The sequence below is a fragment of the Lissotriton vulgaris genome, chromosome 4_1, assembly GCF_964263255.1.
Source record: "Lissotriton vulgaris chromosome 4_1, aLisVul1.2, whole genome shotgun sequence".
Taxonomy (NCBI): domain Eukaryota; kingdom Metazoa; phylum Chordata; class Amphibia; order Caudata; family Salamandridae; genus Lissotriton; species Lissotriton vulgaris.
In genome coordinates, this window is record NC_141691.1 from 1,539,242,331 (window position 1) to 1,539,314,419 (window position 72,089).

The following is a 72,089-nucleotide window of genomic DNA, read 5'->3' on the forward strand; positions in this document are numbered from 1 at the left end:
TAAGATGCTGAAATGAATAGAAATTAACAACACCTATTTCTCACCCTCCCTAATTAGCATACTATATTATATCTATGAAGGTCTCTTTTGGGTTTTAGCAGGGCGGGCCCATACCTCAAAATCTCAGTGGCAGATGATCACATCATCTTCCACCAGCTCTCTGCATGCGAAGCACCATCAAGTGTGTTACGTGTGTTTTCAGCAAAGCAATGTAAAACCCGCTTAGAGCCAGATTTTGGCAGCAGCTGCATTTGTGTTATGTCTAGGAAGGTGCGAAGAACAGACCTCACAACAACACTGTGTCGAGTTATCCTTGGAGGCTTCAGCACTCACTGTGCAGACAGTGTACCAAGCAAAGCTGATATCAGAGTAATAACATATTATTTCTCAAGTAAATCACAACGCTCTTCTAGGTTGAAAGCTAAAATAACAATTATGTGTTGTGTGCAAAATGAAGCAAAAGGAAAAATGGCGTTTAAACATTTAATAAGCTCATGCTAACTTAACACAGTATATAGAAAAAACGTAGCTATATGACACCCCCCCAATGATCCGAGCACGGTCAAAAATAAGGTAAGGCAAGACCAGAATAGGGGCATAACATGAAAGCAGAGTTCAATAATAATGAGCTAAGGCAATTTTCAAAAGCAGATGCGAAGGCCTTTCAGAGGCCGAAGGAAAAAGTTCTAAACTTTTCAAAGAAAGGCCCACTTTCATTCAAGTGAATAGGCCTGGGGTGCAGAAAAATTGTTTGTACGCAAAGAGCACCCCCTAAAAAAATGCAATCAGGAACGTGCCAATAGCAAAAGTTCCGAAGGCTTCTCAGGATATGACTGAATATGCAAAGTATGCAGCTACAGCCTCCAGCATGAAATCACTGTCATAAACCGAAAACAGTTCAGCCATCCAATTAAGTAGTGGGAAAGAACATACGTGCTTCTCCAGCACTGGATCCTCTAGCAACATCAGAGGACAACTCGGTGGGTTCTCAAGAAAGCTCTGTGCCAAGAACTCATGCGCTGCTGCGAGTATGTCCCAATGACCCATTAGTCCATGCATCGCTGCCAGGCCATAATCCTTTCGCCAGAACAAATCAACTCGTGAGCAACTACGGGACTCATCAGATGATTAAATTCGACGTCAGGAGACACCGTCTTGCAGAGACACAAATCAATGGCCCAGTCGAAATCGCAGCTCAGGAAATGAAACACAGGCTGGACACATGTGAAATAGGAAAACCGAAGCGATAATCCAAATGCCGTGCTTAAAGTCGCAAGCGGCAGTGTGCCATAGTAATCAAGCATCCGGTTGCGAAACAGTGGCAGGAGGGGCTGTGCGGCTTCTAACGCAGGACCGGCATCCATGTTTGATAAAACAAAATATCACCAAAACGCCTGCAGCCAACGCTAGCAAAACAGGGAAGCCACCAAACAGGCTTGAAAATATAGAATGAAAGAAGGCAGGGATGACTCCAAATATTTTCTCGAAGGAAGTCACGAGACCACTGCTAACTATTTTAAAAAAGTGAGCGAGGCCAGAAGTGGAAGAGGCATTAAAGACCGAACTCAGGGCCACCTCTTTTTGAGACAAAAGGGCTCTTACTCTACTCATACCATTGAACTCTGCCTTCAAGGTTGGGATGCGCGGCCAGATGGAAACATCTGAATTCCCATGTGTAGGAGGATACAGAACGTTTTTGCAACACACCACACGTTCTGATACTGTTACCACATAAGCGATACCTTTAATTAACCCACAACATTCCTCGTTATTCAACAGTAAATAACTACTGTTTGCCAGTAATGTAAAAGTTGGAACGATTGCGGGAACCGGAATACCTTTCAAAACACAGGCTAAATTCGGCCGGTCCTGATTACAAGAACCGTGCAACTGGATGTGTCTGCATTGTAGTGTAGTTCCTATATTCCCAATAGGCTCTGCGCATTGGAATAATATATTCAGCAGTGTAGACGTAGGACTGAGGTCGACTAGGTCTCTACTGACTATATTAGACTTGCCAGCTAGCTCAGAGGTCACTAGAAACTTTCTCGAATAAACGAGGAGGAGTTTAACCTCCCTGAATAGACAAGAAGGGATTAGCTTCCGACAACCACATAACATGACAACTTTGCTCCCTCAGAATAAGAGTAAATCTCTAGAGTCGTGTGAAAACAATAGACAGCTATTTCACTCAGTCAATTGTGCGTTCTTAGTTTACCAGAGTGCAGAGAAGAGAGAGACAGGCGTTTTCAATAAAAGGTATTATTTATTGAGCAGTCTTCCTTCTCATGCAAGAGAAATGAATTGCCACAATTGCAATACTTAATGTAAAGTAAAGTACGTACAGTAAAAGGAGTATTATGAAATAATACTGTAAAAGCATTGATATGGTTTCTAAGCCATAAGATACTTTAAAATGGATAAAATATATACATACATATATACATTGACTAACATGCTCAACTGGTGCTTCTAAAATACGCCTACCCCGGTGTACCTGACCTAAGCCTAATACGTGGGAAGGAGTAAGTAAGTAGCAGTTTAAGTTAAGTTGGTTTTGCCAAGAATCTGATTCAAGAATTCTCTTTAAGGGTTTAGTCAGCACTGTACCTTGAGAATAGAATGTAGGAGGTCTGGTATCTCTTTCCTCAGGACTTGATATCCCAGCAACCCGCAAGGGTAGGCTGGAAACGCCGGAGCTGGATTTTCTCGGCAGGAGAAAAGACAGCATCTTTCTCAGCTCGTCAAAGAGGAGGGGCAGCGTCCGTGGGCTCTCGCATCAGCTGGGCTCTCGGTCAAGTAGATAGCTGCTCTGCTCCAAAATCACCACCGTTTGTTTGCTTAAGGCAAAGTTGGTATATTTATACCTGAAAGGTGCAGAGTTTGACGTAAGGTTTGGACATAAGACGTCAATAAAGATGTCACTAAGAACTGGACGTTCTTACAGTGCTCGCAGGAGTTCTATTACAAATCAAAACAAAGCAAATGGGGATTTCCCAGGTTGCTGGAGGTTTGGTGTGTCGAAAGAACTTGTTGTCCTTTCTAGGAATTCAAGGAAGTAGCTTTTGCCGTGCCTTGGACTGCAAGGGCTATTTACTTAAATATGGATCTGATTCTTATGCCATTATAGGGATATTATTGATTATAGTCGTACAAGGGCATAAAATAGCAATATTGATTCAAGTTCCTAGATAAAAACACAATACCCACTCCATGATCTAATGTCCATCATTACTAAAACTAAGCAATAGTAAATATTTAAAGGTTCCAACCCACCCAGAATACATTTTTGCATTTGAAATGGTGTATGCGAAATACACGAAAGATTATTGGTACTGTACGTTTATCAAGCAGTGTAATCATTCAGTAAAAAAGGATGCATATATATTTAGCTGAACGATTTGCGAAAATTACACATGAAATGTCTCTTAATACAGAAAAGAAGGTCGAGACTATTTCATCACATATAAATACAATTGCTTGTAAGTGTGCTAGAGGCTGAGGTATTATTTTGTCTCTAGAATTTACTAAAAATAGAAGCTCTGTTCTTTAAGAATAGTTCTACTTTAAGCAGAGTACATGTGCCAGAAAAAAGGGTAAATATTTTGGAATTTAAAAAAAAAAAAAATTCGTTTTCAGGGGAGAAAATAGTTCCGAATGTTTTCAGTAGCTTTTGTTTATCAAAGCTGAAGGCCGAATTCAGAGTTCAGGGGAACGCTGTGTGCCGGTTTGCTTAAAAAGTTATTCTTTCTGTTCAGGTGAGAACATCATTTCAGACAGATGTGCAAAAAAGCAGTCTACAGCTTCAGGTGAAAGTTTGACCAAGTTTGAAAATGCTGCAACGGTCAGTCGTGAGAATGATTGCTATCATCGATGTCAGGATCAGCAATGCTCACAGAGGGTCGTACCTGGGTGATGTTGCTCTCATCTCGTACTTCACTGCCACCTAATCGTAGTGGTGAAGTTTCAACGAATGCCGTCATCAGGATTGATAACCGCTGGGGACAACACGATGCATGAGCCGTTACAGGACTTAGCAAAGTATCGATATCCATTGGTACTGCTGATTGTAGTGTAAGACAGGTGTCCAACACACATTCTTCTCCGCATAGCATACATCGAAGCACAGGTAAGATGCAGTTTTGCCATATAGGTCTGAATGAAAGAAACCAGGTCATATTTAGATCTCTTAATCCAAGGACTTTAGTTATGCGGTCCCGATAGCGTATAGCTAGGATCGTTTCTTCCATCTTTGCTGGAGTCTTGTCTGCGATTTGGCTTGCCATATCGGAGCAGAATTGTCAAAAATAGAATTCCTGCTACGAGTCCCAAAAGTAGTGGTAGGCCACCAAAGACAGAATGGACAAAATTGGGAAAGATGCCCAGAACTGCTTCGAAGGGTGTTAACAGTCCTGAAAAAATTGTCTTAAATACATGTGCGATGCCACTGGTATTTGACATATTTAGAATTTGGCTTAGCATTTCTACGAAATGCACAGGGCAATTAGTTGATAAAAGTGTATGTATCTCTGCTGTTGTCCTTGCAACTTGAAGATCATACGTTTCTTTTGATGACGTTAAAGGCACGGTTGTCTGTAAAAGAACAGACTTAATTCTGCTTAAAGTATCAATTCGTATGGAAGAGATATTCAAAGAAGGCCAAATCGTCGCCTCTGTATCAGGAGGCCCGTTTGGATACAATACTTGCATACAGCAAGTGACCATGGAACTAACGCTTACGAGATATGCTTTCCCTGGCACCATGCCACAACAGCTGTGGTCCGTTATTAGAACGTAACTCCCGTTAGAAATTTGTCTAAAGAATGGCTCTATCTGTGTTGCAGGTGTGCTGTGCTGGTGGCATGAAAGGTTATTTGAAGTCCCCTCACAGGCCCCATGTAAATTAATACCTTGGCACAGAAGTATACCGCTTAGTGATCGTTTACAATTATACCACTAAGAAATACATTCTGGTTCTTGTCACTATAACATGTGTGTGTGTAAGGTAATTTCCATGATGACTTAATGTACCCTTTACCCAACCTTTCATACTGGCCTGCAGGTATATACTCTTGGCAATTTTTAAATTGGAAAGTTGTTATCGGAATTGTGATTATTCCGTGTATTATCCATTCAATGACAGGTCTTTCTGACATAGTCAATGGTAATCTCTCAAGTTTTTCAATGCTCAGAATCGTATAGTCTGCTCCTTTGTGTGCCAAACTGATTTGTTTATCAGTAAGGTTAAAGATAGAGAATAATGATGTTGTGTTGATTAAACACCATGGCACGTAGCCTGAACGCAGATTTTGCAACGTCCATCCTAGCTGTACAATAGAACGTAATTGGGACTGACCGTGTTGTAACATTAGTAAGTCCTGATCTATTATATCGATAGCAGATGATACAATACTGTCCAGTGAATATATACTGGAGGACAGAGTCATTAACCCATTGTCCACAACAGAAAGTGATTTTTCCAAATTAATACGATCAATTTCTCGTATTTTCTCTGCTGTCTCAATTTGAGTTACTTTCCAAGCTTCGTTGTACGCAGCGTATATACTGGCCGCTATGAAACGTTTTTGACGCTGTTTGCATGGTCCCATTATGAAATTGCGCAAGTCAGCACCGTCTTTAAGTAAAGTCAAGTGTTGCTTAATTTCTGCCAGTGTGGATGTCTGTAGCCATTCAAGGCATAGTTTCCCTACACTGTATGTTGTTACTATCCCTGGATGTTGTCTCTGGAAGTATCTAGGGTCTGGTCTGGTCATTTTGAACCCCTGTATTTTTTTCAGGAATCTGTCTTGGCAGTTATTTGTGTCTGTTGGCCAGATTAACCACTTTTTCCAATCAGGGTGTATTCTGTTTTGGTGTAAAATTTGGGATACGTCTATCTCAATATCTGTGGTCGTATTATCAGGTATTGGCCTTGGAATAGACGGTTTGTTTAGGTCTTTAATCTTAGCTAGGCCAAGACAAGTAGTCTGTTGAATGGTGTCCTTCAAGAACATTATTTGTTCTGGGATCATGCAGGCTCGAAATAATGCTTCTAAACCTTGGACCTGCCATTCCTTTGTGCCCCAGATGGTTTTTGTTTCAAAGTTGTTTTTCCAAAAATCAAAACCAAATGTAATCATTTTTTCATAAAAAGTTTCCGAATAAATCAATTTAGTATTTGTCAACATAGTTTTTATCCTTGTTTTATCTAACAATTTATAATAAAATGTTTCTGCATCACTTGTGTTAAACCCTGAGAAGTATGGGAATTTTTCATAAAATGTTTTCGAACTGCTTTTAGGTGGAGTTGCACAATGTTCCCATTGATTATACTTAAAAACATTTCTAGGTTGAGCAGATTTATGCAAATAGTGATGTGCAAAGTGGTTATAGCAGTACATTTGTTCATAGTTCGATGAACCCTGTAAATAATCATGTTCTGTAAATTTTGCTGACATTACTAAATCTGACATCATATTATTTATGCTTTCAAAGTCCCAATCATCAGAGAATGTACTTGGTTTTACAAAGTCACTTAATGAAACCTAGAATTGATGTGGATATTTCAAGAGTTCAACCGGGCCATAGATTTCGTAATCCGTTTTGTCCCAAACTACCCCACCGGGTATTGGAATGGCTGTGACATTCACTGATGATAGTTCTCTTTTCTGGATGTGAGATGACTTGTGTGACATTAGGACCAAGTTGATGTTCTGACTTGCTGTGTCCATTGTACTGTATTTTCCCTCAATGAATTTTCCCAAACAAAGTACCATGATGAGCCAAAGCAGGAGGAAAAGTACACCTAACACAATCCAAAATTCAATTCATGGAGAAATCAGATAGGTTTCTTTGAGTTGACGACAGAGTTCTGTTGCTTTGTCTTTAAAAGTTTTTGTTGCTGGCGTTTCTTCAGGTTCGCTTGGATCTTCAGAAAAGTTATCAAAATTGATGAAGTAGCCAGATGCAGTTCTGTCAATTGTTGGATTTGGTTTTTCAATTTTTCTTTCATTAGCATAGTCTGAGGCTACATCGTTGTAGACTGGTGTTTCTTGACGAACTGTTTCAATTTGGGTTTCAAGAGGCACAAGTTCCATGGCATTGTGCATTGTCCTTTTTTATTCACTGCAGGTTTATCAAATGTGATTAGTCTCTCAGTTTGAACCTTGATTGTAGCAAGTTTTGGAATTCTGCTAATTCTTGGGAGTCCACTGGGCCTACTACTTATTATTGGCCACATGATTGTGGTTTTACCAGGTCGATGGATACAACTCGGTTCTCCTTTTTACCAGCATGGGGCGGTAGTACAACTGATCTTGTTCCGCTGACAGCTAAGACAGGTACTGCTTTTCTGTAAGAAGGCATAAATTCCTTCTTCACCGCGATCTTCTCTCTGACCAGATCCCCAATCTTTGGAATCCAGACAGGCCTTGCTGGGACAGGTGGTTTATCTTCAGTGGCTGTTGGCTGCTGTTTTAACTTTATGTTGCTCAGGGCTTTTCTTGTTTCATTTAAGTCCTGTAAAACAGCCAAACGATCTTTGATGTCAAAGCATTTTTTCTTATCTTCTACCACTGAAGTCTGACTATCTAAATCATGAATATACATTCTAGTTCCGAACAATAGTTCGTACGGGCTGAAACCTTTTAGAGAATTTCTTGGCAGATTGTTAAGACTACGTTGGACACTTGTTAAATGTTGGACCCACCCATCACCCAAACCTAATACCTTTGCCGTTATAGATTGCTTTATGTCTCGGTTTTTTCTTTCCACAATCCCATTTCCCTCAGGATGGAAGGGACAAGAGTACCGCAATGCAATGCCCATGCTGGTCATGGCCTCCTTATAAGCTCGAGAGCTAAAAGCAGGACCCTGGTCAGAATGTAGCATGCCAATTGCGTATGTGCCGATAAAGACTTGCAAATCTTTTATAACAGTTCTGGCGTCAGCCGAGCGCTGGGGCCTGTATTTTTAAGTGAATCTAGTCTTAAAAAGAAATTAAATGGGACGCTGGATTTTACTTATATATAGCCATATGCTAACTACAAAAATGGCCATGGCAATACTCCGGTCGGTTCACTACTGCGATCTCTGTTGCAGTTTGGACAGCTTTTTGCAAATTTGTAATGTTGCAGGCTCATCCCCGGCCACCAGTATTCTGATTGTAATTCTTTCAGGGATTCCTTGATCTCTCGGTGCCTTAGACCCAATCCCATGTGTGCGTCTGCTATTAAGAAGACTCTCCTGTTCGTGTTTGGAATTACTCTATCCCCCACTCCAGGGATTCGAGCAAAAGGAACGGAGTTTGCATCAATTATGTATGTATAATTGAGTGGATAGTTCACGGGTAGTGCCGCACAGTCACCTTTTGAAGACGTTTTTACCGCCAGCATGGTTTCCCCGTCTATGTATTTTTCTGAACGCTGTTTTGTGGCTACGGAAGCCGGTTGAGTTGCTTCCGCTGTGGCTGTATTAGCCAATGAATTCCCTGCAACGTGAACGCCATCACGTTGATGACTCAGTGTGTGTATCACGTGAGTCTTCTGTAGTTCTTTTTGTGAAAGAACTACCTGTTCCCAAAGGTTCTTATGCTTTATTATGGCACCTGTGTCATCTTTGTAATCATTTTGAACCCAGTTCTGCAAGTCATTATTGTAAGATTTGACGCAGAAATACGAATCGCACACTATTAGTGTCGGGAATTCACGATCGGCATTTTCAAGCGCCATCTTTAAAGATCTAATTTCAGCTAGCTGAGCCGAACAGTTTCTCAGTGATTCAGTTTTTGTTATTTTTGGTCTGAATTTACTACAGCGGCAGCGACCTTTACCAGTCGCGCATGCTGTATTGTAGGATTTATTATCCACATCGTAATGTTGTGCAAATCTGTCCATATAGATTACACAAGAGTACTGTTGGAGAGGCAGAATTTCGATTGGCAGAGGATATTCTTCTTCATATTTCAAATCATTCCGTTTTTTCATCTTCGGGTCAAAATAGTATGTCACGTCTTCTGCAGCAAGAGAATTTTCCCACTGTATCCATTTTGGATCTAGTGTCTCCATTTTTAGATTAACTGGGCTGAATAATGCCTCAAAGGCTGATTCTGCTGTAAAAACAGTTATTCCTTTGCCTTGGGCTTGGGCTCTTTCTTTTGCTACAGCAGTCTGAACCGCATTTACAGTATTTTCTGTAAGACTGAATGTTTTTTCAGCTTGTGTGTACAAATGTGATTTGTAAGCTATTGGTACCGTTTCGCCCTCATTAGAGGTCAGGTACGTGAATCCGCATCTTCCTGGGATGACTTGGATTACAAGGTTGCGTGTATTGTAGCGAGTTTCTAATTTTATTTTAGCTAACATGTCTGTTTGCAATGATCTCAACATTTCTGTGTGTTTCTGAGTCCAATTGATTGGTTTAAAATCAGGTTTTATTAATTCATAGAGAGGTTTAACCCTCTCTGCATAATTTAGAATGTAAGTTCTTCCGAAATTCAGGAAACCTAGTATTGATTGTAAGTTCTTCAGCGTTTTTGGTGCTTGGAGTACAGCGCACTTCTCTAAGAAGTTGTCTGCTAGGCTTTTACCTTCACTTGATAATTCATATCCTAAAAACAGGACAGTTAGATGGGCAATTCGTGACTTTTTAAAGTTGAATTTGTAACCCTCTACTGCAAACCCAAGTATTATGGTGTTCACTCTTTTCAAGTGAGTATCCAGGTCGTCATCTGTGAGATAGATGTCATCGACATAAGATAATGCCTCATCATCATATATTTGTAGTAACTCTGTTACTCTTGCTGAGAATAATCCTGGGCTATTCTTGAATCCCTGTGGGAGTCGACAGAAATTTTTCTGTGACCCCATTATTGAGAAAGCGGTTAAATACCTGCTTTCCGGTGCAATATTTTGACAAAAGAATCCATTAGAAATGTCTAATGTTGTTTTGTATTTTTTGCGAACGATGTTATTCATTAGTGCTGCACTGTGCGAATTTTGTACCGCAAATGTCTTGCAACATGAGTTAAGGTGTCTGTAGTCCAAGACTAGACGATATGAATCGTCTGGTTTGGAGACAGGAAACGAAGGATTGTTCATTTGAGAGGTGCATGTTTCAATCACCCCTTGGTATTCAAGTTGATCTAAGATCTCCCTGACTTGTTTTTTAGCTTCTTGCTTAATTGGGTACTGTCGTTGTGCAGTTGGTTGACATTTGAACTGGATTTTGTGAGGAGGGGCGTCCTCATCCCATCCTACATGATTTTTATATAATGCAGGTGCTTGAGCTGCTGCCCATTTTCTCGCATATATGTATTTTCTATGTATTGGAATATGATTTGAGAAGGCAGGCATAATCATTTCTTTGCCATGAGGGCACTCCCTGACAAACTCTGGTGGCCAGTCTTTCTCAGCTAATAGGATGTCATAGCCTTTTGAGAGGTTATCCCAAAACAGACCCCATACCTTCCTAGTCTTATCTCCCTCTATATGCAATGTTATTTCGTATATTTTATGAGGTTCGCTAACTCTGGTATCTGCAGTTTCCACCTGAATGTATTCATTCGAGTCCACTGTCTCCAGAGGATTCATCAGGATCTTGCGAGCTATGGTCACTTCTGCTGCTCTGTCTAGCATTGTCGGTGCCCACTCTCCGTTTTTCAGCTGTGTCCTCAGTATCCTCGGCATGTTTGATTATTTTAATACTTGCTACCTTCTTTCTTGGAAATTGTAATTTTTTTACTTTGAGCAGGTTCCTTGTCTTTGGACTTGACATGCTCTTCCCTGTGTTCTGACCGTCCTCTTCTTTCCGATTTCTGCGAGGAAGTCTGAAAAGATCGAGAGGGACGTATATCAATATCTTGATATCTATCAGGCTTTTTCAAATCATCCCTATTTCTAAGGTTGTATCTTTTTTCAGAGGGCTCCCTTTGGGGAGACTTGTGTTCTCAGTTCGGAGATCTTTCCCTCCGCCGAGGAGACCTTCCTCTGGACTGGAATCTTTTTTCTTTGGGAGTGGATTGTTTATTTCCATCCCAGCTCTTTTTTGGAGTGTTTAGATTATTTTTAATAAATATCTTTTCAGGATTTTCAAGTAGTTGGGGTTTTACCGGTTTCCCACCCAAACTATCTCTACCTAGTTCTTCATAGGATTTTTCTATGATTCTGGCAAGTTCAATAGGTTGGTCTGTTATATCTGTTTCTTTCAATTTTTGGCGGATCGCCACAGATGCTGCTTCTCCTTTTATGTTGGCTAATAATATAGCCGAGACCTGCTTGAAGTCTTTCAGTAATTTCATACCCAGAGTTAAAGCAGGTTCTGGACCGTATTCATTTTGAATCTGTCTTAGTACATCTGGTATTACCGCCAGAGACGGAACACCATGTGTTTTTGTGTAAATGGAAGCAAAGACTGTGCCCCAAGTGTCACAATCCTCCACATGTGGTGCGACCCCCATTGGAAGGCAGATAGTCAGAATTCTATGTTTTTCACTAAGGGTAGTATTCAGGAACACTGCCTCTATATGAGTTATCTTTTGTGCTAGCCAGAATGGAATTTGTTCCCGTTTTGCCGGTGTTTTACCAAGACATGATTGTATGTTCTGTGGTGTAATTTTGTTTGTGTTTCCCTAATGAGGGGTCAGCTGTGGAATGTTAATAGCTGGTTGGACCGTTGCAGTCCGCATTACATATTGGACTAACTGTCTATGAATTTTAATTAGTACTTTTAGCTGGGCTAAAAGTTCCCGGTCTGACATTTTTTCGATGTCTGGATGTGGTGTGTAGCTGGCTAGAACCGGCCACGTTGCTCCTGGTCTACCTAGTGGACCGAGCCTGGTGATGTGATCATTATGTTTTAGGGCGCCTTTAAACCAGAGCAGATGCTCTTGGTAATTTAGTGGGATTTCAATATCCTCGAAAGGAGTGTATTCATCCGGAGGTTCCTCTATTTTGTAATAGTGGCATTCGTGTGTTACAGCGTTTGCTGCTGGAAAGTTTATCCATGAATAGAATACCTCTGTCTGCCGATATTCGTGTGCCTCTATCACGAATATGACTATACCACCTCGCGGTGTCAGGCCATTTTCTATAAGTTTTAGAGTTATAGTTCTTCTTAGATTGACCGGAATGAGTATTGCATTCGGTTCTGCCTTTAGGAGACTCATGTCCTCCTCTAGGAGTTGAGCTGTTAGTTTTACTCGCTCCCTTTCATCATCACTTTCTGTCATTTTACTGACGGAAAGTTTTTCTGTTGCAGAATTACTTTCAAGGAGACAAAGATTAGGTGCACAATATTTTGGAACACTGTATCCTTCAACGTTGACTAAACCAAAACTCTACATAGGAATCTCTTCCTACTAAGTTCCGGCAGATTTTAACCTTTCACCCAAGTCAGACGTCTATTGGAGTATTTACGGGAAAAAGGGTCTGTGTGAAAAAGCACGACTGAGTTACTCTAACGTCTTGCGTTAGTTTTATCGCCTTACCAAACATTGGGCGCCATGTAGTGTAGTTCCTATATTCCCAATAGGCTCTGCGCATTGGAATAATATATTCAGCAGTGTAGACGTAGGACTGAGGTCGACTAGGTCTCTACTGACTATATTAGACTTAAGGTTTGCCAGCTAGCTCAGAGGTCACTAGAAACTTTCTCGAATAAACGAGGAGGATTTTAACCTCCCTGGATAGACAAGAAGGGATTAGCTTCCGACAACCATATAACATGACAACTTTGCTCCCTCGGAATAAGAGTAAATCTCTAGAGTTGTGTGAAAACAATAGACAGCTATTTCACTCAGTCAATTGTGCGTTCTTAGTTTCACCAGATTGCAGAGAAGAGAGAGACGGGCATTTTCAATAAAAGGTATTATTTATTGAGCAGTCTTCCTTCTCATGCAAGAGAAATGAATTGCCACAATTGCAATACTTAATGTAAAGTAAAGTACGTACAGTAAAAGGAGTATTATGAAATAATACTGTAAAAGCATTGATATGGTTTCTTAGCCATAAGATACTTTAAAATGGATAAAATATATATATACATATATACATTGACTAACATGCTCAACTGGTGCTTCTAAAATACGCCTACCCCGGTGTACCTGACCTAAGCCTAATACGTGGGAAGGAGTAAGTAAGTAGCAGTTTAAGTTAATTTGGTTTTGCCAAGAATCTGATTCAAGAATTCTCTTTAAGGGTTTAGTCAGCACTGTACCTTGGGAATAGAATGTAGGAGGTCTGGTATCTCTTTCCTCAGGACTTGATATCCCAGCAACCCGCAAGGGTAGGCTGGAAACGCCAGAGCTGGATTTTCTCGGCAGGAGAAAAGACAGCGTCTTTCCCAGCGCGTCAAAGAGGAGGGGCAGCGACCGTGGGCTCTCGCATCAGCTGGGCTCTCGGGCAAGTAGATAGCTGCTCTGCTCCAAAACCACCACTGTGTGTTTGCTTAAGGCAACGTTGGTATATTTATACCTGAAAGGTGCCGAGTTTGACGTAAGGTTTGGACATAAGACGTCAATAAAGATGTCACTAAGAACTGGCCGTTCTTACAGTGCTCGCAGGAGTTCTATTACAAATCAAAACAAAGCAAATGGGGATTTCCCAAGTTGCTGGAGGTTTAGTGTGTCGAAAGAACTCGTTGTGCTTTCTAGGAATCCAAGGAAGTAGCTTTTGCCGTGCCTTGGACTGCAAGGGCTATTTACTTAAATATGGATCTGATTCTTATGCCATTATAGGGATATTATTGATTATAGCCGTACAAGGGCATAAAATAGCAATATTGATTCAGGTTCCTAGATAAAAACACAATAGCATATTAATGAATGATCAGGTGTCTCTGTGCATTCCTCCCCATTAAGATATACTTCTTTCTCGTCTTTCAGGCACCTATAAGTGAATGGAAGCGACCATGCCTCATGGAGAAACGAGCGACCTAATGGTTCATATCTCCCTATCGCAATATATTGCATACAATTAGTAAATTTGTACAAGGCAAATGGTAATGTGATTAATCCGTGGATAAGCCACGTTGCAGCAGTGGCCTCAGCTACAGAGAACGGTAAAGATTCCAACCTCTCAATGTGTAACATGGAAAAGGATGCATCACACAGTGAAAGCATGCGTTGCTTGTCTGTCAAATTAAAAGGGGCAAAGAGGGAGGACACGTTCATGTAATTCCAAGGCACCCTACCAGCCTTAAGCGTCTGGGGAGTCCACGCAAATTGCATAATGGAACGCAATTGATTTTGACCATGGTATAACACAGACACTTCATCATGTACAATATCAACAACAGAAGATACAATATTATTCAACGTGTAAATGCGTGAAGAAAGCATGGTAATACTATTATCCACAACTGCAAGCACCTTTTCCAAATTAGCTTGATCAATAGCTCTAAGGCGCTTAGCAGCCTCAACCTGTGAAGGTTTTCAGATTTCATTGTAAATCGCATAAATCCATCTTTTAGATCTACCACTAGCCGGGCCTTTTATGAAATCATTTAAATCCACATCATCAGTCAGTTAGGATAGATGTGATTTAACTGCAGCCAATATAGAATGTTGAAGCCAATTCTGACACAATTTGCCTACTGAGTAAGTGGTGACAGAATGGTCAGTATCAAAACGTGGATCAGGCCTGACTTGTGTAAAACCTTCAGCTAAACCCAGAAAGCGACGTTGGCAAGAATCAGAACTTCTGTGCCAAATCAGCCAACCCTTCGGATCCAAACTGGATATATTAAAGGATGAATTGTGCAACAGTGTTTGCAATTCTCGAATGGAAAACTGTGTGAAATTATTCCAACCGGAATAATCTTCCAAATCAGGGATAGTAGGGGTATTTAATTTTTTTGAAGTAGTCAATCCAAAGCATGTTGTCTGGAAAATGGTAGAATTTAAAAACAACATATGATTTGGGATGAGACATGCACGGTGCAAAGCCTCAACGCCTTGTACCTGCCAAATTTTAGAACCCCAAACCGATTTAAGGTCAATGGTTTCCTTCCATAGCTCGTAGCCCCCTACAGCCAATTTGTCTAGAAAGGACTTCGAATACAACAATTTAGTATCGGTAAGTCTAACTTTGGACATGGACTTTTGTGTCATTTTAAAATAAAAGGACCCAGGACTTGATTGAATAAAGTCGGTAAAATAAGTGTACTTTTTCAAAAATGTACTGGAGCTGCCTTGTAATGGTGCTGGGCAATGTTCCCACTGTGTGTAATTTACAGTACCCCTTCTGGAACTCGTTTTATGCAGAAAATAGTTACCAAAATGTTGAAAGCAAAATAATTCACCATAATTAGCAGACTTAAATATAAATCTTCAGCATCAAAGGCAGCATAATATTTCAAATCAGAGAATAATGATTCTACGGCCTGAATATCCCAATCATCAGAACGTATGTTTTGTTTCACCACATCCCCCATGTTCACTCTGAGCACATTAGGGACATTAACCACTTCAGTAGGGCCATGGATTTGAAACTTAACCGCATCCCACACAATCCCATCAAGAACAGGCCAAGCAGTGATGTTAACAAAATTCAAGTCTCTCTTCAGTCTGTGTGCTGAATGTGACGAGGAAAGGGGGGCAAAGCTCCATTAAGATGCCGAATGCATGTTCTCTCCTCGACATAGTGTTCATCGATGAGACGGAAAAAATAAAACACAAAACCAATTGACATAAAAAGGTAAACTGGAAAAAGTACTAGCCAAATATGTCCAAGGGGGAATCAAACGTTTTTTTAAAATAAAGAGGCATAAATTGCACAACGTGAGGGATTTTTCGAATTCACTGAAACAGAGTCAAAGGAGAATCTGGATTCTGTTGCCAAACGTGTCTGTAAATCAGGCATCGATAAATCAGCTGGATAGGTGTAATCTAGGTCATCAATGTTATTAACGGGAAAAGTACTCAATAAAGGATTTGAAACAGCAGGCATCTCGAGGGCCACTTCTGGCTCAGCATTAGAAGTAGTGGCCAAAACAGAATTGCTCACAATCAAAGGGCAGGAGACCGCCGGTGTCATACTATGAAGAATCGGCCACCCTGTGTATCTTGAAATTGTCAATTGAGATGAACCTGTTTTCCTTACGACCTGGAAGTGGTGGTAAAATGACTGTTCTTGTGCCCTTCACTCCAAGAACGGGATCCGGTGCTCAATAGGAAGGACCAAACTCTTTCTTGTTATCGGTCTTCTCTCGAACCAGTTCTCCAACTTTGGGTAGCCAGCCAACTACCGGGATCTGCAACGCATCATCCGATGTGGAGGGCAAATGTTCCTTTGCAAGACTGTCTCTGGTCTTTTGTAGATCCTGTAAAACATTGCAATGTTCATCTACGTCAAAGGCCGTGGCTTGGGCCACGCAGTCTAGACTGTCGAGGTCAGGGACATACATCTTGATACCAAAGAGCATTTCGTACGGGGTTCACCCACCCAGAGACCTTCTAGGGAGATTATTAAGAGCACGCTGCACGCCATTGAGATGGGCCAACCAGTTTCTGCCAGTGCCTATAACTCGTGCTGTCAAAGATTGCTTTAAGTCACGGTTCATTCGTTCCACTACACTATTACCCTCAGGTCTGTATGGAGACGAAAACTTGACTTGGACCCCCAACGAAATCATAGAATTCTTATACGCCTTAGAGGCGAAAGCCGGACCCTGATCCGAATGGAAGTTACCACAGGCAAAAATCCATACAAAGACACGCAAATCTCTTATGACAGTCCGTGAATCAGCGCTGCGATGAGGCCAGACCCACACAAAGCGTGTGCCTGTATCAACTGCCACTAAAATGTACTTATATGTAGTATCAGAAGAAAAAGGACCGCAGTGATCCAAATAAACGCAACCCAGTGGTTTATTAGATATGTACAACTGTGTCTGAGGAGGACGCGCAGCAGTCGAAGGCTTACTCTGCCGGCAAATGTCACATTGAAGGACATAATCGTGCATCTGTTTGTACAGTCCCCACCACCAGAAACGTTGTTGTAGCTGAGTTACAGTGGCCGAGACGCCCGCATGCGCAGACGCCACACCTTCATGCGCCGCTGTAATCAACGTAGCCCTGCAATCCAAGTTGGGAATCAACCGTCCCCCAACTTCAGGAATTTTCACATAAGGAACCTTATCAGGCCTTAAGTGGTATGTGTACTTCGAAGGGAACACCGTAGGATATTTACCTCCCTTCTCAGTGGCAGCTACAGCAGCCAAGATGTCATCATCTATTTTACTTTTGGACCGTGTAACTGCTGCAACTAAATATTTTGATACTGCAACTCCAACAGGCTGATGGCCGAGAGTATGAATTACAAACACAAGCGGCAACTTCTCCTTAAGTTCAGCCACTCGGACCCAGATCATCCTATGTTTTATCGTGCTACCCTTGGAATCACGAAAGTCATTCTGAATTGAAAAGAACAAGTTCTCAGTGTAAGACTTGACACATTAGTAATAATCACTTACAATCAAAGTCTTCACACTAGGATCAGCGTACTCCAATGCGAGCATCAGAGCACGAAGTTCTGCTAATTGTGCGGTGCAGTCCCCTAGTGTCTGCGTGTGAACGTCACTGGAATTTAACTCATCGTTCACCATGGCACCGACCACAATGGCGCATGCGGAAACGTAGGCATGTTTAGAGCCATGTGCAACCTGCGCCGAACCATCAGTGTAAATGATGCAATGGAAATCCTCCAAGGGTCGCATTGCTAAAGGAGCCGGATGAACGAATTCATACTGTAAGTACTCCTGCGACCGTAATGAGGCGTCAAAAATAAACGTGACATCCAGGGACGTCAAGGATGCACCCCATTGAATCCACCGAGGGTGCAAAGCTTTGGAATTTGGTACACTGGCTTTCGTAACTGCCTCCAAGGCAGGACACGGGGTAACAACCAACATGCGTTTTCCCTGTGACAGGGCATGTTCCTTGAGAATTGCCATCTGTACAGCCGTTAAAACTTTCTCCACAGTGAAAAATCGCATTTCAGCCGAGGTGTACAAGTGTGACTTGTAAGCAATAGGTACTGTATCTCCTTCGTTAAACCCACCATCCCAGGGATTATTCTTATCACCAGGTTGGTTTGGTTATCACGAGTCTGTAAGAATTTAGAAGCGAGCAGATCAGCCTGCAAAGATTGCAGTATAGCTGAATGCTCAGGCAGCCAGCATGATTTGGAAAAAGAAGGTTGTGTCAAAGCATACAAAGGCTTGATACGCTGGGCATATTCCGGAATGTATGTCCTCCCGAAATTCAAGAAGCCCAGTAAAGATTGTAATTTTTTCAGTGTCGTCGGAGCGCGCAGTTGTGCGCATTTCTCCAGGAAGTGAGGATCCAAACCTTTTCCTTCATTGTTGAGCTCGTAGCCCAGAAACAACACTGTGTACTCTGCAATGTGCGATTTTGCTAAGTTAAATTTGTAACCAATATTTGCAAAGGTACAAATTATTCGGTTGACTCGACACAGATGCTCCCAAAGTTCGTCGTCTGTGAGATATATGTCATCCACACACGAACAAGCATCCGGGTCGATTCTCTCCAAAAGAGAGACTATGCGGGCAGTAAAAATCCCAGGACTATTCCAATAGCCCATAGGCAAACGCCAAACTTGTTTTTTGACACCGCCGCAAGTAAAGGAGGTCCATTGGGAACTTAGACCATCCAATCTATGGGCATAAAAACCATTGGAAATGTCAAGCGTGGTTTTAAACCGCTTACGCACAAGACTATTCACTAGGGCAGAGCCGTGAGTATTCTGTACTGCACAGTTACGGCAATGTGAGTTTAAATGCCAGTAATCCAATAGCAAACGATACGAACCGTCTGGCTTGTTTACAGTAAAAAGAGGGTTATTCATCAGTGACACACATGTTTCAATTACACCTTAATATTCCAATTGTTCAAGGATTGCCGCGACGGAAGCCTTGGCTTCACGCCGTATGGGATATTGAGGTTGAGGCTGCGGCTGATACCGTAAAGGAATCTCGTGGCTCGGGGACAATTTATCCCAACCACATTGATTGCGGTACACAGCCGGCGCTAGAGACAGAGCCCACTCTTCTGAAAAATGCAGCGCATCCTCTTTCGAGACTGTGTTCGCGCAACTGGGGAGGATTACCTCCTCCCCTCGCGGAGCTGCGAGAACAAAAGGTGGGGGCCAGTCAGCCTCCAAAAGCAAAATGTCATACGTAGACGAAAGATTTTCCCAAAATACCCCTTTTATGGTTCGCTGTATGTCACCCTCGATTAACAGGACAATTTCAAAAAGTCTATCAGGGGGAGCAACTCTTGTATCAGCTGTTTCGATCACAACATAAATATCAGTCGCTGTCACCTTCAGTAGTGGACGCAGGGCCTCTCTCACTATGGTAATCTCCGCCGCGCTGTCCAGCAAGGTCAGAGCCCACGTCAGATTCCGAAGCGGCGTTCTCATTATCTGTGGCATATCGATGCACTGTTAAGGCCGCGACTTTCTTCTTGGCAAACTGCGGTCTCTTCGGCGTTGAGCCTTCCAGCTTTCCTGCACCGTTTTTCGGGCGGGGTGGCCAGCAAGGACGTGACCGCCCCCTTCACCACCGGTTGTTGAGGCCGATGAGTCCTGAAAAGAACGAGGAGAGCGTTGATCAGAAGCCTGAAATCGATCAGGAGATTTAATCATCGCGCGATCGCGCAAGTCATAAACACGTTCAGATTGCGCAGGCAATGGAGACGCAGGACGAGAAACCTGTGTTTGTTGTTGTTTCTGTTGCTTTCCCTGTTTCTGTTTTTTAAACCAATTCTGTTTCTTGGACTTGGGCTGAACTTCCGTTTCCGAAGCTTGTCCCTGGGGTTGTTTTTTTTTCTTAACAGAAAAAGGCATAAGAACCCTACTATTGCGACTAACGGTTTTTTAAGCCGCGACAATAATTTTCGCTAACTGACGGAGTTTCTCGGCATCGGGAAGCGCCACCAAAGCGTTTGCAACCTGAAAGTTCACTGCATCCCCCTTGACATTAGCAAGGATGAGATCGCAAACCACATCAAAGGTGCCACACAGGCACATACCCAACTCAACTGCACACTCCGGTCCGTGATCATCTTGAACACGTTTAAGTACCGTAGGCAGCACTGCCATAGACGGAGTGCCATAGCACCTCGCATAGACCGCTGCAAAAGTCTTACCCCAGGTTTCACAGTCAACAAGTCCAGGGGCCAAATCTTTCGGCAAACTAAGAGCTAGAATCCGGTGTTTTTCACCAGGAGTCGTATTAGGGAATACCGCTTCCAGCTGGTCAAATTTCTTGGCAAGCCAGAAAGGAAAATCATCCTTATCCTGGAGCTTCTTGCCCATTACAGCATTGACCATGACGGGACTGAGTTTCAAACCACCCTGTCCGGCCGGAAGCGCCGCACCCCCCGGGGCTCCACCAGGAAGATTACGGCCCATGTAATGCACTAAGGCTCTAATCACGGCAATAGAGACTACATGTAGTCTTCGAAGTTCAGCTAGGTTACAATTGCCGTGTAGAGGATGAGGAGTAAATCCAGCCAAAAGAGGCCAACTTGCGCCTGGAGTGGACAAAGGACCTAACCTCGGAGTGGTCAAAGTATGGGGTAGGGCGCCACCAAACCAAACTCGATGCTGCCAAACGTCAATAGGAACTTCCTGTGCCCTGTACGGAGTATATTCATTCGGTACAACCGTGGGAATGTACGTGTGGAACACACCAGAATTCGCGTCCACCTCTGGAAATGTCACCCACGAATAAAATAGTTCGTAAGGGTAAGCAGCATCCGCACTCACCACCATGATCACAGCCAAGCCTTCAGAAGGTACATTGTAAATCCGCAAATGATCTCGCACCGCAATGCGACTATGCTGCGGAATGTCCACGGCAGCCATGACAGCACAGGAAAGAAGAAAAATAAATAAACTTTGTAGCACAACTGGGTAGTAATTCAAGGAAACCGTTTTAGTAAGAATCAAGCTTGAAAAGACCTATTTCACAAATACGTAGGTTTGTTCCGACACCACCACTTTCCGGAAACGACAGTGAAGGGGTTAAGGATTGAATTATATACTACTTGAGTGTCGTGATATAAGGCCAACAACGTATGGGCGCCATGTAGCGGGAATTCCGTTCTCCTACAGAACTGTGCATAGAGATTCGGAACCTCAGTGAATTAGGATGGCCCAAAACTCACCTCAGTACCCAAAATCCCCTTACCGAGCTAGCTACAGTGTCTCATTGGTCATAACAAACTCCCAATGTTTAGACAAACCAGAACATGAACTTAGATTACCTCAGGTATCGTGGCACACATGAACACTCTTTCGCTATATAATCATTTCAAACCAGAACGTGGAGTAAATGAGGACATGTGCATATTTGAAATATTTATTTACTAATGCAGGGTTCTCAAACGCAGTATCTTATATAATACAAGCAAACATATTATAAGAAACAAAGTTATCAGCATAGTTACTAGTCCATAAAAAGCGAACGGTGACAGCATACTAAGATGCTGAAATGAATAGGAATTAACAACACCTATTTCTCACCCTCCCTAATTAGCATATTATATTATATCTATGAAGGTCTCTTTTGGGTTTTAGCAGGACGGGCCCATACCTCAAAATCTTAGTGGCAGAGGATCACATCGTCTTCCACCAGCTCTCTGCATGCGAAGCACCATCAAGTGTGTTACGTGTGTTTTCAGCAAAGCAATATAAAACCCGCTTAGAGCCAGATTTTGGCAGCAGCTGCATTTGTGTTATGTATAGGAAGGTGCGAAGATCAGACCTCACAACAACACTGTGTCAAGTTATCCTTGGAGGCATCAGCACTCACTGTGCAGACAGTGTACCAAGCAAAGCTGATATCAGAGCAATAACATATTATTTCTCAAGTAAATCACAACGCTCTTCTAGGTTGAAAGCTAAAATAACAATTATGTGTCGTGTGCAAAATGAAGCAAAAGGAAAAATGGAGTTTAAACATTTCATAAGCTCATGCTAACTTAACACAGTATATAGAAAAGAAGTAGCTATATGACAACAGCATCACTCAGCACCACCACAGCACCACTCAGCACCACCACATTATCACCAGCACCACCACATTATCACTCAGCACCATCACATTATCTCTCAGCACCACCACAGCACCACTCAGTACCACCACAGCATCATTCAGCACCACCACAGCACCACTCAGCACCACAACAGCACCACTCAGCACCACCATTTTATCACTCAGCACCACCACATTATCACTCAGCACCACCACAGCACTACTCAGCAACACCACAGCATCACTCAGCACCACCACAGCACCACTCAGCACCACCACACAGATTTTCGTCACAATAAAATACACTAAACATAATCTTCACCAAAGTTATTTACAAAAGTTTAAGCAATTGTCATTATAAATTACAATCAAATGTCAAACACTGAAATATATCTTTGTATTACAGATTGAATGCTGTCTTGTTGTTGTCCCATTTTCCCCGCCATCCCCTTCTATTGTACGCCCTGACGAAGGTGCAGCCCTGTGACCGGGCCGTGCACTGAAACGCGCGTTGGCGCTTATAAACTGTCCTCTGTCCTGACCATCTAGTCTCCAATTTTTATCCATGAGACCTTCCAGGACGCTTGAATTTCGTACAACATCTGGCATCTCTAGATTGATGTATATGGAATGAAGGTTGAAATTTGAGATCATGTGCGAGTTGTTTCGAGCTGTTTGATGTTGCGAGAATGAGTGAGTGTTTTGTATAACTGATAGAATGAGTGATTGGGTTTTTGGGACTCTGTTCAAAGTATCTTTTATTGTGTTATTCTCGTGATGGATCCTTGGATTATATGATGTTTTGCATAAAATGATGATGGTCATCTTATTTAAAAAATGAAATAAAATATGAATATATTTTTGGATAATGAATCGTTTTTGATTTAGTCCATGCTGTTCTGGGCCTCGGTGAGTTTATTACTGCTAATGGTATTATAGGACTCTAATTGAGCCTTTGTCATGCAGTTGAAGGGCTAGACTGTTTCATGTTGCTTATTGACTTAAGTCATTGCTAATATGACTCTGTGGCTACATATGTGTGCATTCTTCAATTCTGAATTTCATTTTCATCCAAAACTATAATGAACCCGGGCCCAATGTATGAATGATCGAAGTTGCTCTTCAGACATTGTGAAAAATATTGAGTTGCAAATCCAGAATTGCTAAAATGTATATACAAAACTTCGCTATTACAAGTTTGAAATTCCTTAGGATTTCCATTCAAAATCTCCCAATTGCCTAAATGATTTTCATTATGATTCACAAATTTAAAATCCCTGGTTGCAAATTGTGAGGATCACATTGTCTTCCACCAGCTCTCTGCATGCGAAGCACCATCAAGTGTGTTACGTGTGTTTTCAGCAAAGCAATATAAAACCCGCTTAGAGCCAGATTTTGGCAGCAGCTGCATTTGTGTTATGTATAGGAAGGTGCGAAGATCAGACCTCACAACAACACTGTGTCGAGTTATCCTTGGAGGCATCAGCACTCACTGTGCAGACAGTGTACCAAGCAAAGCTGATATCAGAGCAATAACATATTATTACTCAAGTAAATCACAACGCTCTTCTAGGTTGAAAGCTAAAATAACAATTATGTGTCGTGTGCAAAATGAAGCAAAAGGAAAAATGGCGTTTAAACATTTCATAAGCTCATGCTAACTTAACACAGTATATAGAAAAGAAGTAGCTATATGACAACAGCATCACTCAGCACCACCACAGAACCACTCAGCACCACCACATTATCACCAGCACCACCACATTATCACTCAGCACCATCACATTATCACTCAGCACCACCACAGCACCACTCAGTACCACCACAGCATCATTCAGCACCACCACAGCACCACTCAGCACCACAACAGCACCACTCAGCACCACCACATTATCACTCAGCACCCCCACATTATCACTCAGCACCACCACAGCACTACTCAGCAACACCACAGCATCACTCAGCACCACCACAGCACCACTCAGCACCACCACACAGATTTTCGTCACAATAAAATACACTAAACATAATCTTCACCAAAGTTATTTACAAAAATTTAAGCAATTGTCATTATAAATTACAATCAAATGTCAAACACTGAAATATATCTTTGTATTACAGATTGAATGCTGTCTTGTTGTTGTCCCATTTTCCCCGCCATCCCCTTCTATTGTACGCCCTGACGAAGGTGCAGCCCTGTGACCGGGCCGTGCACTGAAACGCGCGTTGGCGCTTATAAACTGTCCTCTGTCCTGACCATCTAGTCTCCAATTTTTATCCATGAGACCTTCCAGGACGCTTGAATTTCGTACAACATCTGGCATCTCTAGATTGATGTATATGGAATGAAGGTTGAAATTTGAGATCATGTGCGAGTTGTTTCGAGCTGTTTGATGTTGCGAGAATGAGTGAGTGTTTTGTATAACTGATAGAATGAGTGATTGGGTTTTTGGGACTCTGTTCAAAGTATCTTTTATTGTGTTATTCTCGTGATGGATCCTTGGATTATATGATGTTTTGCATAAAATGATGATGGTCATCTTATTTAAAAAATGGAATAAAATATGAATATATTTTTGGATAATGAATCGTTTTTGATTTAGTCCATGCTGTTCTGGGCCTCGGTGAGTTTATTACTGCTAATGGTATTATAGGACTCTAATTGAGCCTTGGTCATGCAGTTGAAGGGCTAGACTGTTTCATGTTGCTTATTGACTTAAGTCATTGCTAATATGACTCTGTGGCTACATATGTGTGCATTCTTCAATTCTGAATTTCATTTTCATCCAAAACTATAATGAACCCGGGCCCAATGTATGAATGATCGAAGTTGCTCTTCAGACATTGTGAAAAATATTGAGTTGCAAATCCAGAATTGCTAAAATGTATATACAAAACTTCGCTATTACAAGTTTGAAATTCCTTAGGATTTCCATTCAAAATCTCCCAATTGCCTAAATGATTTTCATTATGATTCACAAATTTAAAATCCCTGGTTGCAAATTGTGAGGATCACATCGTCTTCCACCAGCTCTCTGCATGCGAAGCACCATCAAGTGTGTTACGTGTGTTTTCAGCAAAGCAATATAAAACCCGCTTAGAGCCAGATTTTGGCAGCAGCTGCATTTGTGTTATGTATAGGAAGGTGCGAAGATCAGACCTCACAACAACACTGTGTTGAGTTATCCTTGGAGGCATCAGCACTCACTGTGCAGACAGTGTACCAAGCAAAGCTGATATCAGAGCAATAACATATTATTTCTCAAGTAAATCACAACGCTCTTCTAGGTTGAAAGCTAAAATAACAATTATGTGTTGTGTGCAAAATGAAGCAAAAGGAAAAATGCCTTTTAAACATTTCATAAGCTCATGCTAACTTAACACAGTATATAGAAAAGAAGTAGCTATATGACAACAGCATCACTCAGCACCACCACAGCACCACTCAGCACCACCACATTATCACCAGCACCACCACATTATCACTCAGCACCATCACATTATCACTCAGCACCACCACAGCACCACTCAGTACCACCACAGCATCATTCAGCACCACCACAGCACCACTCAGCACCACAACAGCACCACTCAGCACCACCACATTATCACTCAGCACCACCACATTATCACTCAGCACCACCACAGCACTACTCAGCAACACCACAGCATCACTCAGCACCACCACAGCACCACTCAGCACCACCACACAGATTTTCGTCACAATAAAATACACTAAACATAATCTTCACCAAAGTTATTTACAAAAATTTAAGCAATTGTCATTATAAATTACAATCAAATGTCAAACACTGAAATATATCTTTGTATTACAGATTGAATGCTGTCTTGTTGTTGTCCCATTTTCCCCGCCATCCCCTTCTATTGTACGCCCTGACGAAGGTGCAGCCCTGTGACCGGGCCGTGCACTGAAACGCGCGTTGGCGCTTATAAACTGTCCTCTGTCCTGACCATCTAGTCTCCAATTTTTATCCATGAGACCTTCCAGGACGCTTGAATTTCGTACAACATCTGGCATCTCTAGATTGATGTATATGGAATGAAGGTTGAAATTTGAGATCATGTGCGAGTTGTTTCGAGCTGTTTGATGTTGCGAGAATGAGGGAGTGTTTTGTATAACTGATAGAATGAGTGATTGGGTTTTTGGGACTCTGTTCAAAGTATCTTTTATTGTGTTATTCTCGTGATGGATCCTTGGATTATATGATGTTTTGCATAAAATGATGATGGTCATCTTATTTAAAAAATGAAATAAAATATGAATATATTTTTGGATAATGAATCGTTTTTGATTTAGTCCATGCTGTTCTGGGCCTCGGTGAGTTTATTACTGCTAATGGTATTATAGGACTCTAATTGAGCCTTGGTCATGCAGTTGAAGGGCTAGACTGTTTCATGTTGCTTATTGACTTAAGTCATTGCTAATATGACTCTGTGGCTACATATGTGTGCATTCTTCAATTCTGAATTTCATTTTCATCCAAAACTATAATGAACCCGGGCCCAATGTATGAATGATCGAAGTTGCTCTTCAGACATTGTGAAAAATATTGAGTTGCAAATCCAGAATTGCTAAAATGTCTATACAAAACTTCGCTATTACAAGTTTGAAATTCCTTAGGATTTCCATTCAAAATCTCCCAATTGCCTAAATGATTTTCATTATGATTCACAAATTTAAAATCCCTGGTTGCAAATTGTGAATTTTGCTTTGGAAGCGACTGATGATATCACAACCAGGAAATCCTGTCCAAGGTGCACATTGCTGGCCATGAGAGCTCTAAGAGTAGGAGCACTTTGAGCATTTCCAAATATGAGTAAGCGGTCAGATGGTTTTGTTTTAAACAAAATAATGTGTTTGGTAAACAGTCCTTCTATGTGCTTGAGGCCAGAAAAAGGAAAATCTAGAAAGATATGTAAGATAAATTAAAGCAATTGGCGTTTGCAAGGGCAGCATTGCAGGGATAAGGAAGTACTGGTGTGAAATCAGGGCACAAAAAAAAGAAAAAATAGCCATCAGGATAAGGGGGGCTTCCACTGGAGAAGGCTTGTCCAATTGACCACTTTTAAGGACCTTATAAAATCATACATAAATCCAGGAAGTGAAGAAATGTGTTATTAGCCTTAAAACATCTGCATAAAGTCCAAAAGTCACAGGTCAGTGTAATGTCCCCTAAACCAGTTTGGAAAGGTGGATCACCATACTTATTACAGGGTCATGTGTTGTAATGATTAGATACCCCCATTTTGCACACACAATTAATCAATCAATCGATCAATCAATCAACCAATCAATCAATCAGGGGTTTGTTAAGCACGCTACTCACCTGCGAGGGTGTCAAGGCGCTGGGGAAGAGGTGGGAGGTGTAGCTCCGGGTCAGTTGAAGAGCCAGGTCTTAAGGTTCTTTCTGAAGGTGTGCAGAGGTGCCAAGTCTCTGAGGGGGATCGGGACCTCATTCCAAGTTTTTGCCGCGATGTAGGAGAAGGCTCTTCCATCCGCACTTGCTCTGCAGATGTGTGGGGTTTCAGCGAGTGCGAGGTCAATGGAGCACAGGTTTCTCTTGGGTACATGGAAGGAGACTATGTTGTTAAGGTATTTGGGTCTGGTGTTATGGAGGGATTTGTAGGCGTGGACGAGTAGCTTGAAGGTTACTCTCTTCTCGATGGGGAGCCAGTGGAGGTCTCGTAGGTGTTTGGTGATGTGTTGTGCTGTGGGATTTCGAAGATGAGTCTGGCCGCGGTGTTCTGGATGGTCTGGAGTTTGCGTAGCAGAAATATGTTGATTACGGTGTAGAGGGTGTAGTCAAGTCTACCGGTTATGAGTGCATGGGTGACGGTCTTTCTGGATTCGGGGGGGATCCATTTGAAGGTCTTGCAAAGGATGCGGAGGGTGTTAAAGCAGGTTGAGGAGGCAGCGTTGATATGGTGGTTCATGGTGAGGGAGGAGTCGAGTATGATGCAGAGGTTCCATGCATGGTCCGTGGGGTTGGGGGGGGTTCCATGGGCGGTGGGCCACCAGGTGCTGTATCAAGCTGAGGGGGTGCGCCAGAGTATTAGGACTTCTGTCACCTCCAAGTTGAGCTTCAGGCAGCTGCTGTTTATCCAGATGCAACTTCTTTCATTCCTTCCTGGAAGCTGAGTCTGGTGGCGTAGGGTTCCTTCATAAGGAAGAGGATGAGCTGGTTGTCATCTGCATAGGATGCTATGCTGAGTCCATGCTGTCTGACGATGGCAGCAAGAGGGGCCATGTTGATGTTGAAGAGCTTGGGACAGCGCGATGATCCTTGGTGTATTCCCCAGTTGATCTCTGTGGGTTTGGAGATGAAGGACAGGAGTCTGATTCTATGAATTCTGCCAGTGAGGAAGGAGTGGAGTAAATATGGAGCAGTTCCTCATATGGCAGTGTTGTGGAGCCTGGTGGTGAGGGTGCGGTGGGAGACGGTGTTAAAGGCTGCAGAGATGTCTAGCAGGATGAGGGCTGTGGTGTGGCTTTGGTCGAGGAGCATGTGGATGTCCTCTGTGGCGGCAAAGAGGGTGATCTAGGTGCTGTAGTTATTTTGGAATCTGGATTGGGAAGGGTCAAGGACGGCGTCCTCCTCGATGAAGCTGGTTAGCTGGGCATTGACAATCTTCTCAGTGACTTTGGCTGCAATGGGAACAAGAGAGATGGGTTGGTTGTTTTTCAGGTCCCTCAGGTCTGCAAAGGGTTTCTCGAGGAGGGGCTTGACTTCTGGTGTTTCCATTCATTGAGGAAGGTGCCAATTTTGAAGGAGGCATTGATGTTGCGTCGTAGTTCAGGTGCTTTGGCGGCAGTGGCTCGGTGGAAGATGTGCGGTGGGCAGGGGTTCATGGGGCACCTGGGTGGGTGCTCCTCATGGTCGTGGCAGTGTCTTCAGTGGTGACAGGGGTCAAAGTGGCGAGGGTAGGCTGGCTGTCGTTGCTGGAGGATGGGGCGGTTTCTGGAGTTTGTTCGCTGAAGATGTCATAGAGGCCCTTGATTTTCAGATGAAAGTAGGAGCCAAGCTTGTTGCAAAGGTCCTGCAAGTATGTGACATCTGTGGCTCCGCTGCATGATTTGGTGAATTCCTGGATGATACTGAAGAGTTCCTTTGAGTTGCTGGAGATGCTGAGGATTTTGTTCTGATTGAAGGTCTTTTTGGTGGATCTGATGAGTTGGTGGTATTCTGTCATGGCGTTCCTGTACGTGGTTTGATTTTTGGTGGTTTTGCTGCTCCTCCATTGCTTCTTGAAATGTGTCAAGGTTCAATCAGATGAGTGCTTCTTGTACCAAACACAGGAGCAGTATGTCGCAAGTTCCCAATTCTCTCCTGAAGCTCCGCCAGCCACACACGAATTTGGCATGTTAGCTGATTGAGTTCCACGGGGGAAAGGGGATGGGACAGAGAAGAGACTGCCACACAAGCCTGAGTGTTCTTAAGCTTCTTCAGACTTCTATCTTCTAATTCTCTTCTTCTTGGGCTGCTTGTATTGTCGCAGCAAGAATAAACACAATTATTTCTCCATTAACTTCCTATTGTACTTTATTCTTGAACATGAATCTTTTCATACCTGCCCTAGGTGTGGCCTATACTTCTCTTCTATCTTTTTCTTATTTCTTTTTCTTCTTTACTGTGTGCTGTAATTTTAATGTATTTACTTAATTAATCTTGTGTACTCAGCTCTTTCTCTCTTACTTTTGATTTTTCCTTTACCTTACAGGAATCCTCACCTAATATGCCACAGTTCCCGCTTTCAAAATGAATTCTGGATTGGAAAGTATATACAAAGGATGCTTCACCTGTAGTTGATATTAATTCCTTTAATTATTCAGTTTATTTATCCCTGTCAGATTAATTGCTACAGCTTGTAACACTCCTAAAAATAACTATCGTAGTTTACTTCTCACTACTTGAATTAGGACTAAACTGAAGACCTGCGATTCTTCGAGCTGCTCCCCCCTGTTAAAGACTTAACCTTAAAACTAAAACAAACTCTCTCCGTATTAAGGAACAACACATGACACTAAGTTTCCAACTTGTGCTGACTCTTGAAGTATTTTGAGTTGCCCGCTTTTACTGCACATTCACCTCTCGAAACACCACTGCTTCCTCAACTGCGCACATCTGTAACTCTTCCTCAGCAACAAACGCGGATGACTATAAATGGAACGGTCTTACTTTTTGCAGTCTTGAGTTCATTCTAAGAAAACGGAACTCCAAAAACACCTTTGCGGTTTTGTAGCGCGCAGTAGGTTTTTTCCCTGCAACTACGCGGCGCTTGGTTCAGGTACGTCTCGACTCCTTCACTGCTCAGGTAAAGTGCGCCGCGCTACAGGCACAACACCTGTCTCTTGATAATTTGGAGTGGAGGCTAGAACGCCAACCTACCGCCCCTCCGCATGACTTCGGCCGCCATCTTCATTGTGAATCGAGGGTTTCGAGATTTAGTGATCCTGACAAAACGTCTGCAGGTGCGTCTGGATTGTTGGAGGTCAATGGTGAACCAGGTGGCTTTTCTGGGGCGCTGTCTGTCTGGGTTGCGGAGGGGTCAAGCTTGTTTGCGCAGTTGGTTATCCTCCGTGAAGTTCACAGGTAACGGAGTTGGCATCGGTCGAGGCAGGATGGGGCTCGACTTTGAGGGTGGAGTTCAAGTGCTCCTCTGTGACCTTGCTTCAGTTCCTTTGCAGTGGGTGTAATGTAGGTTTGAGAGCGGTGTTTCTGTCAAAAGAGAAGTGTACGCAGTGGGAGGTTGGGTGTGTGGCTAAAGTGCGAAGATGGGTCGAGGGTGTGTCCTGCTTTGTGGGTGGTGGTGGTGATGAGTTGTTTCAGTCCAAGGTTGGCGAGGTTGTCCAGGAGGGTGGGGAGTTAGGATCGCTGAGGTTTTCCAGGTGGAAGTTGAAGTCCCTGATGAGTATGTAGTCTGTTGAGGCGATGGCGTGGGGTGCAATGAGGTTGGCGATGGTGATGCTGAACGCGTTTTGGGGTACAGGGGGTCTGTAGGCGAGGGTGCCTCGTATGGTCATTCTGGGGCTGGTCTGGACTTGGAAATGGAGGTGTTCGGGAGTGAAGGCTGTGTCGCTGGTGTTGGAGGTGGTCAGTCAGAGGGAGCTCATGTGTGCGATGTTGAGTCCTCCTACATTGAGGAGGATGCATCTCAGGGCTTCTGGGCTTCTGGTGTCTGGTGTGGGTGCATCAGTCATTGCTGTTTGGATGGTGATGAAGGTCTGTTGGCAGGATACTTCCAGCTTTTTAATAACCCCGTTTTTGTCTATTGAAATACTCCTTTCAGGATGTATTACGGCTCAAGCCTCCATTAGCAGCTTGCTTCCATAGGAGCACTCCTGAAGACCTCCTACTACCCATGGGATGTGGTTGCTTTCAGGTAGACTCGGGGGGTCCCAACCTACCCTTCCCCCCTCTCCCTTGGAGTCCTGTTTTCCGCTGGGATTCAGTGCATTGAGCGAAAATGGTTTGCTTATTAACGCTCGCTCTCTTATTAAAAATAATATTGTTTTTAAGGAGCTCATACTAGAAAGGAAACCTTCTTGGGTCTTTGTTACTGAGACATGGGCTAAGGACTCCTCAGGTCCAGATCTGGTTGAAGCGGTTCCTGAGGGCTACTGCTTAGCACGGCAGGACAGAATGGGCCGAGTTGGTGGCGGGCTGGCTATCCTGTATAAAGACAGGTTTCAATGTCACACCATACCTGTCTCTGACCCCAAGGATGTGTTCCAAGTGTTATATTTCTCCCTGTCCGACTCTCCTAATCCCGCGTTTAATGGGATTCTGGTTTATCGTCCCCCTGGTCCCAGAGCAAATTTTGGGCTGAAACTGCTTCAGGTTTTGGAACCTTATTTCGGCCGCCAAAATCTTACTATTCTAGGTGATTTTAATTTTCACTTGGAGCTGCTGGAGGCTCATGACACCCTCTCCCTGTTGGAAGTTACGTCAGCCTGTGGACTCACCCAATTGGTGAAGGGACCCACCCACCGAGCGGGACACACGCTCGATGAGATTTTTTCTAATGATCAGAGGCTGACTGTAACGGATCCATTCCACCTGTCTTGGTCGGACCATTTGGCCATCCCCTTCAATCTGACCTTTCCGATCCAGGACACCATTGGAAGGGCTCCGAGTACAATGGAAGTACGAAGGAATTTCAAAAACATCAGGGAAGATTCTTTCTATCCATGGACGTCTAGTCTGTCCACTACTCAGGAGATGGATGTCCCTTCGGCGGTCTCTCAATATGAAAAGACCATCACGGATGCCCTGGATGAATTGGCTCCTGCTAGGTCCTGTTATTCAGCCTGGAAAAGACCTTCAGAGCCCTGGTTTTCAGAACAACTAAGGCTCCTTAGACAGGAAGTAAGGAGACAAGAGCGCCTATGGCACTCTAGCTGGGACCAAAAGGATAGGGAAGCCCACAAGATTCTGTTAAAAAGATACAAGTTGGAAGTGATTAGGTCCAAACAAGAATACTTCACGGCCCTCACAGCCTTACTTTCATCTCCTAAAGAGCTCTTCAGGATTGTGGACTCTCTTACATCTCTTCAGATCCCCGATCCTGTTATAACTTCTCAGGAGCTCTGTAATAGGATAGCCTCTTTCTTTCAGTCCAAAATATGGGATATTTATATTGCTTTGGAGTCGCAAAGATCCTCTACTGCTGAGCCCCCGGTGTCCGTTGTTTCGCACTCTGCCTCTACAGAGTTACCTCGGTCCGGGGGTCTGGAATCCTTTCCTCCCCTCTCTCGCCAGGACCTAGAGATTTTTCTGAACAAAACTAAATCTGGTTCTCCGCTAGATGTCTGTCCTTTAAAGATCCTCAAGCAGTGTAGAGAATCCCTCCTTCCCCCTCTGGTTGACATCATGAATAGGGCGATGAAGGAGGGCATTTTTCCCCAGCAGTGGAAAAAGGCTGTGGTAAAACCACTGCTTAAGAAACCTTCTCTTGACCCTGGGGTATTAAAAAACTTTCGCCCCATCTCACTGCTCCCGGCTCCCGCGAAGATGCTAGAAGCCCATTTAAATAAACATCTTGCTGCCTTCGTGGAGAGCTCGGGTTGTTTGGATCTTTCCCAGCATGGATTCAGGAGGGAACATAGCACCGAGTCTGCCCTCACCATAGTGCTTGATAACATCTGCACGCGTGTTGATGATGGACAGACTTCCCTCCTGATCCTTTTAGACCTCACGGCTGCCTTCGATACCCTTTCCCCCTCGGTATTAACATCTCGACTGAGGGAGATTGGTGTTCGGGGGGCGGCTCTGGGGCTCCTTTCCTCTTTTTTAGACCATAGAGAGCAAAGGGTGATGCTGGGTCAGTTTCTATCTCCATCCCTGTCTGTGCAATGTGGGGTCCCCCAAGGGTCGGCGCTTAGTCCCACCCTTTTTAACATCTATGTGACCCCGCTTGCCAGACTTATTAGATCTTTTGGGATGGAGGTAGTCTCCTACGCGGATGACACCCAGATCCTCGTCTATCTCTCTCCCAGTCAGTTACGTCGACTGCCGCCAATTTTAGATCCTGTATGGAGGCAGTCGGCCAATGGATGATACACAATTCATTGAAACTGAATGGGGAGAAGACTGAGGTGATGGTGTTTGGAGGAAAGGAAGAGATCTGGTCAGTTGAGTGGTGGCCGGATTCACTGGGTTCCTGCCCTGATCCGACTTCCTCAGCTAAAAACCTTGGGGTTATGACTGATCCTATCCTTAGTATGTGCCAACAGGTCAACAGGACTGTATCGACCTGTTGGGGTATCATCCACATACTAAGGAAAATCAGGCATTACCTTTCTCTGCAGGCAAGAAAGCAACTTGCCGTTGCCCTCCTGGGCTCCCGTCTGGACTACTGCAATGCGCTGTATGCGGGACTGAATAAAAGTCAGCTACAGCGCTTGCAGGTGGTCCAGAACGCAGCAGCCAGATTCGTTCTGGATCTACCCCGACGTGCTTCTGCCACCTCTGCTCGGAAGCAGCTCCATTGGCTTCCTGTTGAGGATCGGATTCTTTTTAAGACCATGTGTATGGTCTACAAGGCTTTAGCTAAAAATAGCCCTACCGGCATTGGATCTATTTTGTCCCTTTACAATCCTGACAGGAACCTTCGCTCTTCTAACAGACTTCTTCTCTCTGTTCCCCGTATTCGGAAAACTAGATGGGGGGGGAAAGCTTTTTCCAATCTGGCCCCAAAGTGGTGGAATGCTCTCCCTTTTGAATTAAGGTCTCTCCCCACTCTTCAATCTTTTAGATCTGCCCTGAAGACCCACCTTTTTGTACGCGCTTACCTGTAGTGGTGCTTTGCATTTTTGATCTTTTTTGATAGGCGCCTTGACACCTTCGGGTTTAGTTTGCGCGATACAAATTGCATAATAAATAAATAAATAAGTGTCATCAGGAAAACTGGCCATGAGTGGTGGCCGGGGTAGGCATCTGACAGATGTTGTACCTTCCGGAGTTCAGTGCGATGAGGTTAGCGGAGTCGTAGCGGTGGGTGGTCGGAGAACCAGGGTCCCTGAAGCTGGTAGAGGTCGGGTCACAGCCAGGCGCAGACGGGCTTGCCTTTGGAACACCAGTGGCGCAGCCGCCCAGCGGCAGCCATTAAATATGGAAATGGGGAGGGAAGTGCAGCTGGGAGGTGGGAGCAGGAACCTGTAGGGGGAAGGTGCCTCAGGGGCAGCAGCAGCTGGAAAGAAGGACGCAAAAACAGGGACACAGAACAAGGGCACAAACAACAGGAAAACTGAAAACAGTAAAAGATAAACAAGGCACATAATTACAAAATAAAGACAGAAAGTGGACATAAACACAAGGACAGACATACAGCAGCGGACCAGCAGATGAGTAAGGCTCTCCCACTGGACCACCAGGGATGAGGTGCAGGCAGGAGCCTGCGTTGGAGGAGGGTGTTATATTCACTTATCACCTGTGTAGTGTCTTTCCCTTTAATGTGAATGTTCCACTTAGATTCTTGTATTACTAGGATTCCATGTATGCTGTTTGTGAGCGGAGTTTCCCTGTCAGCTTTTATGGGAACATCAGCTTATCTCTGTAGCTCTTATTAAATATTCTTTTCATCGGGGGGAGGAGCCAAGCTCGCGACCGTGATGGCCGCAATGTAACTCGGCTCCGCTAACCTTCCTGCTCAACACACATATCCTGATACGTATCCTGCCCCGAGACGACATACTCGGGAAGATTCGAAAGACGAAGGAAAGCTTGTACTCACCATCTGTCCCGGGGGCTCCTGTGAGTGGCGGATCCGAAGTTACACCCCTGCTTGGTCTGGGGCCTCCGCGGCGTTGAGACCGGGGACTTGCCTGTGGAGGTCAGCCGGAGAGATGGTGTCGACGGCGGCCCCCGCTGGAGAGGAGAGGTTGGCTGGGAGAGGCCGTGGTGCGGTTATGCCGATGGCAGCGGATCGGGCCCGGTCCAGCGGCCGGAGGGCCCCGTGGTGAGGTGCGGCATGCCGTGGACGGGGGAAGACCGTGTAGGAGGCTCCCCCCTTTGTTGCCTTGCCCGGCCATCTTGAAGCCCTGCGCTCGAAGTTGGCGTGTTCTTGACGCCTTGAAGACTTTACACGCAACCTTGGCCCTCGACGCCCTTGTGCTGGATAGAAGGACGGCCGCCATTGCTGACGGGCCGTCCCTCATGGACGCGGCTCGGCCCCGAGTGTGTGCCGTCTCGTCCCCCTCTGCTGCCGTGGGGAGTGCTGTCACTGTGCATAGGCAAGACTATGCACCAGCGGCCCCGGATCTCGGGGTCGCCTTGAACGTGGCGGGCGCGGGCGTGGGCACCGCGTCGGAGCCCGTTCCTGCTCGTCTGATCGGGGAACAACGTAGATTGCCGATTCGAACTGCTCCGGCGAGACCCCAGTGCTATCCTGCGAGAACGACTCTACTTTCCTGGGCGGTGAGACTGTACCCACACTGTTTGTTGTTCCCGTTGTCGTTGCTGAAACGTCTAGACTGCCGCACAACGTTCTTGCTTGGTCGCTGGTTGCTGGAGTCCTCTGGTTTGCTCCCATGGTCTGTCCTGCCTCGACCATACGGCCTCTCCACTTTGGTTTGTTTGCCACCCACTGCTCTACCATGCGAGGTAGCGATGGCTAGGAAAGGACAGGGGTGAGCCGGTTCTGGACCCGGAGGACTAATGGTTGGCGGATGGAGTTGAGGAGAGCCCTCAACTATGATAATATGGACGATTCCTTCGAAGGTTTATGATACCCGAGACTATGCCGATTTCGTTTTGATGCTGCATTCATGTGTGTGAGGGCGGGGGGTAGGGCCCGAATGGTTCGATTGATGGCCTTCCTCTCCCCCTGGTTCTTTTTCCTTTTGGTCTTTTTTGTCTCCTTTCTCTTTCTCTAACTTTTCCTATATTTCGGGTCTCCTATTTAGGGTGACAGGCACGCTGCTGGGGGGGTAGGCCGTAGCCTTCTGCAGGGGTGCAGGGTGGGGTAGGTGGGTTGGGGTCTTTTTCTGGCCATTTTTTAGTTTCTACGGCTCTTTTGTGTCCCTTTCTTAGGACGCCGTGGCTGTGCGTGTTTCCCACGGTGTGATTGCTAGTGGGGGATGGGTGCGAGGTATTCTCACTTTATATGATATTGATTGCAAAGATATCCTGACTTGAACGCCCCACCCCCAAAAAACGTGGTCCCCAGTCGCTTTGCTCGCCCTTATCGCTGTGGGGGCGCGTACAGCAGCGCGGCGTTCCTTCTTTTCTTTCTTTTTAGCGTTCCCCCTTTTTCTTGTCTTCTGGGTCGGTATAGAGAATGACTGTAACTCCTTTTGCCGTTCTGGTTACTCAGTTAGATACAAGTATAATAATTTGATGGTCTGTGTGCACGTGGTGGGCTACGATGGGTGCTGATTGGAAATATGGCATCTGTATTTTGATTGCAGTAGACTACTGCTGAAACCAGTTTTTATTGCTGCCTTAATGTTTTGCTGCTTGATTCGTGGCCCGCTATGGGCGCTCAGATGGTTAAACTGCAACTGATCCTGCTATAATTTCTATTATAAAATTAACCTTCTTTGATCCTACGTCCGGCGGTCACACTCGGCTCCTCTATGATTGAACTACTTGTTCGTAATGTACTGGGTGACTGCCGTGAATCCTCCTTTTGCTTTACTTGCTTTTCAGATTGCTTTGTGGCCGGCCTAATTGGTTGTAGGCCTGTATTTGTATGCCACTATCTGCACAATAAAGGTTTTCAAAAAATTAAAAAAAAAATATATATATATATATTCTTTTAATCAAGCAACAAGCCTCATGTGACGATTTATCTTCCCCTACAACACATGGCGACGAGGGTGGGATACGAACCCACGCGAAGTCAGTACTGACTGTGGATGCTAGTGCAGTCGGTATAGGGGCAGTTTTAGCGCAAGAACATGGCACTGAAAATAAGACAGTAGCATTTGCATCAAGGTCTCTTACCAGTTCTGAGCGGAATTATTCCATAATTGAAAGGGAGGCATTGGCAGCTGCCTGGGGTTGCGAATACTTCAGAATGTATCTATGGGGTTTCCAATTCAAACTTCAAACTGATCATAAACCTTTATTAAGGATTGTGGTGCAGGGAAAGGGTCTGAGAGGTTGGCGAGATTGGCTGCAAGGATGCAATAATTTATTTATAAGATTGATTATGTTCCTGGATGGAAGAATGCACAAGCGGATGGTTTGTCTAGGCTACCACTGCCGTGGTATGAGGTAGATAAATCTGGTGTGGAGCTATCGCAATGTGAGGGATCTGTTGCGGCTGTTGATGAGATTGTAGAGTTATGTCGTGGTGCAATAGGGAGGACACAGTGGAATGAGGGAATGGCAAAAGATGAGGTTATGAGGTGTGTAAAAAAATTGATTGTTAAAGGAATGAGGCGTGAGAGCACGCTTCCAGTTGCTGTTAGGCCATACTTGAAGGTCTTGGATGACTTGTCAATTTTTGATAAAGATGAAAATATTGTGATGAAGGAAGATAAGTTCATTCCGCCTCAGGACTTGAGATTTGCCTTGTTCAAATTAGCACACGAAGGGCACCTTGGACAGTCTCTTACGAAAAAACATGTGTGGGAGTATTTTTGGTGGCCGACAATGGATCAACAGATTACGTAGTGGGTTGAAAGGTGTTCGGAGTGTTTCGAAAGTGAGAAGAGGTTGAAAGTAGGTAGTCAGGGTACATTTGGGAAGACAGATGATCCAGGAATAGCTTGGCATAGGGTGTGTATGGATTTTATAGGACCGTTTAATGGATTAGGTTTAGTTTTGAAATTTGCACTTGTGATGGTTGATGTTACCTCAAAGTGGTAGATTGTGAAGTTTTGTAGAGAAATAACTAAAAGGTGTACCATTAAATTGATGTCGGACATTTGTAGAAAAGAGGGTTTCCCAGTGAAGCTGATAACGGACAATGGTACACAGTTGACTTCAGATGAGATGGTCAAGTATTTGCAGTATTGTGGAATTGTTCATTGTAGGACTTCTTTGTATAACCCACAGGGGAATGGTATTGTGGAAAGGGCAAATCAAATGGTGAAAAGTGCAATACAAATGGCTGTGTCGACTGGTGGTGTGGTTAAAGAAATGGTGGAGGAATTGGTGTGGGCTTACTGTACCACTGAGAATAGTATTTCTGGAAAAGTTCCGTTCAGGATGATGAGAGGGCATTCTGCTGGAACAAAACTCATGCCGGCATGGATGAAGGATTGCATTGGTTTGGCAAATTCAGGAAATGATAGTGCAGAAGGGGAAGGTAACAAAGGAAGGATTAGCAAAATATCGGTGAATCACCAGGTGAAGATGAAACCGGGACAATTTGGGTGTGGTTTCACAAAGTTCAGGGGCCCATTTAAAGTTAAATCAGTTCATAATGGTTTTGTCACCTTATTTATTGGTGAACATTGGAACTTAAGAAGAGTTGCCTTGTATCAGAAGAATAAAATAGTGGGTAGAGAGCGTGAGGCGGATGTTGGACAAAAACTTGATCGGGTTGATAGTGATGGAGATACCTTGTTGTCTTCAAAGTGGGCACATGGAGTTAAAAGATCTCTTCAGAATGGTAAAGAAGACAATACCATGGAAGACAATACCATGGTGTTTCAAAATAGAGACCATTTTAACCAGAGATGCAGGCGTCCTCCGGGGTATTTAAAAGATTACTTGTGTGATTATTCATGATGTTCTTACTTGTTATGGTCTTTGTTTTTTTGTATTATATTGACATGTAACTTGTGTGTTTTATTATCTTTGTTTTAATTGTTGTACATAGATTGTTTTTTTTTTTAAAGGAGTGAAGGGAAGAGGATATGTTGTATTCACTTATCACCTGTGTAGTGTCTTTCCCTTTAATGTGAATGTTCCACTTAGATTCTTGTATTACTAGGATTCCATGTATGCTGTTTGTCAGCGGAGTTTTTCTGTTAGCTTTTATGGGAACATCAGCTTATCTCTGAAGCTCTTATTAAATATTCTTTTAATCAAGCAACAAGCCTCATGTGACGATTTATCTTCCCCTACAACAGAGGGCCTCAAGCACCTACCTTCACAGGACAGTGGAAGGCAGCACAACAGCGGAGCTGCTGGGGGAGAGAGCAGGTCTCTGACCATGAGGTCAGAGGTCTTGCTCACACCACACTGTAATCATAAAATCCAAGTCTGCCATCCGAAATACTGGTGGAATGCATCATGGGGCTTGTAGTTGTAAAGCACACATGCAATTATATGCTACCCTTGTGGTCTAGCCAATGTGTTGCCATAAGATTCATTCTGAATAAGATGACAGCATTGTAGAAAATCTATGCATGATGTACAAACAGTTTGAAATAAATCATGTAGCCCTGAAATAAAACATAGCACTATTCCTTTAGACATCACAGGAGGAAGAGGAGTGTGGCATGGAGTTTGAGCACAAGAGAGAATATATGGAAAAGCTCAGCACTGCACCCTTAGTTACCATACCACTTGTGGGATCCACTCCACCAAAAGCATGAAGGTATCTGCATGGGTCCTGGACCCCAGAAACACCATGTCAGTATCCACCTGCAAGACTTCAGACAACATTGATGTCATCTCCCCAGCACCTAAAACATATACATTTACAAATAACTGCAATGAGGACAAAGCGAGCAAGTGATATAGAAGAACATTGGGGCGTAGAATCACCCAGGGAATTTCATACTTTTGATGTTCCATGCTGGCTGTGTTGATAGCATTTGAAGCAGCATTGTGGATCATGGGTAAGAAAGTGGAGTGGTAAGAAAGTGGAGTGGTTTAAAAATAAACTTGAAATATGTTTCAGAGTAGGTACTGAAGGAGAGAGGTTCATGACAAAATATATATACATTTTGGCACATGCAGTGACAGCATTTGGTGGATCACTGTAAGATGATTCTATAAGTCTCAGGCAGAGGTGGAAACATCTCCTATGCATGCTAGAGAAGTGGGTGAGGTCTGTTTACCAGCTGCCCAATTCCACTGGAGATGTGTCCCATAAAACTGTGAATGTCCAGATTGAAATGGAGCGCTTCATTGGAGCAAGGGGTTTCGGAGAGGTCACAACTGCTTTGAAGGTGCGTCAAACTGTTGAAGTCACAATCAGGGAGCAGGCAAAAGCAATGTAAAGTGAGTGGGTCTCCCACCTTGGTAGTATGTCTGTAGCTGAAACAATACATGGTGTGCACATGGAGCTGAGAGAAATGAAAGAAGAGGCAGGTACTGCAAGAGAGAAGGCCAGAGTAGGCAGAGGGAGGAGGAGATAGTGGGTGTCATAAGCCACCTACCTAGATTCCAATGGGGTGGCGATACTAGTTTTGGAATACTCACACGACTTGCCCCTGGTTTACAAGAGGGGACACTGCTATGGTGGCAAATCCCAGGGGGAAGGGGGTTAGGATGGAGAGAGCATGTACAGTCAATGATGCTGTCACTCATCTACTCAACAGCAACACTGCAGCAGGCATTCACGCCAGACTGATGAATGGTACCGGCAGATAAGGTACCAGTAAACAAAAAAATAATAAGGCTTTAGTCTAGTATTAACTTTTCCTCCTAAGGTATCACTTATGGAAGCTTTTCAAATCTCAATCAAAGTTTAGTTTTGTTGTTGTTTTGTTCCTTTTCAAATGTCCGTAGAGGCTTCTTTATCAACATTTTCAGAATTGTACTGCGTATGATTTCAGAATCAAATCCAAAAGCACATTTAGATGTTGTTAGCTTCGCCCAAGTCCTCTCTGTCAGAGCCCTGTCAACAGTATGTACAAGTTGAACAAAAGCACTGGTTACTTTGGTTTGCAGCATGATGTTGCGGTTGCGCACAGGGCATATTAAAATCAAGTTTGTTAATTTGTTTCTCCTTTGCTTTTTGTTCTTTTTTCAATCCAGGTGCAAGACTAATGCGGGACATAGTTTGCAGTGAGGTCAAAGCGGGAGGATCAAGGTAGCTGGCAAGACAGAGTACTGGATGTCGGGAATCAGGTAAGTGGCAGGCAAAGAGGCTAAGCAAAGGGGATGAGTGTGTATGGTATTTAAATAAGACTGCTTTAGAACGTTCATAAAGGTCACATTGCAATTGTTTGTAACAAGGAACAGGTACAGATAATTATTTTGATGAGGCTGCCTTCAAGAAGTTGCTTTAGAATGTTCACAAAGGTTGCATTCTAAATTCTTATTGCAAAGAACAGGTGCAGGTTATTAATTTGATGAGGTTGTCTTATAGAAGGTGTTTTAGAATGTTCACAAAAGTCGCCTTTTAATTGCTTACAGCAAGGAACAGGTGCTGATGATTACTTTGATGAGGCTGTCTTCTACAAAGAGTTTTAGAATGGTCACAGAGGTTGCATTCTACTTGCTTATAGCAAGGAATAGGTGCATGGGATTCATTTGACGAAGGCTGTCTTCCAGAAGGTTCACTGTGAGGTCACCTATGCTGGTTGATTGATGCTTATTCTGGTGGATTTACTGAATGCTTCCATGGCACCTGAAACCTGACCTTGAGTTTGTATAGCAAAACATTTGTAAAAGCTATTAAGCTTTTCCAAACAAACCTGGCAATACCAGTTGTAGCTACCTATCGCCAACAGCATGTAATATGGTCAAAAGTCAGGGTACAAGATGTGTGTTCATTCATAAGTCTTGGGAGGAATGATATGAGTCATGCAGGTATATTATGATAGTCAAGAGAGGTGAGCTGTGGTAGAAGTACTGACAGAGGGAGTTAGACCACAACCTGTTGCTGGAAGACATCTTTATGTTTCCATTGTTGTTTAGGTGCACTCTCAGTACTTTACATCATCCAGGTCAAGCCATGTCTGACTAATGTTTCATTTATGTTTTATAGCCATGCTTGACTAATGTTTCATTTGTGCTTTATATTGCAAACAGTAAGAAACAGGTATCTTTTTAGACATACAAAATGAATGTCTTATTTACAACTCCATGATATGTACTGATTTTGCCATAGAAGTGGTATTTTGTCTGTGTGCCTGTCCATCTGCAGATCCTGTAATTTTGTGAGTGATGGATGCCTGTTGAGTAGGAGGGGTCCTAATTCTTAGAGTCATCATTGCATAGTTCAAGGTAAAGTGCTCTACTATTTGGAATTTTGAGCATGGCTGTAGAACAGGCAACACATCTGAAGCAGGGCTCAGGTGCATACTGTAGAACTACTCCACCTTGTGGATGTGTTTTTGCATGTATCTTATTTTTACTTCATACTTTAATAAACGTCTTTATGATGTTTCTTGAAGTTGTAGCTCATCATGGTTTGGAATGATACACAGTTTTCTTTCTCTGAGCAAATAACTTTTTTTGCAGGAGATAGAATATGCTACAAACCTTCTGCTGTCATGGATCAGAGTTGTCTCCATTGTGGTTAGCAATTTCTGTGTCAATGTCTTCATCTTGCTTCTCCAATCTCTTTTTCTGGACTTCCGCATTGGGGAGATAATTGGGATGCATAGCTCTGAGGAGATTAATTATCCCTGACATCCCAAATAAGTATATGCCTAGATGGCCCCTTTGTAAAACCTGATTACAGAGCCTGCATGTTACCTTGTGGGTATTTAGTTTTTTTCACCAGGCGGGTGTATGAAAAACTTCCACACCAAACTCTCTTTCTGGCTGAAATGCAGCAGAAGCCATTGATATGGTAATGAAAACCATTTCCACATCGGGACCCTAAACAAATATAAGGATTCTAGGTCAACTCCCTTAAGGCAACCTTTTTAATGATCCTACTAAAATCTATGTGGAATTTAGCGGGCTGCTCAAAAAGCATGGAGAAAATTCTGAATCTTGCCCCCTTAAATCCAGATAATATGTACAAGAGACACGGGTAGCTAAGGTCCTCGATGTAAAAGATTATTTTGTTATTAGCAATCCTGCAAAAAAATCCGGAAAAGGGCAGGCTTGTGGTGGTATAGCGACATTGTTGACCAACAACTATTCTTGGTCCTCTAAATTACTTTATCATCCATCAAATCTAATACATTGTATAATCTTCTCAAACCATAACCGTAGCACGGTCCATGACCCATATTTTTTGATGAATATTTTTAACCCCTGGGTAATGAGAATAATGCCCTTCTAAAATAATTATTCCATTTCATGAAAGCTTTCGGTGACCAGCAACAGAGTAGGAATTCATTAAATTGTATGAGATTTTAACGCCACAATTGCCAACCTTTGGATCAGACTGTTTTCTGATATAGAAAAGTAGGTGGCTCTGAATATTCTGATGACAACCTTCCGTGTAGGCTCCAGAATCCAAAAAAAAAAGGTTCGCTTCTGCTGGAAACATGTAGGGAATATGATGATATTATGGTAAATTATGGTGTAGATAATGATATCCCTGCCTGCCAGACTCACAATACGCGCCTTGGTACTTTGATGATTTATTATATTATGATCTCCTATATGATTTTTCCCCTCCTAAAGGATTTGATGGTGATCAATAACATTTGAAGTGACCATAGAATCATATTACTCACTATTGATGGCAACCCTGAGGCTATATCTCCTTGGCACATTGGAGAGGATGAGGTGGTACATCTAAATATCGTTAACCATAGGGTATCATGGAATTTGTTTAAAAAACTGACCCCCATCTTGAGAGTTAAGAAGAGTCATAGAGGATAATTCCTGAACAAGGTCAGATTTCTGTAGATTATGTTGCAGAAGATATGCCAAAAATTGTAAGGACAAATTCGTTTTTTCCAGCGAATACTTGCACCAAAACTAAGAAGCTGGGGAAAAATCCTAATAGGGCTTTCTTCTTTAATAGCTTGATTAATAAACTTCAACGCCGACAATTCATTTACTATTCAAATGAACATTAGCAAGATTATATATTGTTTTAGGAGTAGAGGTGGGTGGTTGCTGGTACAGTAAGGAAAACAGGCAGACAGGGGGTGGGTAAAAATTGTGGAAGTTGTCAAACAAAATAATTATTTTTCCTTCTGGAGGATTTTCAGGGAATGTAGTGGTAGTACCGGTAAGCCTAAAATTAAGAACATCTCTTGTGTGGAATGGTACAACTACATTTCCTCGCTTTTGTCTGAATTATTTGGAGAACAATCTGATGGACTGTAGTGTGCCTAAGTTTGGGCTTAGTGACATGGAATGTTCTACTCTCCCTTATCTATCTCCGGCACAAGTTAAAGAGATTCTCCTTGGCGCTGAGTACACAGGAGCTAGAAGTCCTGACCAGCTGCCTATTATGATCATGAGGCTAGAGGCTGATCTATAGTCTATCTATTTGACTGAGCTGTTTCAAGCCTTCTACCTCACCAGGGAGATGCCCAATTCTTGGAGGAGCAGTATCATACTCCCATTACATAATAAAGTCTATACTAACATCCCTAGTAGCTATAGGCAAATCACGCTCCTTGACGCAACTGGAAAAACATGTTTGTAAAATGTGTATTAAGTCAGCTACAGCGCTGGGTAAAAGAAAAGAAAAGTGTTCCCCTGGAACATGCTGGTGTTAATTGTTCCACCTTGAAGAAATAACTACGTTGCATCTAATTGTGGAAACATATGTCCAGAAGAGTGATAAGCGTGACTTTCATGAATTTTTCTACTGCCTTTGACAGCGTGGACAGACATACCCTCTGGGGGAAGCTTAGGGCTCTGGGTATACCAGAAGGGCTACTAACATTAGGGGTGGGTATTAAACTCTGCTCTGCCGGTGGAGTCATGGATTTTACCCATTCTGAACTCTCTTTATAGAGCGGAGTTCGGGAAAAACGCTGCAACCTCCACTCAACAGAGTTTACCAGTGCCCACCACCATGCTCCCAGTGAGGTGACTTGTACACTCGCTCCCACATACAAATGCAGCGAGTCATTAACGTATCTTTGGAAGCCTAACAGTTTGCATGGCCACAAAACCACCATACCTTTCTTTGGTGCCCCTCATATATGGTTTTTGTCCCAATTCTGCTGCAGTTACTTGTTGTCGCACATCAAGATTGGTGTAGTCTTGGTGCATCATGAGCGGTGAACACAGGAAATCTGTGCCGCTGTCAGCAGTTGTATTACATTTCACAGAACATGCTGTTCTTGAGGGAGGGATGCAGCATGTTCTAAGGAGATCTCCTTCACAGCAGCTGCTGTCAGTTCCCGGCTCTGCACTACCATGGTGGAGCTATCTCTGCTGAGGATGCTCTGGCTGCAGCGACTGAACTGCCCCGGCTCAAGAGGCTCGGACACCCACCTGATGCACTGGGGTGGATGGCCAAACTCAGAGCTGCTTCAGGGGTTGTGCCATCTACTTTCTCTACTGGACCGTCATAGCCCAGTGGAGTCTCCCAGTGCCCAGCCACATCCCAAGGTCCCCAACAGCTTCTGCAGAACGACACAGACCCCGGGGAGCTAGACAGGCCATCTTCCCTGCGACTCTCCCGCCGGCCGGTGGCAGCAGCAGCCAGTGAAACGGTAGGAGACTCCTTGCTACTGACATGAATTTTGATCATTAGTAATAGAGTTTATTGTGCATTAAGGGTATAGTGGAATCTCTGTTCCATAGACATCTGTAGCGATGGCAGTTGGTAAGGAATGTTGGTATTTTAGAGTTGCTTTAAGCCGCTTCCGCTCAAGGTACACTTTAGGGGGTACCTCCTTTATAACAGCATAAGATCTCACTGGGCATGCTCAGGGCGTAGTGGGCATGTTCTGAGCCATAATGCAAGCAAGAGAAATGGGGCCTTGTGGCCCGTGTTTCAGTCGTAAACTATAGGCATCATTGGAGGTCCTGAATCCCCTTCAAACCCTGAGTTATAATGCCACTTCGCCAGCTGCAGTACAGCCATGGCCCATAGGTGCACCCCATCCAAACCTGCAAACATGCCTGTCTGCATGGGTGTGGTAGGGAGTGGGGCTGCAATGATCAAACAATATACGCTTGGAGACTGCAGCTTTTTCACTGTTGTTTACAATTTATTTAGCTTGCCATTTACTCAAGAAACAATGTATTTTATGGGGCAGATTGCCCAAAGTTTTGCATTCCCTCCTACTCCTGTCGAGCTTTTGTCAAAATAAAGTCCAGAGCCTGTTAAAAAAAAATCTGAAAAACGCCAATGAAAGTGCTGCAATCTTCTCCAAATGTCAGCTGTACCCCTGTATTTAAGCGTCAACGCACATTTTTGGGGGGTATCAACAGATCCACCTGCCACCGAAACTTGTTTGCCAGAATACTGTAAAGTATATATTTTACATTATAGTGTTTATCTGTACAGGAATTGACATATTAAAACAATATGCACAGTGCATCTTCAATTAATGATAAGCAATGTCATAATTCGTTGTACCTTCTTAGTCAACCGAGCTGTATTCCACCGCACGCGGAACTCACAGAGTTTTTAGATAACTCCACGGAATTCTGCAGAGTATAACTCCTCGAGTTCCACCCACCCCTAACTAAAAAAGATTATAGTCCTGCACACTACTACGTGGTGTCATGTAATGCTTGATAGTAATCATGACCTTACACTAAAAACTCAGACCAAAAATGTCAAAAACAAGGCTGCTATTGGCGCCCCTCCTCTTTCCACTATGCGTTGCTGACCTGCCAGAACTGATGGGCTGTGTAGATGGCGATGCCCCAAAGGTAGGGTCTTACCCGATGGAGATACTACTTTACGCGCATGATATTGTGTTATTAGACTTGACACCTAAAGGTTTACAGAAACGTCTTAACTTCCTAGCAACATACGCTGATAGCCATTATTTAAAAGTTGAAATAAGTAAAAGTCAAAAACAACAATGAACTATAGATGACATTTATAGAAACTGTTAAATCATATCCCTATTTAGGGAAATGTTTTGCGACCGCAATTGCTGTAGCAAAATCACTCGCAATGTACCTCCCTTTTCAAGAGGGTGGAAATGCAGTCGCAAATGGGAAGGGGTCCTTTGCAAATTAGGGCTGTGACATTGTCTCGACCACACCAGGCATGCGTGCAATGAGAGGTGTTCGGTGCGCGCACAGGTGTCAGTGTGCTTGGGTACATTGGAGGGACCAGAAAGTTGTGGAGTATCCATTAGGTTTACAAAGAAAACTGGGGGGAAAGTATTCCCAACTTTTATAACAATATTAGAGCAGATATGCAACAAGAATCTGCCTAAATTGTTCAGTCTAACTGTGGCAACTCCTGAGTGTGTCTGCAAATAAAAGAGAGCGTGAGTGGCAGAGGGGGACCCCTGTTGTGCAGTATGTAATACACTAGCTACGCTCAACAAGAGAATTGTCATAAGCCACATATCTGGATCCCAGATGATTCCAATGGGGCAGCAACGCTACTTCCCGAATCCTCTGGAGACTTGCCCTTATTTTACCGGAGGAGACAGTGCTCCGGTGGCAAATCCCAAGGGAGTTGGGAGGGAGAGAGTGTCTAGAGTCAAAGATCCTGTTGCTTGTCTACTCAACAGCGGCAGATATGGTACCTTTGAACAAATAAATTATAAGGCTTTAGTCTAGTATACCTCTTAAGGTATCACCTCATGAAAGCTTTTCAACTCTCAACCACCTTTATTTTTATTGTTGTTTTCATTTAGATTGTCCGTAGAGGCTCCTTTATCAAAAGTTTGTGAGTGTGATTTCAGCATATTTGGACAGGGTTAGCTTCACCCAAGTCCTCTCTGGCAAAGCCCTGCCAACGGTATGTACATGTTGAACAAAAACACTGGTTACTTTGCTTGCAGCACGATGTTGCGACTGAACTCAGTGCATTGTAAAATCAACTCTGTTAATGCGTCTCTCCTTTCCTTCTTGTTTTTTTTCCCATCCACATACAAGATAAAGTGGGACATTCTTTGTGGTGAGCTTAAAGCAGGAGGATCAATGGAGCTGGCAAGACAGAGTCCTGAAAACCGGGAAACAGGTAAGTGACAGGCGAAGAAGCTAAATGAAAGGGAGGAGTGTGGATGTTCTTTAAATAAGACTGTTTTAGAACGGTCATATAGGTCACATGCTAATTTTTTGTAACAAGGAACAGGTGCAGATAATTAACTTGATGAGGCTGCCTTCTAGGAGGTGCTTTAGAATGTTCACAAAGGTCATGTTCTAATTGCTTATAGCAAGGCACAGGTGCAGATGATTAATTTGATGAGGCTGTCTTCCAGAAGGTGTTTTAGAATGTTCAAAAAGTTTGGGTTCTAATTGCTTATAGCAAGGAACAGGTGCAGATGATTCATTTGATGAGGCTATCTACTAGAAGGTGTTTTTAGAATGTTCACAAAGGTTGCATTCTAATTGCTTACAGCAAGCAGCAGCTGCATGGAATTAATTTGATGAGGGCTGCCTTTCGGAAGGTTAATATTGAAGTCATCTATGCCAGTTGCTTGATGTTTATTCTGGTGGATTTTCTAGATGTGTTCATGGTGCCTGAAACCTGACCTTGCATATGCATGATAAAACATTTGTAAAACCCTGTTAAGCCTTTTCTAAAAAACTGGGGAACACCAGCTGCAGCTAGCTAGTACCAGCAGCATGTAATAATGTCGAAATTCAGGGTACAAGACGTTTGTTCATTTATAAGTGTTGAGAGGAATGATATGAGTCATGCCATTATATTGTGATAGTCAAGAGAGATAAGCTGTGGCAGGAATCCTGACAAGAATTGCTTTGTGTTGCCCTGTAATCTATGTTTCAGTTGCATTGACCGCTACATTACCAGGGTAGTATGTCCATGAGCTGCAGTGCTAGGGTGGCCAATGCACATGCTATGGAGCTACCACAAGCACCCAGCAGCCCGCTGGTACTGCAGCTCCGGCCATCATCATGTCGTTTATATAATGTCATCAGCCGTCTGCAGAGTTACCGTTGGCAGGGCTGGCGATTCAATCTCTGCCAGGCAAGTATTTGTGGAGCCATTGTCGCTCAAGAATTTGGTGGAGCTGGCATATGTGTTCATGTATTGGGGCTGCTACATCTAGGGCCTGTCACCGCTCCGAGATCATCTGTTCCAGGTTCGGTACGGCCCTCGGCAGGGGTGGGTGGTTGGGACGCCTGTTGCGAACCTGTTGGCCGCCCTTCACCTCATGTCGTATCTCCTCTGCTTTGGGGGGCGAGGGGCGCAAAGCCATGAGGCCAGTGGCCTCCATCCAGTCCCTCGCATCCTCTGGTGAGTCAAAGAAATGCGAGGTGCCCTTTACTATTACTCGGAGGCAAGCAGGGAGCAGCAATAAGTAATACATGTTCAGTTAATGGAGGCGGTGCTTGACTGCTTCAAAGGAACGTCTATTTTTGCACAGATACGGTGTAAACTGGGAACAACATGACCAAGGCATTGTTCAACCTAATTTCCTGAAGTTTACGTGCTTCTCGTAATATGATGTCTCAGACGGATCACTGACAAAATATCGACCTCCAAAATATCGACCTACAGTAATATCGAGTCTAAAATATCGAGGGCAAGAATATCGACATCCTATTTACAACATGGTAAGTACAAAAATATCGAAAAAATAATATAGATGTTAAAAATATCGATGTTAAAAATATCGTTTTTTTTCTTTTAAAATATAAATGTAAAATAAAGTAAATAACACTAATAAATATAATATACATAGTTAAAAGTATCTAATAATGTTTAAAATTAATAAATAATACATATATAATAATAATACATTAATTAAATATATACTGTAAATATATAATATATATGTTCTGAACAATATGTTGTAATAATTATTTTACTAACTTATAAATTATTAAAATATATTCTAATTTACAAATACATTTACAAACATAAAACAATAACATAAATAAAATGTAAAAAACATAAAAAATTAAATATACTTTTAATATTTTTACAATTAATTATATAAAATGTTGGATAGCGTAGGGGTAAAAATTACTATTCCCACTCCAGAGAATGCAACAGTAGGGAAAGCTATGGATAGTGTAGGGGTAAAAATTACTATTCCCACTCCAGAGAGTGCTACTATAGGGAAAGCGTTGGATAGCGTAGGGGTAAAAATTACTATTCCCACTCCAGAGAGTGCAACAGTAGGGAAAGCGTTGGATAGCGTAGGAGTAAAAATTACTATTCCCACTCCAGAGAGTGCATCAGTAGGGAAAGCGTTGGATAGCGTAGGAGTAATATTTACTATTCCCACTCCAGAGAGTGCAACAGTAGGGAAAGCGTTGGATAGCGTAGGGGTCAAAATTACTATTCCCACTCCAGAGAGTGCAACAGTAGGGAAAGCTTTGGATAGCGTAGGGGTAAAAATTACTATTCCCACTCCAGAGAGTGCAACAGTAGGGAAAGCATTGGATAGCGTAGGAGTATAAATTACTATTCCCACTCCACAGAGTGCAACAGTAGGGAAAGCGTTGGATAGCGTAGGAGTAAAAATTAGTATTCCCACTCCAGAGAGTGCAACAGTAGGGAAAGCGTTGGATAGCGTAGGAGTAAAAAATACTATTCCCACTCCAGAGAGTACATCAGTAGGGAAAGCGTTGGATAGAGTAGGAGTAAAAATTACTATTCCCACTCCAGAGAGTGCAACAATAGGGAAAGCTTTGGATAGCGTAGGGTTAAAAATTACTATTCCCACTCCAGAGAGTGCAACAGTAGGGAAAGCGTTGGATAGCGTAGGAGTAAAAATTACTATTCCCACTCCAGAGAGTGCATCAGTAGGGAAAGCGTTGGATAGCGTAGGAGTAAAAATTACTACTCCCACTCCAGAGAGTGCAACAGTAGGGAAAGCGTTGGATAGCGTAGGGGTAAAAATTAATATTCCCACTCCAGAGAGTGCAATAGTAGGGAAAGTGTTGGATAGCGTATGGGGAAAAATTACTATTCCCACTCCAGAGAGTACAACAGTAGGGAAAGTGTTGGATAGCGTAGGGGTAAAAATTACTATTCCAACTCCAGAGAGTGCAACAGTAGGGAAAATGTTGGATAGCGTAGGGGTTAAAATAACATAATTATAAATAAAAGCTTTTTATTTAATAAATTATATAAGCTATTAAAATAAAATTAAACCATATACAATACCTAAACATAATTATAAAAAACATGATTAGCTAAATATATTTAACTAAAAATAAATATTAAAAAATACCATTTTATAATATTTAATTATTTACAAAACAATCATTTTAAAAACATTATTACTTAATTACATTTAAATTACTTCCCACCATATTCCCCTATAAACCCACTACCCACAACAGAACACTTTTATCTATTTATGAATTCATTAAAATTATTTACCAATCAATTAAAATTAATTACCAATTATTTAAAATTATTTACCAATTAATTAAAATTAATTTATAATTCCTACTAATTAATAATTAATTATACATAATTAAATAGCTTCCCACTCTATTCCCCTATAAACCAACAACCCGCTACAGAACATATATATCAATTAATCAATTAATTTTAATGAAATAACAATTAATTAAATTTATTTACCAATTATTTAAAAGTATTTAATAATAACTACAATTTTTTTTTTATTTAACATAATTAAATTACTACCCACCCTTTTCCCCTATAAACCCACAACCCGCTATAGAACATATTTATCAATTAATCAATTAATTAAAATAATTTACCATTTAATTAAATTTAATTACCAATTATTTATAAATAATTAATATTAACTACTAATTATTAATTGATTTAACCTATTTATATTACTTCCCACCCTATTTCCCTATAAACCCATAACCCGCTACAGAACATATTTATCAATTAATCAATAATTAAAATTATTTTCCAATTAATTAAAAATAATTACCAATTAATTACAATTTATTAATAAATACTACTAATTAATAATCAATTTAACATAATTAAATTACTTCCCACCCTATTCCCCTATAAACCCACAACCCGCTCCGGTACTAAAACATATAATTTGCTTATAAATACATTTATTAATATATAAATTTAATACACATATAATATTAATTATTTTAATTACTTAAGTAAAACATATAACACATACATAATAAAAAACAAAATAAATAATACAAATATCGATATTAGTGTAATCGAAATTTGTAGCATCGATATATATGCTATAGATATTACTAACTTCGATATTACTTACATCGATATTAAGTATTTCGATATTACTTACCTTAGGGTCGATATTCTGTCCAACGATATTCTTGTCATCGATATTCTGCACCTTCGAAATTTCTGACACAATATTTTGGTAAATCGATATTTCATACTCGATATTTTGACTGTGTACCGTCTCAGACTCTGTAATTTAGTTAACCAAACAGTAGGGGCCTGGGATTAGCACCCAGTGACGGTCTATGCTTCGGCACTATGTGGGCACGTTCAACTGTAAAGAAAGTTGACAATGAAATATGAGGCGGTAGCATGTGTATCCAGTTTTCGGTACAGACCACCGAATCCAGGCCCTCTTCTCCCTTCAGGAGGCCAACCACTTGTAAGGTATTACTGCGTGAGCAGGCTTCTGCGTCTTCCAGTCTGTGCTCTGATCAGCAGCCTTCTGCGTCTTCCAATATGTGCTCCGATATGTTAAGGCTCTCTAGCAGTGTTTATATTATTATTGTGTTCTCATGGGTTGCTGGCTGTTCTCTGTTAGTGCCTGTACATTGTTGTGTACTCTGTCAGCCAGTTTGTGGTGGTCCGCATGCAGGACAGTGAAGTCCGTGTTCACCTTGCCTATCTCGGGCTCAAGAGATGTGCGCATCTGGTCAAGGGAGATTCCAATTTTCTCCACTGCCTGTAGTACACTGTCTAATATGGCGTTCAATGTCAGGTAAGGCGACTCGTTGCCAAGGCATTCCCCAGTTATCTGCTCTATCTGTTGCAGGCCAAGCCAACGCAGGCAGTGAGTTTGAGTTTAAAGAATATATGACTATCTGCTGGGTGTTAGACATCAGGGGGACCTGATGTTAATTCGGGCCATGTGAGGTCCACACCCCCAGCCTATTGGTCGGCTTCTGGATCTGGGTATATAATCCGAGAGGGGAGTGAAGATATCTGCCTTATAGTTAATCTTCACTCCCCTCTCGCTATCCGTACACTCGCTCGACTTTTAATACAATGGTAGTCTGTAACTAGTGCAAACGTACCTTCTCCACCACCACACCCGGAGGGCCTCCGTGAGTCCGGATACGTGTTCATCTTATATGACATTGTACTCTTAATAACTGGTGCGGCCCTAGTTCTCGCCCCCTAGTCACAATATGATTAATCTCTGATTCACGTGTGCATTCATTCTTTTTCATGTCCTTTACCATTTTTATGCTTTCCTCCCTTTCCCTTCTTCTAGGCAATAGAGGCTTATAATTATTAGGCTTTATTCAATGTCCTGATGATGATCCCATGATTATGTAGTGGGGTCGAAACGCCGTTGACTTTTTTGTGCACCTTATACAGAACGTATACTATGTCATGTATATGTAAAGGTACATCTTTGAATTTTCTGCCTTATTGTATACTACAGAAACTCACAGCTTTTGCCTAATAGCCCTGTTTTGTTCCTTGTTTCCTCACTGTACAAATCTGTATGTGTTTGGGTGCAGGCTTGTGCCCCACTACGTTGAACTGTTGAAGGAATTCCCGTTTACATTTTTGTCCTTTGATTCCTGATTAAGTAAAGATTGAGACCTCTGTCCGGCTGGACATGTCAAACTGATATAGTTCCATTATGTCTATATTTATTGTGGTTGAAAGAATTCTCTTGCATGGGACCACTGTTGTTTCTAATAATCATGTTTCCCGAGGTCCTGTGTTGACTCATCCGGACTCCCTTGTTGACTTTTAAAACATGTATTAATTGCCTAGCACTGGATCGGCCTCCTCCAGGGGACCTGCTCCGGCGTCACTGCCGCTCCACTTGTCCCGGGCTGCCAAAATGCATCACCTCATCATCTGCCCAGTTGATAGCACCTCAGTCGCCCGTAGTAATTGGGCAGCAGGTGAGTGGGGGGCAGTCCAGTACTGCCAGGCCAGCCCCACAAGGCGACTAATGTGCTGTCGCTGCTCCCTGCAGCTCCCCATCTCATTGGTGAAGGACTCAAATCGTCACCACTAAAGTTCCTGCAGTTGTTGGGGGAGTGGGATCCTCAGAAAAGTGCAGTGACAGGAATCAGCATCCATAATCAGATGTGTTCGGACTGAGCAGTGGATGACTGAGCTAGTGCAAAAGGGGTGGGATTGTGGAGCCTCACTAGAGTGTGTCTGCCATCTTGGCTCACTAGACACGCACCATCACTATGTAGCAATTCTCCAGCATCCCTGGTGGAAAGCAAAAGCTATCATTGAAATATGTCCCTTGTACATAATGTGATATAAAACTCAGGTAGGAGAAGTTGTGGAAAATATGCAATCCCGACAATATCAAGCATCTGAATGCTAGCCATCAAGGGCAATTTAATGCAGCCAAAAAGAAGACTGACTCTGAAGAGTCAGCATCTACATTGCATCAAAGGATGCCATCTCTCCTGGAAACACATTGCCAAAGGACATCCCCCAGCAAGAGAAAGATGAGCGTGATATATGATTTGCCACGATTGGCTAGCACTGCCTTGTTTGCAGGGTGGTGTTGGAGAGGTGAGAGCGCAAGCATAAAGAAATAAAGTCCTTTTACATTAGCAAACTTTCAAAAAATATTTTGTCTTTTTTTTCAAAACTCTCATTCCACTGTTGCAGTTGTATTTTTGTTTTTATTCCAAAAAAGTATAAACACAAAACAATTTGAAAAATTCTTCTTTCTGGAACCAATTTTAATAGATTAAAAATTGATTAAAAAAGTGTCTGTGTTTAAATGAGAGTTAGTGCAAGCGACATACATGAGGAGACATGGGCGAGTGAAACTGCATCAAAAAGTCAGTAATACATTGCATAAAAATGAGAAAGTTATCTTGCTTCAAACCCACCACAAGCGAACTATCCTTGAGGAACATGGCTTATGACCTTGCTCAACAGGTGATGCCTGACCAGGCGCTCTATCCAATCCTTGTGCAAGGCCTTCTTTAATGTGCAGTGGGAGATGGGAGGAGATCCAGCCTGTATCCTATCCCTGGATCCTTCCCTCTGCAAGCATCTGGCAATGTGTAGCAGACGTGGAATACAGGGCCCGTCCTCCACCCAAGCACAAGCCCTACACCCCACCTCCCTTAATGGACACCCATACACACTGTGCAAGGAATTTTAAAATGCACAGTGTGGGTGAGCTACTGCACCTGTGCTCAGTGCCCATCCCTCAGTGCTCATTATTTGACATAAACTGTCACAAAGCACAATTTGAACAGAGGAAAGGACATATTTCCAGCACAAAATACCTTTTCCACAGGAAAGTAAATAACCTCGTAACCTCTTTGTTCATTTTCCTTACTTTGTGTTTCTGCAAAATCCTAGTTAATTTGGCATTGTGTATGGAAGTAATATTAGCATGGTTAATGTGCCTGTAGCAGGCCTTTGCAAAATCATATCTGGGCAACATTTAGAACCTGGTTTAGAGTTGTATCCTATGGCACTTATATTAAGGCGGACAGGTTATTTGTCATATTTCTGATAGAATAACCCATCTGCCAAACTCTAAATCTGGCACTTAGTTTTAAAATACCATGAATTAATTCTCCTGAAACTTGCATGTGCTGAATATTTCTTTATATTCTTTATAAAACATATTGTTACATGGTTAATGCACCTGCAGCTCTACTTCTCACTTCAAAAAATGTCCAGGACTACAGTTTTTAGTATGAAAATGTATCATCAGTTTTTTTCATTAATTACTTTCCTCTTTTAGTATCTCATTAACATGTCTTTAACTATACAAATACATTATGTATTCCAGACAGTAATGTAGGATAATTCATCACTTACACAAAACGTAAGTAGTTCTCAAACTGCAAATTTTCTAACACTTTGCAGAAAGTTATAGAAATATTCATATGAAACTCTTGATAAGCACATTGAACCACACACATTCCCTCATCCAGTCTTTTAATTAATCTCATCTATATTATGGAAGGCTACCCCCATAATGAATGTCCAGGTTCAGGCTGTAATTTCTAATTAAAGATAAGGTTTTTGAATTATTTGTTGCAAACAAAGACATTTGTTGACCCTGACATAACCTTAATATCTTTAGCCAAGAATAAACAACCCCTTTCTTTTGTGTACCTTTTTTCAAGGTTACCAGATCAGAGCACGTTTCAAGTTTATAGTCAGGATGAGAGGACCTCCTTTCAGGTCAAAAGTTGCAGTCCTTGCTATCACTTTATAAGTTTAAAGCAATTACTGCAAAGACAATGCGTCTGAGAATGTGAAGCTGTTTTATTCTGAAAGGCACAACCTCAGTCTGTTGGTTTCCTCTCACTGTACCTTTATGTGTAGCCTAACATTTGGTTCTACTTAAGAGATATAGCCAGTCACAATGTAAGTATCTTAAAGCTATCACTTTTTTTTCAATTCAATTAGCTGTTTTTGGTAAGCGTTTTGCATTCTGCAACTCCTTCTCTGAGGTTCATAATCTCCAGTATCATGATTAGTGTATGGATAGGTGACCTTTGTTTTGTCTGCTGGGCACATGTGTATGGCACACTTTTTTTTATTTTTTAGATTGTCCTCATACCACCGTAGGCGTCTGCAATCGTAACATTAGACCCCTTTGATCCTGAACGCCCATGGTCCATGTTCCTGCATACACTACGGGCCGCCAGGCTTGCTTCTTTGTACGAGGCTTGGTGTAATCCTTGGACGATCTTAAATCAACCTTAGTGCCTTTCCCCAGCACACCAAGGGCACCCAAACGTTACCTCATGTGTATGGCACTCTTGTGCAGTTAACATGCATATGGGGTTGTCTGATGTGGACATTACATGGATTGGCATCATGGAATCATTTTGACATGTTAGCAACCAAATGTAACAATATCGTAAAAATGATTTAGGAACAGTTACTTGTGTTGCATTGTCATTTGAGATGAAAGAAACCTTTGAAAAGTTAAAACCTCTCTCCCACCCAGAGCCTTTGTCTATTCCAACATCTGTTCAAGTCAGAAGTGGAAACTATAAGACTTGTTTTGTCTGCAAATAGATCATGGATACATGTCAAGAAAGAGATTTCTGCATACCCCTGTGACCAGGCCATGTGATCCATCCACAACAATAATATCCAATTCGCCATGCCTGGAATTTTACAAAGAGATGGATTACATTTGACAGCAGAATCTTCCTGAGAAATCTGAAGGACTGTATCCAGTTATTTCCATAAGTAGGTGCAAAGCACATCATGAACACAAAGGACCTTTTCAGAGCCACCTTTATTTTATACAGGCATTTTGTATATTCAATCTTGAGTATTTTGGCAATTCAGAGTTTGTAGCTCCTCTGTGGTTCCAAAATGAAACTCCATTTTGCCGATTGTTTTCCCCCTAATTTAGTGAATGGTTTTGCTGCAAATCAGCAGATTCTACATATTACTAAAAAATCATGCAATGTGTTATTGAAACACATTGTAATGATACACTTAACCATAGAACCTATTCAGCAAACAGGTTCTGCTCACCAATCTCTGCAGGCAGTCAACACCTGCTATGCATGGCCAGGCCCTCACCCTTTCCTCTGTAGACCTCTTTCTCCGCATAACATTGCCTTTGACCATTTTCAGTGAGGTAGTTGCAGGGACTGCCTTCATCCTCTGCGAGTATTCAAACCCCACGGTGCACAGCTGCACCTCAGCCTCCATGGGTGTCAGACCATACACAAAGGTGGAGTGCATTTTGAAACAAGAACTTTACTCAGAGGTTTGCCTTTGCTTGATATATTGTAAATATATTAAGACAATCTCCAATATTTGCACTATAAAAGGTGATGTGTGTGCACTGAATGTTTAATTTTAAAGATAGCTCGACTGTTCAATGTTATTTCATCTAATTTCTGCAAATTCAAAAATACATTTAAAAACATAAAGAAATGCCATTGGGTGAAGGAACTTTTTCCTTGTTGTCCATTGCGGATTTGTAGTCCAGATTTCTAGACATGGATTTCTATATTGTGATTGTCGGCTATCACATATCAATTTCTGTTACCCGTTAAATGACTTGCCTATTGTAGGTAATTGGGTTATTATTTGGGGGTTAAGTACCCACCTCAAGTAATAATCACACTCCTTGTCAGAGTGAACCCTCAAAGTCATTAGATTAAGCTGAGCTCAACTCCCTGGTAGCTTCGGCACAGAGCAGACTGGCTTAACTTTCGGCAATGTGTAATGTATTTATGTAGCACTAAAACAGTAAAAAAAGTTGAACTGCAATGCAATGAAAAAACCATAATATACTAGAAAAAAAGAGTAAAGTTTAATAACCAAAAAGTCTCCAAAAGAACAAAAATCCAATATCAATAGGGGAACTGGAGATATGATTTTTAAAGTATATATAGTGTCAAGAAGCATGGAGGGCCAATGATAGCCAATAGCTGTGATAGAACAATAGAACAGGATCTAGGCACAATTTGACCCTAACCGATGGAGCGCCGGTCAGATACGCTAACCGGGATCGTCCTGTTCAAAAGATTTTGGGCCATAGTATCAAGCACGGGCGATAACATTATTGCCGCTTTAGCGGCAGGAAGCTGCCGCTAAAGGAGATATAAGGGGCTTGATAATATTCTCTTGAGAATTCCAATAGAGGCCTAGGATCTGATGGGAAGGACATCAAACCTGGGCTTCTACTGGAATTCTCTAGGGCTTATTATCAAGCCCCTTATCGTCGCTTTAGTGGCAGCTTCCTGCCACTGAAGCGGCGATAATCTTACACCCGTTCTTGATAATATGGCCATATATCTTCTGACATTAGTCCTTTAAATCCGATCCAACACAGAAGTACGCTTCTAAAACCCCAAAGGAACTCAGGGAAGGCAGTTAGAGACTCACAGGGTGGCAGGCAGAGGTCAACAGATGGGTCCAGCCAAGACCAATTGCCAATGGTTAGCTGGCCAATTACAGGAAAAGGACTCCTGTAGTGTGTAGTGTCACTGTCGCTAGAATAGGAGTTCATTTTTATAACCCTTGGAGTTCACCTCATTGTCCTGGGTGCTAGAGGGAGAGCGTTTTTTCTGTCTTTTAGGCTCTTCTCAGATATCAGAAAGAAGTGTTTGTCCTCTTCTGATCTTTGGCAGGTCCAGGAGTGTTTTGAAGTCAGTGCCTTGAAGTGCAACATTTATACCTGGCACAAGATAGTTGATGGGTATGTCTAAGGGGAGGACCTAACTCATGCCAGACATGGGTGCTGTGCTCACTATGCCACTTGACTCAAGTTAGTCTGGCTGATGAGGGATGATACCCAGAAACCAGTCCCAGGATGCCTGTTTTCTGGTCCAGGGTTGACTTGGCCTGGCAGTTCAGGCTGGACTGTCTCATGGTGAGCAGGGTCAAGACTGATTTGCATATGGCTGGGTCCAAACTGGGGTGTCATGGTGAGCCCAAAAAATGGTGGATTTTACCTAGATCTGTGATTGGGGGTGAATGTTCAGCATTCCATCCATCATCTTTTTGTGTTGCTATAGTTGCCCTCAGTGGGAAGGGTATGTCCAGACATGGGTCTCGTGCTCACTATGCCCCTGTGTTAGACCTGGCATCATTGACGTGAGTCTCCCTTCCATTTTTACAGATTGCCTCCTCTGTTTTTGATATATTTTTGCTGGTTATATGCTTTGGGCACTGTACCACTGCTATTCAGTGCCACAGTGCAAATGCTCCCTATGTTAAATTGATGTACTGATTAGTGACTCCATGATTGGGTTATTTGAGATACTTGTCAGACCCTAGTACAGTGCACCATGTGTGGCCAGGGTTTGTAAATCAAATGCTGCTAGTGGGCTTGCAGCACTGGTTGTGCCACCCACAGAAGCAGCTTGTAAAGTGTGTCTCAGGCCTGCCATTGCAAGGCCTGTGTGCAGTCAAGTACTGCCATGTCGAATTGGCAAGTGCACCCACTTGCCAGTCCCTAAACCTTCCCTTTGCTTCATATCAGACACCCCTATGGTAGGCCCAAGGGCAGGGTGCATTGTAAGTATAAGGTAGGGCATGCCCTGGTGTGTGTAGCATATCCTAATAGTGAATAACAGCCATTTTAGTTTTTCACTATTACAAAGCTACCTGTTCTCCATAGGCTTGAATGGACAGTTAGATTATTACATTTTATAATCCTAACTGACTCAGGGAACATGGTAAAAATTCTAATTTAGTATGCCTGAACTCAGAATGATAAATACATCTTTTAGTAAAGTTGGTTTTAATATTCTGTGTTTGAAAATACCACTTTTAGAAAGTTGGTATTTTCTCGCCTAATGGTCCAGGCCTGCCTCTGCTAGGTTGTTTATTCCTTGTCTGGAGTTTTGAGTGACAGGGCTAGGGGATTCCTGACTGAGGCGCCCAGTAGTGAATAGAGAGATCTGCATCTAGATGGGAGGGAGGAGTTGCACCTGGCACCTGAATAGGGCTGGGCCTTCCTTCTACAATGCTGGCTCCACCTCCTGTGGTGTGTCTGATGTCTCTGCCCTGCACTGTGAAAAGAGAGGTGAAATCTTGACAACAAAGGGCTCCAGAGCTGTTCCTTCCCTCCCCTGTGCTGGCTCCACCTCCCATGGGGCGTCTGATGTCTCTGCCCTGCACTGTGAAAGGAAGGAAAGAGTCATCTAACCAGAGTGCTCAGGAACTGGTTTGGACAAGGCAGAGGCCCCTCTGCCTTCGGAGAACAAAGGATTTTGGGCTATAAATATTGGGACCCAGTCCCAAGAACTTTAGATCACTTCTGGGAACAAGAAACCTTTTGCCAAGGAGAAGATCCAAGGAAGCTGCAGGAGTTTTGGACTGCCCCCCTGCCAGTGTGCTGTTTGCTGGGTTGGCCTACAGTGGTTTCTTCACTGCTAAGGAAAGGGGAAGGAACTTTTTAAGGACTTTCATCATCTTACAGAATATTATCCAAGGGCATGAACTTGTTCTTGCCTCCTGCTGAAGTCTCAGGGACAAAAGACTTTACCTCCAGCTCCCCTCCGAGTTTCCTTGCGGGGAATTCTGTTTGCTAAAGCCTGTGTGTCGCTGGGAGCGCGATGCATGGAGAAGAAGCGTGACGCCGCCGCATCTCCCAGTAAGTGTGTCTTCGTCAAAGCTGCCTGCTGTCGCATCACCGGAGAAGCGTGATGCCATCGAGAGAGTCACCATTGCATCACCGGAGAAGCATGTCACAGGGCCTGTCACAGCTCCACAGTACAGAGTCATCGCAAGGCTGCCAGGGCGTCTACGCATCATCGTTGCATCGTCGCTTCAAGGGCGCCAGGATTATCGCATCGCATCGAGGCGCCATCTTGTGCATCACAACCCGACCGCAAGCCGAACATCCACGCATCAACCACGCACTGGTAAGGATCACGACGCATCCCCTACTGGAGGCGCAACGCTTCATTTCCCCCCGATCACGGAACCGATGCATCGCCCCTTTTGCGAGCCTTTTGTTCATTTTGCGTTACGCATCCAGGTACTTTGTTGAGAACTTTGTCACATTCATCATCAACTTGAACTAAGCAACTTTTATTATCTTTAAGTCAACTTTGAGTATAGTATTGTGGATTTTTGTCATTTGTGGTCTTGGGTTAAGTCTATATAAAGAATACTTATTTTTATAACACCTGTGTTGTGTCCATTTGTAGAGTTTTCACTGTATTGCTGTGTATATTCACAAATGCTCAACACACTGCCTCTGAGATAAGCCTGTCTGCTTGGGCCAAGCTACCAAGGGGGTGAGCAGGAGTTATTTAGGAGTGTAATCCCCTTATCCCGATTTAGAAGTAAGGGTCCCTATTTGGACAAAGGTGAATACCATTGCCAACTAGAGACCCCCAGATCTAACACCCTAAATTCAAGCTAGTCTGGCTGGCTCTTGAGGGGTGATATCCCGAAACCGGTGATGGACGTAAACATTTAATGATGGTTGCCTCCATCAATTTGCACCTTTAAATGAGATTTACAACAATAATTTTGATGAAATGTGCAAAATGGTTGAAAATGAAAAACATAAGCTTTTCTACTGAATCGTAAAAGCATGCAGAAATGTTCTGTAATGTAAAAATGCAAGAGAAAAAGTTTTTTTCTTATGCAATGTAAACACGTGTTTAAGAAATCTATACATTATTAACCTAAGAAATGAGCTGCTGATTTCCCAATGTGACAAATGAAAAGAATGCTTATGTAATGAAACACTTGAAAACTATACAAAAGGTTTAGTTTAAAGATGCTTGACAATATGAAGATTTTCAGGTTTAACTTAGTAATATGTGATACAAACGTGAATAACAAATGTGAGGTGCATATTAATCTGTTTGAAAATAAAAACGTGTGAGATAAATTTCCTTTTTCTGTTTTTTAGCAGTATCTAATATTGACATGTAACTTCAGGAGAAAAGAATGATGAGTGAATTAACTAAGAAACTGAATTATTCATATTAATGTGTGTTTTATATTAAGCATAACATGGTAATGATTCAGAAAGTTTCCATGTAGGCCTCAGATGCTTCTTTTTCCTCCTTCAAAAGACAGAATCTAGCTGAAGTAGTCATTTCAGATGCTCTGAGAACTTTTCTTGAAGTTTCTTTTTATGCTTACGAACAATAGTCTCCTTTCTGATTCAGCAACTCTTTTTACAGAAATGTATCAATACAACTGCAAACCCAGAGCGAGTGTCTCGGAATGGACAGACAGTGAACAAAGTGAATTTTCTTGCTCCAGAGGAATGGATGGAAATTATAAAGTTGTTGAAATCGATGATTTTGCAAAAGGATTACTTAATGCTTCCTGATTTCTTAGTGAGGTATTGATCACACCATGAGCAGCCCACTGTGGACAACCAATGCAGACAATATCGTAAGATGGAAAGAATACTTTGTGGGAATAAACTGAGAACTTTTGGAAGTATAATTGCCCCGTTGGAGGAGGAGTTGCTGCTGGTTGTCATTTTGGCATGCTATCAGACTGAACTCCGATTTTCTCTCCTATGCCAAACCCATTTGACTGAACTTTCCAAACTGACTCACCCTGTTCTTTGCCAGCTGGCAAAGTGTGCAAGTGCAACCCTTCAGCGGAAGAGTTTATGGACTCATTCCTGTGACTCTTTAAGGTTCAACTCTGCATATTTGGTTTATATGACATAAATGCAAAAACTTGATTATTCCCATGTTCTCTCTCACTTCTTTCCCTAGATAATCAGCAAATGTTTATTTTATTGAATCTGTATGACATTGTGAGACTAATTGTACTAAATGATTCCTATTAAATTGAATCTAAGATTTGATTTATGTTCTTGATCATTCAAATTGAGGCTTAAATAAATGGATTATATGAGAAAACTTTATCTTATTTTTTTTATTTTTTTTAAAACAATTTTTATTAATAAGATAATTATTGCATTTCGATGAAAACATAAGTGGCATGACATGCAAATAGATCACACTAGTAAATATACAATTTCCCCCCATTTCTCATAGTTCCACATTTCCAGGCCAACATGAAAACTTTATCTTATTTGAGTCATTCTTGGTGTGAACCTTTTTGTCGTAAGTCTTTCATTGTAGTGCTTACAGAAATAGTTGTTTGTTGTTGCATTGAATTTGAGATTTTCTTATTTCAGGTCATCATAAGGATTTTCCTCATGTGTTCTAATTACCCAAGTCCTGTTAGCTCACATAAAAGATCCATTGGACAACCAATGGCAGTATAGTGTTTAGTTATATTCCCGAGGAGGGTATAGATGTAGATATGATAAATATTTTATAAGTATAAAAGAAAGATTTTTGCCCAGCTTTCCGCTGCATCACTGGTCCCAGTATGCTTGTTGTCTGGTCCAGGGATGACTTGGTCTGGCAGTTCAGGCTGGACTGTTCTCATAGGGAGCAGGGTCAAGACTGATTTGCATATGACTGGGTCCAAACTGGGGTGGCATGGTGAGCAAGAAAACTATGGATTTAACTTGGATCTGTGTCTGGGGGTGAATGTTTGACAATGTTCTGCATTCCCTCCATCATTGTTATGTGTTGCTATAGTCGCCCTAAGTGGAAATAGTATGCCCAGATGTTGGTCCTATTCACACTATGCCACTGGATACAAGATAGACTGGCTGATGGAGGGTGATAACCCAAAACCAGTACCAGGATGTTTGTTTTCTGGTCTATCGAGGACCTTTGTCTGGCAGTTCGGGCTGGACTATTTCAATGGGGAGCAGGGTCTAAACTGATTTGCCTTTGGGTGTTTGCACACTGGGGTAGCATTGTGAGCCAAAAATATGATGGATTTAACCCAGATCTGTGATTGGGGATGAATGTTTGACAATGTTCAGCATTCCATCCATCATCTTTTTGTATTGCTATAGTCACCATAAGTGTGAAGGGTATGCCCAGACATAGATCCTGTGCTCACAATGCCCTGTATTCAAGCTAGCCTGGCTGATAAGGGGTGATACCCCAAAACCGGTCCCAGGATGATTGTTTTTTGGTCGAGGGAGGACCTGGCTTGGCAGTTCAAGTTGGACTGTTCCCATCGGGTGAAGGATCAAGACTGGTTTGCATACGGCTGGTACAAAATTGAGGTGGTATGGGAGCAAAACTATGATGGATTTAACCCAGATCTGTGACTCGGTGAATGTTTGACAATGTTCTGCATTCCGTACATCATCTTTTTGTGTTGATATAGTCATCATAAGTGGGATGGGTATGCCTAGACGTGGGTCTTGTGTTCACAATGCCCCTGGATTCAAACTAGTCTGGTTTATGAGGGGTGATATCGCGGAACCAGTCCCAGGATGCTTGTTTTCTGGTCCAGGGAGGACCTGGCCTGGCAGTTTGGCCTGGACTGTTGCCATGGGGAGCAGGATCAAGACTGATTTGCACATGGCTGGGTCCAAACTACGGTGGCATGCTGAACAGCAAACAATGGATTTAACCAAGATCTGTGACTGGAGGTAAATGTTTGACAATGTCCAGCATTCCATCCACCATCTTTTTGTGTTGCCATTGTCACTCTAAGTGAAAAGTGTATGCCCAGACGTGTTGTCATATGGATACTTCGTTACATATATTGCGTTAAGTTAGCATGAGTGCATTACATGTTTAAACAGCCTTTTTTCCTTCGGCTTCAGTTTTGCACACGACACATACTTGTTGTTGTCGCCTTCACCCTAGAAGCGGTGAGGTGGTTTATTTGAGAATAATATGTTATTTCTATGATATCAGCTTTGCCTGGTACACTTGGTACAACTGTCTGCACACTGAGAGCTGCACACTCTAAGATTAACCTAACACAAGGTTGCTGGGAGGCTTGATCCTCGCACCACATTAGACATAACACAAATAATGTTGATGCCAACATTTTGGGCTCTACTCGGGTTTAAGATAGAGTTACACGGAATGAACGCAGACACTTGGTGCTGCGCATGAAGAGAGCTGGTAGCTGTTGATGTGAACTGCTCCTACTGACATTGAGAGGTATGGGGCCGCCCTGCTAAAGCCCGAATGAGACCTTCTTAGATATAATATAATATGCTAGATAGGGTGCGCGAAATATAGGTGATATAGATTTCTATAGAAATAGCATTATAACATGCTAGCACCTTTTGCTTACTATGGATTAATGACTATGCTGCTGACTCTGATTTTTATAATCTGCATTTTGGTATTATACAAGATACTGCGTTTGAGAACTTTGCATTGAATAATAAATATTTCAAACTTGCACTTGTGTTCTTTGACTCTCAGTTTTGGTTTGAAAAGATTATCTAACGAAAGAGTGTTCATGTGTTCCACGACTCCTGAGGTATTCTAAAGATCATGTTCTGGTTTGTCTAAGACATGGATCATTCCATAATGATCCATGAGACACTGTAGCTAGCTAGGTAAAGAGATTTCTGACACTGAGATGAGTTTTTGGAGCATCCTAACTCACTGAGGTTCTAGATCTCTATGCACAGTTCTGTGGGAGAACGGAAACCCTGCAACATGGCGCCCAACGGATTGGTTGGCCGTATTTCATGACACTCGAGTAGTTCATCATTCAAACCTTAACACCTTCATTCCCGTTTCCGGTAAACGGTGGTGTCGGAAAAACCTACCTATTTTTGAAATAGGTCTTTTCAAGCTTGAATTTTTCTATAAACGGTTTCTTTGACTTACTACCCAGTTGTGCTACAAACTGTTCTTTGTCTCTTTACACTTCCTGTGCTAACATGGCCGTGGAAATTGCGCAGCATAGCCGAGTCGCGGTTCGCGACCACTTGCGGGCGTATAATGTACCTGCGGAAGGCTTGGCTGTGATTCTAGTGGTGAGTGCGGAACATGCGTACCCGTACGAATTGTTTTATTCCTGGGTGACATTTCCGGAAATGGACGCTAATTCGGGTGTCTATCATTCATACACTGCCTCGGCTGTACCGGTGGCTTATGCTCCGTACAGGGCACTGGAAGTACCTATCGATGCTTGGCAGCACGGAGTTTGGTTTGGTGGCGTCCTACCCCATTCTTTAACGGCTCCGAGGTTAGGTCCTTTATCCATTCCGGGCACAAATTGGCCCGCTTTGGGTGGATTTACTCCTCATCCTAATCGCACCACTTGTAGTGTAGCTGACCTGCGGCGTCTTCATGAGGTCGCGGTTGGAGTGATTAGAGCGCTTGTACATTACATTGGTCGTAATATTCATGGCGCAGCCCCCGCAGGTGCGCAGCTTCGGGCGGAACAGGCTGGTTTAAAAATCAGTCCTGTCTTGGTGAATTCCGTTATGGGCAGAAAGCCAGACAATAAGGATGATTTTCCTTACTGGCTTGCCGAGAAATTCGACCAGCTGGAGGCTGTGTTTCCTAATACGACTCCGAGTGAAAAACACCGGATTCTTACGCTTAGTTTACCGAAAGATTTGGCCCCGGAACTTGCTGACTGTGAGACATGGGGTAAGACTTTTGCAGCGGTTTACTCGAGGTGCTTTGGCACACCGTCAGTGTCGAACCTGTCTGCGATCCTCAAACGTGTTCAAGATGATCACGGACCTGAGTCGGCGGTTGAGTTGGGTATGCGCCTGAACGGTTCATTTGAGACAGTTTGCGGTATTATCCTTGCCAATGTAAAAGGGGATGCAGTGAACTTTCAGGTGGCAAATGGTCTGGCGTTAATTCCCGATGCCGAGAAACCCCGTCAGCTGGCAAGAATTATTGTGGCGGCTTATAAAACAGTTGGCCGCAATTCTAAGGGTGCAAAGGTTTTTCTTGAAAAAGAAAAGAAGCAGCCCCAGGGGCAGTCTTCGGAAACAGGTGGACAACCCAAGTCCAAAAAACAAAATTGGCCTAAAAAGCAGAATCAGGGTAAGCAACAACAACAACAGACACAGGTTTCGAGTCCGGCGCCTTCACAACCTGCGCAGTCAGAGCGCGTTTATGAATTGCGCGATCGCGCTACGATTAAATCGCCTGACAGATATCAGGCATCTGACCAACGCTCTCCTCGTTCCTTTCAGGACTCATCGGCTCCGTCAACCGGTGGTGGAGGGGGCGGCAGGGGCAGGGGTGGCCAGCAAGGACGTGGCCAGCCCCGCACGCGAAGTGAAGGGGATCAGCGGGACGACTCTACGCCTAAGAGACCGCAGTTTGCCAAGAAGAAAGTCGCTGCCTTAACGGCGCATCGATATGCCCCAGATAGTGAGAACGCGGCTTCGGAATCTGACGTGGGCTCTGACCTTGCTGGACAGCGCGGCGGAGATTACCATAGTGAGAGAGGCCCTCCGTCCACTGTTGAAGGTGACAGCGACTGAGACTTTTATTGTGATTGAAACAGCTGATACACATGTTGCTCCCCCTGAGAGACTTTTTGAAATTGTCCTGTTAATTGAAGGTGACATGCAGCGAACTGTAAAAGGGGTATTTTGGGAGAATCTTTCGGATACGTATGACATTTTGCTTTCGGAGGCAGACTGGCCCCCACCTTTTGTTCTCGCAGCTCCGCGAGGGGAGGAGGTAATCCTCCCCAGTTTCGCGCACACTGTACCGAGAGTGGAAGCGCTGCATTTTGCAGAAGAGTGGGCTCTGGCGCTTGCGCCGGCTGTGTACCGAAATCAGTGTGGCTGGGATAAATTGTCCCCTAGCCATGAGATTCCTTTACGGTCACAGCCGCAGCCACAACCCCAGTATCCCATACGGCGTGAAGCTAAAGCTTCGGTCGCGGCTATCCTTGAACAATTGGAATATCAAGGTGTAATTGAAACGTGTGTGTCACCAATGAATAATCCCCTTTTTACTGTTAACAAGCCGGACGGATCATATCGTCTGGTTTTGGATTACCGGCATTTGAACTCGCATTGCCGTAACTGTGCAGTACAGAATACTCACGGCTCTGCCCTAGTGAATAGTCTTGAGCGTAAACGGTTCAAAACCACGCTTGACATTTCCAATGGTTTTTATGCACATAGATTAGATGGTCTAAGTTCCCAATGGACCAGTTTTACGTGCGGCGGCGTACAAAAAATGTTTAAACGACTCCCAATGGGATATAAAAATAGTCCTGGAGTGTTTTCCGCCCGCATAGTCTCTCTTTTGGAGAGTTTCGATCCAGTTGCATGTTCCTATGTGGATGACATTTATCTCACAGACGACGAACTTTGGGTGCATCTGTGTCGTGTAAACAGCATAATTTGTAACTTTGCAGACATGGGTTACAAGTTTAACTTTGCAAAATCACACATTGCGGAGTACACAGTGTTGTTTCTAGGTTATGAACTTAACCATGAAGGAAAGGGATTGGCTCCTCACTTCCTGGAGAAGTGCGTGCAGTTGCGCTCTCCGACAACGCTGAAAAAATTACAGTCTTTACTGGGTTTTTTAAATTTCGGGAGGACATACATTCCGGAATATGCCCAGCGTATCAAGCCTTTATATGCCTTGGTACAACCATCTTTTTCCAAATCATGCTGGCTGCCTGAGCATTCAGCCATTCTGCAGTCTTTGCAGGCTGATTTGCTCACTTCTGACTACTTACAGACCCGTGATAACCGGACCAACCTGGTGATAAGGATTATCCCTGGGACGGTGGGTTTCACGTACCTGACTTTTAACGAGGGGGATACTGTACCTATTGCTTACAAGTCACACTTGTACACTTCGGCTGAACTGCGTTTTTCCACTGTGGAGAAAGTTTTAACGGCTGTGCAGATGGCAATTCTTAGAGAACGTGCCCTGTCACAGGGAAAGCGCATGTTGGTTGTTACCCCGTGTCCTGCCTTGGAGGCGGTCACGAAAGCCAGTGTACCGAATTCTAAAGCTTTGCACCCTCGGTGGATTCAGTGGGCTACATCCTTGACGTCTCAGGATGTCACGTTTATTTTTGACGCCGCTTTACGGTCGCAGGAGTATTTACAGTATGAATTTGTTCATCCTGCTCCTTTAGCAATGCGGCCGTTGGAGGATTTCCACTGTATCATTTACACAGATGGTTCGGCGCAGGTTGCGCATGGCTCTAAACATGCCTACGTTTCCGCTTGCGCCATTGTGGTCGGTGCCATGGTGAACGATGAGTTCAAGTCCAGCGTCGTGCACACGCAGACGCTTGGGGACTGCACCGCACAATTAGCTGAGCTGCGTGCTCTGATGCTTGCATTGGAGTACGCTGATCCTTGTGTGACGACTTTAATCGTAAGTGATTCTTACTATTGTGTCCAGTCTTACAATGAGAACTTGTTCTTTTGGATTCAGAATGATTTTCGTGATTCCAAAGGTAGCACAATAAAACATAAAATGATCTGGGTCCGAGTGGCGGAACTTAAAGAGAAACTGCCGCTCGTGTTTGTGATTCATACTCTCGGCCACCAGCGCGTGGGGGTCCACGCTGTTGGCAACTCGCTTGCTGATGAAGCAGCGAAGTCAGCGGTATCTAAATACTTAGTTGCAGCAGTCACAAGGTCCAAAAGCAAAATAGATGATGACATCTTGGCAGCTGTGGCTGCCACGGCGAAGGGAGGTAAATATCCTGCGGGGTTCCCTTCAAAGTACACATACCACTTAAGTCCCGATAAGGTTCCTTATGTGAAAATTCCTGAAGTTGGAGACCGTCTGGTTCCCAACTCGGATCGCAGAGCTTCTCTGATTACAGCGGCTCATGAAGGTGTGGCGTCTGCGCATGCGGGCGTCTCAGCCACTGTATCTCAGCTACAACAGAGGTTCTGGTGGCGGGGACTGTATAAACAGACGCGCGATTATGTCCTTATGTGTGACATTTGTCAGCAGATTAAGCCTTCTACTGCTGCGCGTCCGCCTCAGACACAGTTGTACATCTCTAATAAACCGCTTGGTTGTGTTTATTTGGATCACTGCGGTCCTTTTTCTTCTGATACTGCGTATAAATACATCTTAGTAGCAGTTGACTCATGCACACGCTTTGTATGGGTATGGCCGCATCGAAGCGCTGATTCGCGAACTGTCATTAAGGATTTGCGTGTCTTTGTGGGAATCTTTGCTTGTGGTGCTTTCCATTCGGATCAGGGTCCGGCTTTCGCCTCTAAGGCGTATAAGGATGCTATGGTTTCGTTGGGAGTACAGGTGAAGTTTTCAAGTCCCTACAGGCCTGAGGGCAATTCTGTAGTAGAAAGAATGAACCGCGACTTAAAGCAATCTTTGACAGCCCGTGTTATAGGCACTGGTAGAAACTGGCTGACCCACCTCTATGGCGTGCAGCGTGCGCTTAATAATCTCCCTAGAAGGTCTCTGGGTGGGCGGACCCCATACGAAATGCTCTTTGGTATCAAGATGTACGTCCCTGACCTTGATGGTGCAGACTGCCAGGCCCAGGCCGCGGCCTTTGACGTAGATGAACATTGCAATGTTTTACAGGATCTACAAAAGACCAGAGACAGTCTTGCAAAGGAACACTTGCCCTCCACGTCGGATGATGCGTTGCAGATCCCGGTAGTTGGCTGGCTACCCCAGGTTGGAGAACTGGTTCGAGAGAAGATCGATAACAAGAAAGAGTTTGGTCCCTCATATCGTGCACCAGTTCGAGTCCTTGGAGTGAAGGGCACAAGAACAGTCATTTTACCACCACTTCCAGGTCGTAAAGAAAACAGATTTATTTCTATTGACAATGTCAAGACACACAGGGTGGCCGATTCTTCATAGCATGACACCGGCTGTATCCTGTCCTTCCATGGTGAGGCACTCTGTGCTGGCTATTACATCTGGTGCAGATCAGGAGGTGTCCCTCGAGATGCCTGCCATATCAAGTCCTTTATTAAATACTATTCCTGTTACTAACATTGATGCGGTGACCTATGCAGATCCTGCTGATTTATCTATGTCCGATTTACATGCTCGTTTGGCTAACCAGTCCAGATTCTCGTTTGACTCTGATTCGGAACTTTCAAAGAAACCATCGACTCTTGCAAAATATGCCACGTTGTTTAAAAAACATTTTTTAGTTCCACCTTGGACATACATTTGGCTGATACTATTTTCATTTTATCTTTTTATGTCAATTGGTTTTGT